Here is a 70,861-nt window from a genome sequence, read left to right as displayed (position 1 = left end):
AGAGGGTTTTAAGATTCCTCCCAACCCAAAACATTCTGTGGAAATGGAGAATATGGAGTGATACACAGTAGTTCAGAAAAGTGGCTGACTCCAGTGTGTCCAGCCTGTGTCACAGTGGCTGCCAAGAGGAATATGAGGAGCAGTTCAGACATATGCAGAGCAATCTTTCCTCCTTTTCCTGATCTCCAGCAGCTGGCTTAACCCTGGTATGTGACACCCTATCTGCCTTCCAAATGCTCCTTACTCCTAGCTGTAATGACCCTACGTATCATTATCCACAGAAATTACACTTTGGTTCTTGAGTTTCAGAAGCATCATGTGGCATGGAGTCCTGCAGCTTCGTTAGGTTCTCAGTGCACCCTCCCTTCTCCCTCCTGTGCTGATCCACTTCTTGCTCATAGAGGATGGGGACAAGGACCTGCCCTGGGCAATTCCTTGTGTGCCTCCGGGTCACAGTCCTGTCCTCCCTTCCTCTGCCACTGTGTCCTTGTGCTGTCAGTGGATGAGAGGAGAACTGAACCCATCATCTCGGTAATTGCTAAGGTTTATAATTAATAAAAATCAATTTTTATCCAGATTTTTTTCCAGGAGCTCTTAGTACTTTATTGTATTGACAGATGTCACAGTAAAAATGAGTGATCTCGCTGAGCAGGCTTTGAGAGGTGATGACGTGTTCATCCTTTGATTTTTAACCTGGGGAGAGAGCAGAGAAATCAAGGTTGCTTACTGAGGCAATAATCACCTTCTGTTAGAGCCATTCCATTTGGAAATACTCCTCCATGCTCAGGCTCAGGGGGTTTGAATGGAGGAAACTGACCCTGGCTGAGACTGTACAAAGCCTTTTATCACAGGCCTGGGCTGTGCCAAGTCCCCTCCAAGAACTCGTACTGTCAGGGAGTTCATGTTTAAATCTACTGGATTTTCCCTAATGGAGAGGAGGTATAATGGAGACATCAGGGGAGACGTTTTTACGAGTGCGGTAATTGAGCATGGAGAATGTGCCCGGGGTATGGTGGAGTTTTCATCACTGGAAATACTGATATCCAGGGTAAATTTCTCTTCTTGAGAGACTTCCTTTAGTTAAAATTAATTCTGCACTTGTATTCTAAGGAAAATGAAAAGAGGGGATCACAGTGGCTCCCCCTCACGGTGTTCCATTGCCTCCCAGCCTGGCACTGCTGGGATAACAACGACTCTTTAGGAAAAGGATGGAATAACCCCCAGGAGCTGATGGATGCTCTCAGCTGGATCTATGGCCAGTCCCAAAACCCCAGCTGCATGTGATAGTGGATCCACAATTCCTCCTTCCTGCAGAATAGCCTGGAACTGCTGCAATGAGAGAGGCTTAATCCTGTCTTGGCATTGCACTTGTTTGGGGTGTGCCTCCCTGGCAATCTTGCTTTATAAATACAGGCAGCAGGACTGCCAAAATTACATGCAAGGAGCATTTTGGGCCTGTGACATGGAGTCACCATATGTGAATCCACCAAGGATGAGGAATGGATGGCACAGAGCTCCTCTCATCTTCAGTCCCTATCATGGCACATCTCCATCAGGTTTTCAGGATCAACAGCAGGAGGAAAAGAGGGAATGGACAGACATCTGTAGGTAGGGCAGACTAGAATGATGGAAAATGCAGAGAAGGAAGCCTCTATTATTGGGGTTTGTATCTTGCCCCATTCTGATATTTCCAGAAAAAAACTCAGATTTATTTGTCATTTCATTATCTTGCAACACCTAGTTGCCAGCATTCCCAGCACCCAAGACCTGAAGTTTACAACTGAAACACTGACAGGTTTATGAAGTTCATTAGCCCAGCTGGTCAGAGCACAGTGCTAATAATACCAAGGCTACAGGTTCAATCCCAGCATGGGCTACTTGCTTAAGAGTTGGATTTGATGATCTTTGTGAGCCCTCTTCCAACTCGGAATATTCTGTGGTTCAAATTCCTTCAGGAATCAGAACTTTTATCCAAGTGTAAGTTTGTTGGAGAATGCATATCTGGGGGCAAGGTCGCTGCTTTCTGGTTTGTTTGGGGATTTTTTAAATTAAGTTGGTAATCTGCATTCCACTGGGGCAGGAGAAGGAAACAGGCCCTCATTCTTTTCACCTGTGGCAGTAACTTGAAATTTTTGCTTAGCTAGAATTCCTGGGTTCAAAAGCAGCACAGCACAGGACTGTACAAGAACCAAGAGATGTGGTCAAGTTGTATTTTCAGTTGACATAAATCAGTGGGGAGCCATTTATACCTCCTGAGCATCTGGCTGGGGATTACATGTCACCTTCTGTTTTCCCTGCAAGAGGCTTATCCCATGAACAAGGAATAGTCTTGACCTGGAGATGTTCCCAAGAAAGGTCAGGGTCACACACAGTAGCTCCTGAAGAGCCACCAAGGGTGGGAATTTGCAGCTCTTGATGCCACATCCATGGGAAGTTCTTTATCTTTCTGTTTTGGAGAGGGAGGAGGAGAAGAGAGTGCTCCAGCAGTGGAGGCAGTGATTCCATGAGTTTCCCAGGCTGAGGGTCAGGGCTGGAAATCATGATGTGGAGAATACAACCTACAAGAAAGGCCCTTGCTGAGGCACAATGGGACCTGTTATTGTAGATAAACACTGGGAAAGCCCCATGAATCATGAGCCTATGAACTGAATTGTTACAAACATTTTGGACTGGAAAAAAAAAAAAGTCTTAACTGGTGAAGCCTGGCCTTGGCAGAAGAAGCTGTTCCCATCTATTATCTTTTGAGGTAGACAAAGGGTGAAAGAAAAAGGGAAGAGAAGACAGAAACCGCATATAAACATTAATTAATGTTTTCCAGGCTTCTTCTGCTTGGTCACGTTAAACCTTTAATCCCTGGGATTTTTATAGTACTGTGGCTTTTTATTCATCTCCAGATAATAAGTGTGTAAAGGGAGTGCTGGGGAAATCCTTTGCATCCTACTCCCCCAGCATGACAGCCTCCATCCTACTGGAATGCCAGTGCCCCAGAGTCCCTGCACGTAAGCTCACCTTCCCTGTGCTTTAACCCCTTTCCTTTCCCATTTGCAGTAGGTTAAGGGAGTGTCCACAGTCCATCACCTCTATGGAAAGGTACTAATTTTGGGGAATGTGTGATATCCCCTTCATCCACTCATAGAGAATCAGGGAATCATTAAGGTTGGAAAAGCTCATTTAGACCAACCATCCTGACACTCTTCTGAAATCAGTAGTACTCCAGAGGTAGCACAGCTACCCAGTGTAGGTAGCACAGGAGCCTCAGGTGTGTCCCTGCCTTGTGGGTGAAGCACTCAGTGGCTGCTGGCAGGGAGAGCTGGAATGGATTTCTTCTCCAGCGCTTACTGCTGCTCCTTGGCAAAGGGAAATGCTCCCTCGATTGAACCCTTAAGGTTAAGCCACATCATTCCTGAGTGTCATCCAGCGCTTAAAGGTGCTGTCAAGAAGATGACACAAGAATTTGTTAAGAAACTAATGTTTCCCCTCATCCCCTGCTGTCCCTCAGGGCTCATAGGCACCGGGCTCAGGAAGTGGTAAGGAGAGAGGAGGAATTAAATGACATTCCAGCTGCCCTAGAGCCAGCACTGGGGACTGGCTCATGCCTCTACCTGGGCTGTGACCTCCACGGGGCAGAGGGGGAAGGCAAAAGCTCTGGGAACTTTTCCAGACCATACTGATGTTTTAACCTCAATTATTGCAATTTATGGGACCTTAACAATCTAATGTTTATTCCTTAACTCTGTTTTGCAGATGAGTGGCTCAGACTTGACCGCCCATATCTGACTCACTGCTGCAAGTGATAGATAATATCAATATAATAACAGTTTTAAGAGATAGAAAGTAGCACATTTCCCTGGATAATTCTAAGAGCTGAGAATGCAAGAAGTGTTCATCCCACTAACAAGTAGGAGAGACCCCGGGGAGGACACTCAGCCTGAAAGGGTCTCCTCTTTCAGGAGCTTTGCTCTTTTTTTTTTTTTTTTTCATGTGCACAACAAACCATTCATTTTCTCCAGCAAATAATGATAGTTTGGGGTTAAGATTTATGGCATGGCTGTTAGTGTCTTGATGGTAGATATGCAAGGCTATTTAGCTGTTGCCAAAGGTGGAAATTCATAAAGATGATGGAAGAGTTTCTCCCCAGACAGCACAAAAGGTCATTTGTTTTTTTACTGAAGATCTTGTCAAGCTCGCGATGCTGTCAATTTTTCTCCCCTCCCCTTTCCTTGGCACACGTGGTGTGCATGGCTCTTCTTCTCTGGTTTTATGGGTTAACAAGGGGGCAGGAAAAGTGCTTCTCATTTATTTTCTCTCCCTCCCTATTTGTATTTCTCCCCTGACATCTCTCACTCAAGTTCAAAGCCTCCAGCCTAAGCACCTTTGTACCACTTTGCTCCCAGCTCATTCCCAGGTTCTTTCCCATTTAACTGCTTCACCCCACTCTGAAATATTTAAGTGGTTTTTGCCCCATTGCTTGCTTAGTCCACTGGTTGCCCTCAAAAATAGACATAGTATTTCTGTTGGGAAAAAAGCTAAAGCGGGTATTTCAGTACAAGATAACAACAGTATTAATAAAAGGATTAATACTGATAGTAATGATAATAATGATAATAAAGGAACTTCACAGGAAATTGAGTAGTTTGGCTGAATTTTTCCCACCACATGTGGTCTCAGGTGGAGTCTCTAGAGGCAGTGCCACATCCTGCCTGTCCAGAACTCCCCACTCACAGAGCCCGTCCCCAGATGCTTGAAAGCACATATAAACATGGGAATGAGCAATAAACAGAGGTGACCCAGAGAAGCAAAATAAAGAAAGGAAAAATGCCGATAATAATTTTTGTTTTGGAAAAAGCTACTTAAAAACACTCACAGAAGAGCAAGAAAGCGGGATGGAGCTGATGCTTGGCAGCTCCTGGCATGGTGACAGGGTGGACACAGCCACAGGACTTCAGCAAGGTCCCTGCGTGTCAGGTGGAATTTTTCTGCTCATATCTTTCATCACTGAGGATCCATGCTGGCTTCCCAAAGAAATGATCTCCTGAAAGATAGGTGGCCTCTAGGAAAGGGGCTTAGCCCCATGCTTCAACCAGACCATGCATCCAGTTTCAGGAAAAGTGAGACTCACAGCAGCAGAATCAAAAAATCAGAAGTTACTCCCTTTCCAATCTTCTGCTCCAGCAGAAGTAGAGAGATGGCACAGCCAACTCTGGATGCTGGTGATGCCCCTCTGCCAAAACCTGACCCACCAAATACCTCCAGCTGTGAAGTGCTGTCTGCTCTCCTTCACAGGGGCTCCTTGTGGCTTTCAGGTTCATTTAATCCATTAAATAATTGGAATTGCATCATGACTAGGCAAAAGAGAGCAAATTAGGATTTTTTTAACCTTTTCCCACAGCCATTGGGTATATATTGGCTTCTTTGGGCAGAAACCTCATCAGTCTGGGAGGGCTGGAAATTGGGACCATGTCAAGTGTGTGCACTAGGCACAGAACAGTTGGTGTTGGGTATTTGATCACAAATTCCCAAAACCCAAAAGCTGGGAACAGTGGATGGATTATTCTTGCACAGTTTCTTGGAAATTGCAGCCAGAATGTGCCGTGGAAGGTGGGAGAAGCTGGGGAAGACATGACGCAACCCATTAACAACCTCATACCTTTTTAAGCAGAATTATTTCAGGTTCTGGCCCCACTGCTTCAAGTCTCATGTTAGCATGCTCTTTAAAGGAAAATGGAATAATTATGCACTTAGTGTGGAGGAAAAAAAAGAAGAATTGATGGGTAAAACCTCACTTTGCTTCAGATCAATGAGCAACAGATTTGACCTGCCATGGAATGTACTCCACAGACTTTTCTGTGCAGTGTCTGTATCAGGAGATGCCACAATGGCAGTGTTGGGGGTTAGGTTTTGTTCCTTTTTACTCTAGAGAATTTTTTCCCCATAAGTTACCAAGAAGACTAAATGTCATACTTAAGACTATTTAACAAAACAAAAGGGTGGTCGAAGCTCAAGAGGAGGGTGGGAGTTTTTGAGGCAGGTAAAGGGCAGAGCTTCGGGTAGCCTCTCGCTCTGGTTTTCGGTGTTCGGGGAGAAAGCACGGCTGGGTTGGTGCTCCTCCTGGAGGATTTCACTGCAGTCCAGTCTTGGGAAATCTGCCATCATCTGTTCACTCTGGAATTCTGAGCTTCTCTGCCGCCCTGTGAGAGCTGGGCCAGCCCTGCCCTGCTGTCGTGGTTCTGTCAGCGCTGCTCCTCTTGCTACAGAGAGACCCTGCACACCCTGCCCTGCTGGGACACCCTGCTCCTGCTGGGACACCCTGCCCCTGCCCTGCTGGGACACCCTGCCCTGCTGGGACACCCTGCTCCTGCCCTGCTGGGGACACCCTGCCCTGCTGGGACACCCTGCCCTGCTGGGACACCCTGCCATCCCAGCTACCAGCCTGAGACTTTTCCACTGTTCCCAGCTTGGTGCTCTGAGGATCCTGCAGAGGCACCGAGACCAAACTGCCCTGGGGTTTTGTGAAGCAAAGTCCTCGAAGTTCTTGGTACTGTTTTTGTTATCAATGCTGTAGTTGGTTTTTGTTTGTTTGTTTGTTTGTTTGCTTGCTTGCTTTGTTATGCATAGTAGTAAAGAACTGCTGTTTCTATTTCCAAAATCTTTTGCCTAAAAGTTTTTTTTTTTTAACTGAAAAATTATAATTGGAAAAAGGGTGGTGGTGGTGGTTTACATTCTCCATTCCAAGAGAAGCTCCAGCTTTCCCTGGCAGATACCTGTCTTCCCAAATCAAGACAGGCAGTAACTTACTATCAGGAGTGATGGACCATTGCCGGTTTCTTATCCTAGGGAACTCACTACCTCAGTGGATAAAGCAGGAGGAGTGAAGGAAGCATGGAAAAATGACTCCCGCAAAGCCATGTTCCAAAAGAAGGCTCCAAGACATGACCACCCCCAGGTTTGATCAGGTGCCTGGAGCATGGGATCAGGAGGAGAGGACACAGCTCTTTGCTGTGTGGGTGGCCACCACATGGACAAGGAATAAAGCAAATATAGCATCAGCTGCCCACGCCGTGTCCATCTTTATTGCAGGTCTCCTGCCAGGGAGAAGAGATGGGAAGAAGCTCTTAAAGGATCTCTCCTTTGCCTCACCACTTCCCTCTCTGATGGACATTCATTTTCTTACCAAATTTTTAGGACAACTACATCTTTCTGTTTCTTTCTCCAAACCTGCACACCAAACCTCTGTTCTTCAGAGGCCAGGTGAGAGCCAGGAAGAGCTTCCCTGAGGCATGGAAACCCTGAGTGGAGCTCTAGCCCTGCCCACTCCTGAATGCTTTCTGGTAACAATGTTTTAATAAAAGATCTGTCACTCAAATATTATCATTAAAGAAAAAAAGCACTAAAAAGTAATTAGAACTTATTTTGTTTGTTTTGGTTTTTTTGAGTTTGTTGGGTTTTTTGTTGTTGTTGTTTTGGGGGTTGTTTTGTTTTGGTTTTTTGTAAAAAAACTCCCCCAAACCTACAACCCAACCAAACAACACGGGGATTGAGAGACCCTAAGCTTGAAGCTGAGCTTCAGAATCCCTCTGGGAGTTATTTTTTTGTTCAAAATCCAGAGGGGTCTATGATTCATAGCCTGATCCTGCTCTACAACAGCGGCTGGTAAGAGGTTGATTCAGGTGTTAAATTATTTCTCTGTCCTCCATCATCAGGTTTGAGCTGGAAATGGAGCAGTGGGAGGAGAGCCAGGAATGAGTAAAGCATCCCAAGTTGGAGGTGATCACATCCCAGAGCTCTTGTTCCCACTCGGGCAGTGGTCCCAAGACACAAGGCCTCTGCCAGCTCTGGGATTCTTTTTGTTGTATGTTAAGAATAGTTGTTTATCCAGAAATCCTTGGCTCTAAGACTCATGCCATCTCTTGACAGCCTTGTTTCCTGGGAGAAGTGAAGAAGTAAATAAATCAGAACATCTCTACCTCTTGCAGTAGGTGGGAAAATCTGGAAAAGGTGCCATTTATGAATAAAGAATTTAGGAGACAACCCTTTTGTGTTCAAGTCCTGGTTGCTTTAAGGCTGATCTCATTCTCTGGGGCAATGAGTCACAGGGGGTTGAATTTGTGTGGGTGGCAATTTTAAAATTTCTTCTGAGTAACTCCTTACAGCAGGGTTTGGTAAGTGGGCTCTTGGTGCTTTCTCCTCTCCTCCCACACCAGGACAGCATTGCTCTCAGAGGTGGTGGAGTGAATCATCTCTCCTTTTAATGCCACTTCTGCATCTTCATAGCCCATCCCCAGCTAATTATTGCTTAAAACCCATTTGGCAGATCCCTTCAAAAGTGATCTTTCCCAAAGGGTTTTCCAGTAGGAGAGGAGTTTGCAGTCTGGGGGGCATAGGGGGATTCTTTCTCGCCTTCCCTCTTGGCCAGGGGCATCTCCTCCATTCAGTGAATGCAGTTAATTCAATGGCAAGAGAAAAAAAAAATTGTGTTGGGGTAATTAATCAAAACTCAGGGCTCATGTGGGCTCTGTATCTACCCCCACTGCACCTTGGGCAGTTCCACTGTCAGTTCATAATGTGCCTCATCCTGCGAAATACAAACTTGGGTGGAGCTTCCCTTTTCACCCCTTTGTTCATCTGGAATCCCAGAGGACTGGAAATGAAATACATTGGCTTAAAGCGATGCTCCCCAGATCAGCAACCAGATCCTGGGAGGATCCCCCAGGGCAGTTTTCCACCAGGTGGGAAGAGGGATGTGCCTCTTTGCTGTGCTGACCCCTGTGAAGGCAAGCACATGCTTGAATAACTCACTCACCTTTATTTGTGTGATTTAGTGCAATAAATCATGCTCGTCTTTCCCAGGCTCCCCCATGCAATCTGGACACTTTTCCATCCCATTTTAAAGCCTGGAGCTGAGCTCCCATCAGCCTGCACTGTCTGGGGACTCCTTTTACCTGCTGATAGACATCTGCATTGGCAGCACTCACCCCTGGCAGGTGAAGGTTCCACCTTCTGCCTCACTGAAAGTTGCAAAAGGGAAAGGACTTCTCCTTTGAGAAAAAAATAGACTCCACAGAGCTTCTTGGAAAGTAACAATTTTCCATTGACAAATTGAAACATTAAAGCAGGTCATTTATTCCTTGAAGAAACCAATGTATTGAGTAAAATTTCCACTGTTGTTAGGAAGGTGTTTATGGTTAATATGTTTTGGCTTTATCCTTCCAGTCCATCTTCTGTGAAAGGGAATTCAAATTAATCACTTCCATCTCATCCTCACAGATGTTATTTATGTTTCCATCTGGCCCAGCTTGGTGGAAAACCACTGTTTTAGGTGCTGTCTGGCAAACCAAGCCAACAACATGCCTGGAAATCCCCATAAGTCATGAAATTCCACCCTTCCAGGACACAGAAGTTGTCTGGTTTTGGTTATTTATCACATTAGCTATTTTGGAATAATTACTTTGGTAGGAACGTTTGCATTCTAAAAGAAGTATCTTTTTCTCCTTTATCTTACCACAACCTGAAAGACAATTTGTCCATACCAGCATTGGGAAACCCCTCACCAAGGTCATTACACACCATCATGCATAGTAATATTTCCTTCTGGGGCTGGATCTTAACGCTCCAAAATTTCCAGGTCTCTGACAGTTCACAGCACCTTCAGTGACATGATTAAATCTTGTTTACTCTCCTTCATACAGAGGGAGAAATTGGTGCAGCAGCCCAGCATTTTGCTACAAGAGGACCCAAAAGCATAGAATCATGGAATTATTTAGTTGGGAAAATCCCTGAGATCATCAAGTCCAACCAGCACTTCCAATTCCCCAGCACTGCCAAAGGCCACCACTAAATGATGCCCCCCAAGTGCTGCATCCTCACAGCTTTAATTCACTCCAAAGATAGTGAGTCCACCACTGTCCTGGCAGCTGTGCCAGGGCTGGGCCGTCCTGGGGAAGAAATGTTTCCTAACAGGTTACCTGAACCTCTCCTGCCACAACTTGAGGCCATTCCCTCTTGTCCTAAACCATCATGTTTGGTTTGTGTGACAGCCGTGCCACTCCATCTGTTCCTGCAGATGTGTCCATGGACTGTTCAGGGTCTCAGGGTGGGGGGGTGAATGAAGAGTAATGATTTCCCCACCCCTCTGAGTTCCTCTGTGCTATGCCAGGTGATGTTTTGCCCTGTGCCACAAGTAAATACAGGCACAAAACAGACGGAGGAGGTTGCTTGCTCTGACTGAGCACAGAGCTCTGTTGTGGCGCCTGTTGCTATAAACAGGCTGGTGATTTGCACAAGTATGTGACATTGTAAAAGTTCCTGAAAGATTTTATCTGCTTGGTTTTGGCTCAAAGCCCTTTATTCGAATAGAAATGCCAGGTAGAAAGACAATACATGTGTATCCATGTGTATATCTTCAACTTCCTAAAGGCCATCAAATCGGAAAGGGAGTGGGTTTGCTTTACTCAGGAGTTGAAGACAAGGTAACCCAGGAAAGGCCTTTCTTCTTAAAAAAAATACACCTTATAAATGTTGCTTCTACCAGTACAGTCTGAACGATCTGTAACAATCTCTTGTACCTCTGAGTTATTTTGACTTTAAAATATTAGTTCATAACAAATCTTGAGTTGTCAGAACTAAAGGATTTTACAAAATAGCTTCAAGGTTACATAAACAGAGTAGCTGGGAAACAATTAGGTAACATGTATTCATCTGGACAACAAAAATGTTTCTTTTTTGAAGAAATTTCTGCAAATGGCAGAGGAGGGAAGAGGGGTGCTGGGGCAGCAATTGCCAAAGGTGTGTTTAAGGAGGTTTTTAATGAGAAGGAACTGGGGATGGGTGGGAGCTGGGAAGGACAAGAATATAAATTAGGGTGTGCTTGGACTAGGGGTAAATAATTGGGAAAAATCAAGCAGAGAAGGTAAGTCAGAGCCACTGAAGGTAAAGGGAAGTTGAGGAGCTGAAAAGACAACCTAAAAGGAAAATCCAGGACAGATATGGGTCAAAAGAATGGAACACAAGAATAAATATGAGGGGGACTGAGAATGGGTTCTGGACTTTGTGCTGGAGGGGGGAATGGATTAGTTCAGCACAGGGGTCCTTTGGAGACAGTGGGTGGAGGATTGACAAGGAAGAGAAGATTTATCTGCAGTGGTGAGCAGAGCCCATTCCTTCTGTCCTGGCTGGAATTAGGACCCAACACCTGTGTAAAAGAGAAGGATATAGAGTATCCCTGCAGCTGGGTGTAGAAAGGACATAGTTATGATAGTGATTGTGTCTGACGAACTCCCAGGGCTCCCAGGGAAGGAAAGTGGTGGGTGAAAATCAGAAGGGGTAAATTGCTATTTTCAACCTGAGATGGAAGAGGCTACACTGGAAGGAGCAGTTGGAGTCTGGGGTGAGAGAGTTCTGCACTTAAAATTGCTGTGCTGGAAGGAGGGGCCTGGACTGGAAGTGGAAATAGGAGCAGAAGAGAATGTGAGTGTGAGAACACAGAGCCTGTGGTGGGGACAAGGGAAAGGGGAAGAAGAAGGACAAAGGGGAAGGAGAGGGACAAATAGGAGGACTGTGGTGGGACAAAGCTGGTAAGAGGACACCTGGCAAAATTCTCCATCCTTCGAGGCCCTCTGCAATAACCTTCTCATCCTGGAACAGGAAATCCTACTGCACCAGGACATATACCAAAGCGAGCTGCTCCTCTCCCCAAATGTGAATGTTATCCTGCTAAAGTGACCAGGATCAACAGGAGTTGTTGAGGGCCTCTCTCAGTGCCCCTTCTGAGCCAAGGCTCCAGCTGCTTTCTTTCTTCATTATTTTTCAAGACTTTTTTTTCCCCAGCTGCAAATCTGCATCCATTAAATCAATGTCAGCACAGCTTCCTACATGCTTACAGGAGTTGTGTATTCACACTGACCTTAATTCAGCAAAACACTTAAGCACATGTCTGACTTTGAGCAACTGAACAGGGCTACTGTGTAATTAAAGCTAAACATAACTTGCTGCCTCGTTTATTGAGGGCCTACTCAACTAATTAGTTAAACCTTCCACGAAAAGTCACCAAGATCCTTGATGAAGCAATGCTCCACAAACAGCTGCTCTGGGACTCCGCCCAGGTCACATTATCTTGTTTGCAGTTTAGATGCCTGAAATACTTCCTTTTTTTCATGTGTGTGGAGTTTAGTGTTCATGAGATACCCTCTCTCCTTCCCCAGCGAGGTACACTAAAGCCACCAAATATTAATTGATTTAAATCCACATGGTACTTACCATGTAGATGTGGTAAATCACAGTTGTCAGCTAATTAAACACAATCCATAAATCTCATTGGAGTACGTGAACTGAGCATTCAGTGTCAATGCTTTTAAATTAATATTGTAAAATAGTATTTTGGGCTTTCATCAAGTGTACGGGATGGGTAACATATCAAATTATGGCTAATAAAGCATGAGCAGGAGGAATGGCACTAAGAACCACTAGCCTCTGTGATCTGAAATACCCCAATTGCACCCTAACAAGTGGCCCTGCATTGGAAGACAGAATGCAATGTTATTGCAGGGGGATTAAGGGTGAGCATTAGACTCATTGCTCTTGTAATGCTGGATTAATTAACCAGAAAGCAGAATTATCTGTCCCCGGATCCATCACCTGCTAAAATGTACCAGCAGCGCACGAAAGATTATCTTGGGAGAGAGGGAGAAAGGGAAAGAGGGAGGGCAGGAGAGAGGAAAGGAGGGAAAAGGCACTGACTCTGTCCTTCCTTGCAGTGTTGTTCCTATGTTCCATAGTGTTCCTATGCTGGTGGTGGGCTCCCCAGCCCTAGCAGTGGCAGGACAGACAGCCTGGAAGCAAAAATAGGTGATTTATAATATGTAAGAAAGGGGGCAGACTTTGAAAGCAAGATGAAGGGGTGGGGTGTTGGTGGGTGAGATTTCATGTGACCCCAGAAATCTGACCATGACTTGAATGCATCCTACAGCATGGGTAGCACATGAGGGGGGATTCTGCCCATCTGCTCTGGGGAGACCCCCTCCTGCAGAGCTGAATTCAGCTCTGCAACCCCAAACAGCAGGGGGATGTGGAGCTGCTGGAGCAAGGCTTGTCCAGCCTGGAGAAGAGAAAACTCCATGGAAAACTTAGATCCCCTTCCAGGGCCTGAAAGGGATCCAAGAGAGATGGAGACAGACTTTGGACAAGTGCCTGGAGGGACAGGACAAGGGGGAATGGCTTCACACTGACAGAGGGAAGGGTTAGATGGGATGTAGGGGAGAAATTCTTCCCTGCGAGGGTGCTGAGGCCCTGGCAAAGGGTGTCCAGAGAAGCTGTGGCTGCCCCTCCTCTGGAAATGTCCAAGACCAGATTGGACAGAGCTTGGAGCAGCCTGGGACAGTACAAGGTGTACCTGCCCATGACAGGGGGATGGAACTGAATAAGATTTACAATCCCTTTCACAAACTATTCCAGGATTTTGAGTGTGATACTGTGTTCAGAAGGCAAACTCTGGTGCTTTTGAAAATCCTGTGCTGATTTTCCTGCCAGCCTCAGATGGGTCAGTGGCTCGGAACAACTTTCCTGCAGAATGATGGGGTGAAAACCCAGTTCACTGGCACTGGAGATACTCCAGAGCCCTGATGGGTGCCCAGGATGCCGAGGGTGAAAGTCAAATGCTGAGTGGTACATCCCAAATCCTGCAAACCCCTTTGTGATGTCCTGCCTAGGTTACAGTAAATCCCCTGCTGTGCACAGAGACTTTGGGGTGGATTAATAAGTGAAAAACCTTCCCTTGATGGGTGTTTGCTGGGGCAAACATCCTGTGGTCATTTATGGTCTAGACATCCCACTTGGTACATGAATGCTGGGAGTCTGGGATAATTGAGTTTTGTTTTACATTTGAGAATTATTGAGCAATCAAGACAAAAAAACCTCCTGAAATGTCCTTTTTTAAAACAAAAAATGAATGCTCAATGTTAACAGCCCTAATTTTTCACCAAAATCTTCCTTTTTAATCAGAAATCCTTGTTGATAAGTCAGTGTTTTGCTTATAAAGCCATTAGCGATAACTTTCTTAAAAGCCACTGATGTAGAAAAAGCCTCAAATGCTAAAAAAGGATCATTCTGAGCCCTTCAAAATGCTTAACTTTCATGTTATGATCTTTTTTTCCCCCACAAAAAGAAAAAAACTTCATCTCTAAGCCAATTAGTCATTTTCTTCTGTCCACCTCCAAACTCTCCCATGCTTGAAAAACCTGTTCTCTTCCCACATTTAATTTTAATTGCATTAGGCCAGCATTTCCCAAAATAATGAGTATTTCTAGGGGCTGTTAAGCTGGTCTCCTATTTAAATTTACATCTAATTGATTTCCTCATCTCTTCTATCCTCTTCTCACTCAGCCATTTAGTTATTAAAAGTATCCAGATAGTCTTTATAACTCCTTACATACAAATTATCTGTAATTTATTAAGGTTTACCTAAACCCCACTACTTTAGTCATATATCCATCACGTCACTCTGAATTTGTCTTAGAAGTGGTTTTTGGCTTGCTGAGCTCCCCGTGGGAGGAAGCTTAAGTTCAGACCAAATTTATCATGTCCTAAATGCCTGGTGGAAAGGAACCAATGTCGTCACTCAAGATTTCCTGCAGATCCCTGTGATTTAACAGAGCTTAAAGTCCACCATTAAAATTCCCAGGAATCTGCTGTGCAAGTGAAATCCTGACCCATTGATTGTAGCTAAATTTTGTTTGGTGGCTCAGGAGTGGGGTTTGAGGCAATGCAGGTCCTTTAGAGTCAGGAGGGATGAGATGCTGTTCCAGATTAGAGTGGACTGTTTTGGAAGGGATATGTCCAGGAATCCTGGCTCTGGAACTCTCCTCTTCCCTGCCTTGCAGAGCTTTGGCCCTCCTGCCCTGCTCCTCACTCTTTTTCCTCTTCTCCCTTTACATAGCAGCTCTGGGTCGTTGGTTTTCACCCTCATTCCTCAGAGCTGCTCAACCAGTCCTCCCACCTGGGAGTCAAGTGGGAACAAAAAGCCTTTGTGTTTTCCAGAGAACAGTCAAAGCCTCATGGCATAAGCGCTATTTGCCTGAAAGGGAAAAGGACTCTAGAAAAAAAGGCAAATAAATATTTTCTCCTTCCTCTCTTAAACCTTTGTTTTGTTCCTTGATGGGTTTGTTGTACAAGCCTGGTACTCACTTACTGCTTGTCTTGCCAAGGGACCTTGAACCATTTTCGTCTTCTCTTGACTTTTTTGTTTGCTTGTTCTTTCGGTGTCCTTGGGTAAAGAAAAGGTGAACAATACTCTGGTTTTTGAAATGTTTCTGCAGGCCAGGTTGGATAGGTCTTGGAGCAACCTGGTCTAATAGAAGGTGTTCCTGCCCATGGCAAGGGGTCGAACTGGATGGGCTTTAAGGCCCCTTTCAAGCTGAACCACCCTCAGGGATGCTTGGGGAGGCTGGCCAAGAGCCTCTATGTTTGAAGAGCTTCTCTCTCAGGTTCACTGCTCACCTTGATTCTGATACTGCAGCTTGCTGTTGTAATTAGGAGATGTTGATTGAGACACATCCTAATATTGAGGAAAAGACAATACAAGACTTGGAGAAATAAGTTTCAGGTTATTTCCTGCATTTCCACTGTTCCTTGTGCTGTTCCCGGCACATTTTCTAATTTTTTTCTTCCATGGGCAGAAAAGACTGGAAAATAATTGTGAGCAACAGATGCTTTTCTCCTTTCATTTCTCCCTCCTTCTTGCACAAGGCTGTCTGCTCCCTCTGCACTCCTCCTCTAAAGAGGAATTTGCTAGTTTAGGTTTGTGTTGGCTCAGTGCTTGGCACAGAGTCTCTAAGGATTTATGGGTTCCACAAGAATACCATAACTCATAGTGCTGCTAACGCTCATGTAGTTGCAAGAACTGGGGTATAAGGAGAACCCCTTTCTGCCACGAGCTGAGCAATGTCATCACAAGTTATGGCAGCACCACTGCAGAAATGTAGGTGATTCTGTAGCAGAAATGCCATGCTGGAACCTCTACTCTCATTTGTATTCTCCTCCATTTTCCTGCTCTTTTCCCATCTTTTTGTCTTGGTTGCTCCACATCCCCTGCCAGCAAAGCAACAAAATATATATCAGCCTTAGTAGCATTTCCTCTCCAAAGAAGGGATGGGATGTTAAAACTCCTGCAACCTCCAGTTCAACTCAAAGGCAGAAGGATTTGGAATGTTGCATTTAAACTGCCAGAAGACAGGGTTAGGTGGGATATAGGGGACAAATTCTTCCCCGTGAGGGTGGGGAGGCCCTGGCACAGGTTGCCCAAAGAAGCTGTGGCTGCCCCATCCCTGGAAGTGTCCAAGGCCACGCTGGACAGCATGGAGCAACCTGGGATAGTGCCAGGTGTCCCTGCGAAGGGGAAGGGATGAAGCTGGATGGGCTTTAACATCTCTTCCAACCCAAACCATTCTATGATGCTATAACACCCCTTCTTAAAAGGGGTGAAATGCTCAACTACAGGTTGACACTGATCTCCTGTGCAAATCTTCAGGGTGGGTTCAATATCATGACAGGTGTTTTTTTGTCTCATGAGTCAAAGCAGCAATTTGGGGTGCTAGAGGTTAGGCACGACTCATCCCCTCTGTGTGTCACGCATCACCTGCACTTTCCAACTTCCATATGCCATAGGGCTGGACTAAATACCTCAAAGAGCTTAATTGTACTTCCACAGCACTAAATAATTCACACCCCAGGGCTTCATTCTTCCTGTGCACCAATTTCCCTGTTGCACTCCAGGGCTTCCTGTGGATTTTGTGGGCACTGTTCATGAAAACAGAGGAGTGGGGACAGGCAGAGTAAGAAGGAGTGACTTTCCCCCTTTCCCTTCCCTTCCCACTTTCCAAGTCTTTCTCTCTCCAGGCACACATGTTGGGGCAGTTCACAGAGAGCTAGGTGAGGAGCTGGCAGAATAAAAGCCCAAATCTAAATTACTTTCCTCCTTGTCCATTTGCATAGGATCCTTATCTCCCTCCATGTAACTCTCTGTATTTAATTATATGTAGTGATAATACTTCACACACTAAGTGCATTATTTAGCAATTCCTAAGATGTAGCTTTCTGGATCCCAAATTAAAATCAGATATTAGCAATCAAGCTGTCTTCTACTCTTCCTCCCGGGGCTGGCCTGCCAAAGACAGGCTTGTTTGGGTAGGTGAGACACGAGACCCATGTGAGAAGGAGAAATTTAGATAAGAGATCGTTCATGGGTAAAAGGTTTAGTTGGCCACACAGGGCTCCATGAAGTTTGTTCAGACATAGATTTGGGTGTTGCTTTGCTATTCCAGACTGGCCAGGGGCAGCCAAGTGTCCTCCATCATTTGAGTTGTGGCAGCTGCAAAACTCTTGCAGCTCTTAGGTTTTGTGGTTTTCCTTTGCCATGGCAGGCAGGATGGGAGAGATTTCTTCTGGCAGCCAGGTTGTGGTGTTGGGTTTGCTGCAGCTTCACGACCTGAAATTGAGGATCAGTAGAAATTAGTTTCTTCTATTTCTTTGCATAGTTTATGTTCCTTGGTCCTCTGACCACGTCTTTTGAGCTCCTCTGCTCCCTCCCAGTATACAGAATTCTAGAACAATTTGGGTTGGAAGCGACATTAAAGACCACCCAGTTCCAACTCCCCTGCCATGGAGCAGGTTGCTCCAAGTCTTGTCTTAACAGTGCTGGGAAGAGGAACTGAAGGTTTTACGACTTGGTAAAGGCTTTGGTTTTTTTGGGGGGAAGGCAGGGGTGGCTTCTCCTTTACTTCCTACTTTATCCCTCCCAAATACTGCAGGGGTCGGATGAGGGCCAGCAGAGTGTGATCAGGCTGGCAGAGGAGCTCCCTGATATCTAGCAATGGGGTGTGACTAGGCTCCATGGTCAGAGTATCTCTTATGGCAGTCTTCCCTCTTTTGCCAACAGCATTTCTGGTGCCATCTTGAGGTATGTACCACCTTGCGTCTGTGCAGTTCTCTCATCCAAGTGATTCCCCACCCTGCACGCAGGCATGGGATCACTGTGCTGCAAGGGCCAAGGGATTAGGAGACTGCTTCTAATTCTGTGAAAAAAATGCTGTTTGTAAGTGTAATTGAGAGGATGGCTTTAGAGTTGATGTCTCTAAGCTCATGTTTTAGATGTGTGGTGTTTCCCCTCTTTCAAAGCACTTAAGAGCTTACCAGAAAAACAAATGTCATTGCTCAGTCTGTGAAGTATCTATAATGCGATTTGCTGTGTCAGTTCCTTCCCTCCAAGACGCAGTGGAAACAGATTTATTTTGTTTTCCAGGCCCTCCCGAGGTTACAGCTGCCCCCACCTTCAGTGTTAATGCATATACGTGTGTATTTGTGTATGTATGTAGGGTGCACGTATCCACATACCTGCTAAGAGCACATTCATCCAGTTTCCAGTTATTCCTTGTGAGAAACAACACTCACTTTTAAAATTTCAAAGGTTTATTAGACCTTAACAAAATACAAGAAAAGACTGAAAAAGGAGAAAGAGCAGTGCTGGAGCATGGAACTAACCCGCCCTGTGCTCACCCACAACATGGCCGCTCCGCCTTTCTTACCTTCGGGGCTGCCTCAGGGAACCCTGGCCCCGCCCAAACCTGCCAATCAACTCTTCTTCGCCGTCCATTGGTGGAGACTGCTTTCTTCCAGCTTGATTGGCGGTGAGGCGCTGCCATGCCCCGCCCCCTGGGAACAGCCTTCCCTCCTCCCGAGTGCCCCGTGAGGGCGCCGGCGCAGCTCTGCTCCAGTGTCTGAGGGCCCGAGGCCCTCCCTGGGCAGCCACAGGGGACAGGGGCTGTGGGGAGAGCCGAGGGCGGCCCACAACATACCACAGTAACGGAGCTGTACAGCGAGAAAACTTCCCTCCATGGCCCACAACACACCACAGTAACGGAGCCGTACAGCGAGAAAACTTCCCTCCATGGCCCACAACACACCACAGTAACGGAGCTGTACAGCGAGAAAACTTCCCTCCATGGCCCACAACACACCACAGTAATGGAGCTGTACAGCGAGAAAACTTCCCTCAACACACCCACAATATTCAGCCCTTAATTGCGAGAGCCAACCATCACATTACCCATCTATAACATTCCTGGTAAAGCAGATACTTAGTCTTAGCTGTCTGTAGGAAATCTTAAATCTTAACTTGTGTCTCTATTATTTGAACAAGGACAGAGTGGCTCAGTGAAGCTGAACAGTCTGTAGAGCAGGCATTTCCCCCCCCCCCCCCCCCCCCCCCCCCGCCCCCCTTCTTGAGATTTAGTCATGATTAGCTCAGTCCTGATATTTGCACTTGAATGTGTGGGAGCAGCTTAGATAACCCCCAACATCTAGAGATCTGTGCCCTCAATTAAACCATTGTCACATCTGACTGTAAAAAAAGGGTAAGAGATACTGAAAAAGGGTGGGTCTAAGTTAGATATTGAGAAAAAAATTATTCCCTGTGAGAGGGGTGAGGCCCTGGCACAGAGAAGCTGTGTCTGACCCATCCCTGAAGTGTCCAAGACCACATTGGACTTGGAGCAACCTGGTCTAGTGGAAGGTGTCTCTGCCTATTACAGGGGATGGGACAGGATGAGCTTTAAGATCTCTTCCCACCCATATCACGGTGGGATTCTGTGTACTGAGGCTGTCCAAATTTTAGGGACCTATGTAAATCACTTGCAATGCCTACGGCTTGCAAGTATTAAGCAGGGATTCAGGGACAAAAGGGCCAAACTCCTAAAATTTGATGGTGAGTTTGCTGCTTGAAGATGATTTACAGATTTGGAAGTAAAGACAACTCTGGCAAAAATCAGTAATTTTTTTTGCCAGTCCCTGTCGAGGCATTTCTACCTCTCTTGAGGATTAATTTTAAAGTGGGAGAGCCCTGATATGGCCATGTGCTTATCCCACAGTCCAGACCATGCACCTGAGCTCTGCACGCCCGGGATTCTGTGCCCCAGCACCACCCTCTCTGCTCTGTATCTTTGCGCAGCTCTGTCATTACCTCCCTTAATGAAGGAGCAGTTTGCTGGCAAGCAAATCATCAGGTTTCACACCCCACTTCCCTTTGGGAGGATAAAATTTGTGAAACAACAGGGAAGGTGAGAAGACAGAGCTCAAAGAGCTGTGCTAATGCTCCCTAGAGTGCCAACCATAATACACTTTCTACCTTAATACCTTTCATTTTGTGAGCGCATTTCATTGTGCCTCTCACAGCATTCTGCAAACGTTAATTAATTACAGTCTCATTACATCTCTGTTAGATCCATTTATTTATAGATGAAGAACTTTCCATTCCCAAACACTCTGGAATCTGTTAATCACCTGAAGGCAAACAGCAGGCCTGGAGAGACGAGTTTCGCTATGAAGATGCTGAGAATAAACACAAAGATGTTTTTGTGAGCAAGGCTGTGGATTAGGAATTCAGTTGGAGTTTGATTCCTGCTTCTGCAAACTATTCCACTTGAATACTGCTGTGGTGTAAATGCACATGCTTTTTTGGAGAGGATGATGGTGCTTTGTCCCATCCCTTGTCTAAAGTGCTGTGATGTGCCCTCCTAATGTGCTGTAGCATGAATTAAAAGAGATCAATTTAAACCACAGCTGGGACAGTAACTTCCCAGACCACTGGTTCATGCCTGGCATGATAGTCTGTGTGAAAACATCTTCTTTCTCTCCAACTCTTGTTTTGCTCTTTGCACTGAAAAGTCTTTGGGATGAGAAGAGATCATTCCTTATTCTGTGCTTGCACAACATAAAAAATAGTTTTGGGTTTGTTTCTCCATAGCACAATTTGCTGCTTTAATCTTCCAGCTTTGAGCACTGAAGGTGGGGAATACCAGTTGGAGAAGTTTTGGTTGATGGTGAGCAGAGAGGCAGGCAAAGGTAACCAGCAGGATTATCTGGATTGACTTTATGTCATCTCCTTGCCACATGAGTTTTAATTCCCATGTCAGAAGGGTTTGTTGAGCTGCACAGCACAGCTGCATCTGCAAAGTACCCCCCAACTGTCAGACTGGGCATGACTACTGAATTTGGGAGCAGGTTTAGCACCCTTGGCTGGAAGTTAGCTGACCTGGTATTATCCTCACCCCCTCACTGCTGAAGAGGTTGGATCATTACATGGACATATTTCTCCAGGCTCTGGAGATTTATAATTTCTCTGGAGAGAAAGCGAGCTGGGAGATGCTGGGATAAAGCCAGCAGTCCACCTGGGAGCAGGTTTCCAGCCAGGCAGGGTGGTACCCAGGGCTGTCCCAAGGACTGGGCAGAGCTGAGGGTCTGGCCATGTCCTCACTGCTCTCACTTCCAGCCCTCTTCTCCTGGCCTCAATGCAGACACCCTGAGAGACACCACAGAGGAGCAATTAGCTCCTGTGAAATTTTTCACCATTAGGAACAATGGCTGGCTTAGATTTCATCTGATTGAATAATCATATTCTAACAAGTGACTTTTTTTCCTTTTAAATTCTCTCATTTGGAAGGAATTGCTTGTCATAAATTACACTTATAAAAATTAGGCTGCCGTTCTGTATTGTTTACAACAGGCACTTCAGGGTTATGGATGTTACTCATTGATTTATAATGTTCTTCTCCCTTTCTTTCCCCCTCCTTTGCGCTGTTCATAAATCAAGCAGCCCTGTCAAACCTGTGTCAACATTTCACTCAGCCTGCAAGTTGCAGGCAAGTTAGGACAGTGGATCTTACACAGAAAGTTGACTCTTCTCCTTCACTGTCTCTCCCATTTTGATGAAACAATAAAAAGGTGAGGCTGGCACTTGTCAGTTATTTCTGAGTCACTTTTCATTAGGCCTTTTTCAAACACTCCAGAGAACAATGTTGGAGGCAAGTGATCCAAACAATTCATGTTCCCGCTTGTGCACTTGTAGGTTAGGGCAGCAGCTGCCATGGAATTATACTGGGAGGCTCAACAGGTGTCTGATGGTCCTGGACCAAATCCGGATGATGTCAGGCAGTCCTGGCAGCCTCCTCTTCTCCACCAACCTGGAGTCATCATTTCAAAAGCCTGGGGAGGTGGTTGGATTTTTTTAAAGGGTTCTCCAAGAACTGATGGGACTTCCAGGAGGGTCCAAAGTTGGGTGGAGTTCCTGGGGATTTGCAGGTATCCAGAGCTGGTGCCCGGGTAAACCCCGAGAGAAGGAGAATTTAAGGAGTTCTAGTGACCAACACAGAATCCTAGATTGCAGTTAGTGGGAGGGGACCTCAAAGAATATCAAATTCTAGCCCCAGCATGGTGGTTCCAACATGAGGGTTTCAACACTGTGCAAGTGGTGTGTGGTGGAAGGGACTGACATTTGAGGGTAATTAATGGGAATTGGGGACTGAAGGCCTCTGAGAGCCCCTGGCAGCAACTTGCTTAGTCATAGGATAAATTAGCTCCTTTAGAAAACTGGGAAGAAAACCTTCCTTTCCCCAGACATGCTCCTAAGAAACAGCAGAGGTCTGGCAAAGAATATCCAAAGGTGTGAGTGTGTTGTAAAATTCCCTGCATCAGGTCAAAACTGAGCATTTTCAGCCCTCTCTTCAGGTTAAATATCAGGGAGCTCCTGCACCCCCAACACTGAACTGTCATTGCAAAAATTCCCAGTGTCTGACCTCCAAAAGGCAAAAGGTTGGTAGTGATGCTCCACAAAATCAATTCTACAGGATGAACACGTATGTTTCCACTGGGATTGCATGTAAAATGAACAACGTGAGCAGGGATGTTGTCCCCTGTTTCTCCTGCCCATATGCTCTGTATTCACATCATCATCAACTGTGCTTTGGGAGGAGCAAGGCATCACATCAAGCCCAAAGTGCCTGCTGGAAGCTGGGGGGTGTGTGTGTGTGTGTGTGTGTGCATGTGTGGACATCTGGGATAATTCCTGCCCACACCATGCCTACACCAGGCAATTTTACCAGCTAGCCCCTTTGTTAAGCAGTAGGACTCGCCCAGTTGTAATAACAAAAGTAAATAAATACATTTTAATGATCCAGTGATGGTAATTAACAATGCTGAAATACAGATGTCTCCCTGAAGAGCTCACAAGGTGGCAGATTGCATAAACTGCCCTGTTATGTGGATATGAGTTGATTATTAAAAGAAAACATTTAGCTAATGCAGAACAGGATATTCATCTGCGATTACATAATGGTAATAAGCAACTGGATCCAGGCAGAAATAGTCTTCCAGCCCTTACCAAATGCCGAGTGAAGTGCGTTTATGGCCTCCACTGTGAAATAGTCTCCCTTGTTTTCCAAGAAGAGGAGCAATCTTTCAAGAGATAATAAATAAAATAGACTCTAGTTGCTTTAACATGAAGCAAGATGAGTCCTCGGGATTAGTTTGGATTAGTCTATTGCCAGTGGCATGGAGCTTTGGCACTTGGCCATTTATTCAGCTAGAAGATGTACAGCTAATTGGAAAAGCACCTGCAAGGAGATGTAGCTCACCACCTGCACTTTGCTGAAATAAAATAAGCCTACATAATTGACTACATTACCTATTAATGTTATGAAATCACCTCGAGGCACTTTCATTATTATTATTAATTATTATTATTATTATTATTATTATTATTATTGCCTCTCCCCCCTCATCTTCCTGAAGCTTTTATGAATCAAACTTTGGTCTCTTGCTGTTTTCTTGGAAGCCCCAGGATTCTGCTACTGTATCAAAACCAGGACTGGTCTGATTGACATGCTTCTCCCTGCATGGGAATCCTAGGAAATTAATCTTTCTTGAAAGGGAGACTCATAATCCGACATTTAATTCCTTTTTCTTATGGAACACAGCTTCTTCCCAGTCTCTGCCTCTTATCCCAAAAAGAGTTTGGTGTGAGTCTTTTGACTGCCCTACTGGTTGTTGGGATAACCCAGAGCCTCATGATGATAAAATACCGCTTTGTTGGCTTTTTTGTTGACCCTGTCCAACAGCAGAGAATGGACTTTGCCCAGACACGATTGGCAGAAGCTGTTGGGAGCTTGGTGTGGTGGGCTGGTTTGGGGATGGGCAGGTTCCTTGCCTTACAGTGAGAACTTTGGAAAATGATTGGTCACATGTAGGAGTAACTGGAGCTATAAATTGCAAAATCTGAATGTAACAGAGGGTGACAGGAAGTGGTCACAGGGACTTTCATTCTTAGGAATGCTCCTGGCAGTGCATTAAAAAAAACACAAAGGAAAACCTCTGTTGCTGCATAACTGCAGGGGAAGAGAAGACAGAGCTGTGAAGATTCACAGAGAAGAGCCATCAGAAGTTCCTCCTGCCACCTCCTGGCAACTTTGCCACAAAGTTGAACCAGACTCAAATCAAATCATCTCAGTGTGTCTGCAAAAAAATTAAACAAAACAAATAACCCAAACCACCCCCTCAAAGAAACCCCCCAAAACCCCACCCAACCCCCCCCAAACAACCCGCTCCAAAACCCCAAAACAAACAAACAAACAAACAAACAAACAAAAAATTAAGAGTTTCAGGGCATTTCCTTAGCTTTTGCATATCTTGGTTGGAGAGGAAGGAAATCTGAAGTTCCTGTGATCAGAGACACCATGCCAAAATGTGGGCCTCGTTTCCAAAAACTCAGAAGTCATGTTTGTTCCCAAGTTAGCCAAAGTGTATGGCTTTGTTCCCTCATGAAACACTCATCCTCATGGGGCTTCAACCTGACTGAGCAAACCCAGCTGTTCTTTGCCATTTCACATCAGAGGGAGGAAAGTGCCTAATTATCATTCCTGGTTGTTAATTACTGCAGTTCTATATTGATAATTACTGATGTTACTGCACAAATTATTGTGTTACTTTTGGCCAAAAATAATCAGTATCAGTGAGAGGATGGGTTAAAGCCCTTTTAGGCTGTGAAAGAAAGAGAAGCCTCCTGCTCATGGCATGGAGCATATAGGCAGGCCTGAGGATGGTGAATTTGGCATGTGAGAGAGAATACAGAATGGAATTTTGGGTTAAAAACATAGCAAATAGGTCTCTGCAGACACTTGAGCTCTCTGAAGCACTGAACTTGTTGAAGTGGCTACAGTGGGTGCCCCAAGAAGGAAATCTAAACTTTTTTCCTCTCTTGCAATAAGAAAAAAAAAGAAAAAAAGGTTTTCTGCAAATAAGTTATTTAACTGTGAACAGGTCAGGCCTAGCTGTGGAACCTAGTTGACATACTCCTGTCGCATGGGAAGGGATCAATGTCCCACCTGTTGACTAACTGGTTGGACCAAGACATGACCTTAGTGCAGGTCTTTGAAGCTCAGTGAAAACCTCCTGTGGGAAGAGCCTCCAAATCCACCAGGCACTAGAATAAAAGGGTTATTGCCACATAGCCTGAGAAGTCCTAATGCAGGAGGGGTCCTCTGATATGAATGGTGCTTGGGTGTGCTTGCTAGGGGTCTGTAAGGGATTGCTGTTCACCTCAGTCTTGTGCCCAGCCACTGGCTTGGCTCTGCTGCTTGCTGTCCTTTGGACAGGGCCATTCTTGGCAAATGCTTGGAGGTGCCCTTCTTCCCAGGCATGTGTGCACATGGCAAACTGGACCTGGATTAAAACATGTCCTGCTTCTCATGTCCCTCTGAGTTTGCATTTTGTGGATTGCACGTAGATATTATACACAAGGACACCAACAGGATCCCCAGGGGATCTGCCTTGCACAGCTAATCCTATCCCAGATCTGTGGGCAGGACTCAGAATCACAGAATGGTTTGGGTTGGAAGGGACCTTAAAGCCCATCCAGTTCCAACCCCTGCCCTGGGCAGGAACACCTTCTACTATCTCATTCCAACTCTCATCCAACCTGGCTTTGGACACTTCCAAGGACGGGGCAGCCACAGCTTCTCTGGGCAACCTGTGAACCTGAACCACAGAATGAGGTGCTCAGCATAGGTCTGTAGAAGGCACCAGTGGGATCTCAAGGTACATCTAGGTAGGAAATCAGAGGTGATTAACTTTAGCAGTGCTGAATTACCAAGGTTCAGTCTCAAGAAGACTGCAGGGAGATCTTAGAGCCCTTTCCAGTGCCTGAACAGGATCCAAGACAGATGGAGAGGGTCTTGGGACAAGGGCCTGGAGTGCCAGGACAAGGGGGAATGGCTTCTCACTGCCAGAGGGCAGGGATAGATGGGATACTGGGAAGGAATTCCTCCCTGTGAGGGTGGTGAGGCCCTGGCACAGGGTGCTCAGAGAAGCTGTGGCTGCTCCATCCCTGGGAAGTGTCCAAGGCCAGGTTGGATGCATCTGGGAGCAACCTGGGATAGTGGAAGGAGTCCCTGACCATGACAGTGAGTCGAAACAAGACAATCTTTAAGGTTCCTTCCAACCCAAACCATTCTGGGATTCCAGGATTACCAGCAAGAAGGTGGCTGCAGCAAATCCATTTAATCCAGTGTTTGCATTCCATCTTTGGGACAGTGAGGTGTGCATGGCCAGTGTCCACCTTGCAGCTGACCTATTAAGTTGCCATGGCTTTTCTCCATCTCTGATACTTGGATCTCATCCACATCTTGGGGCAGGCAGATCCACAGCTACCAGGAACTGACTTAGACATGCACAGAAGTTCAGCACTTCATACCAGGGAGATTAGAACCAAGCACCATGGGCTAAATACTCCATAACTCAGCCATTATTGTGCTAGATATTTTTCTTCCTGAGGCTCCTAAGTATTTTTGCTCTCATTATTTTAATTGACCTCTGAAAAAACAGTCTCAGGAGCTCAAATTATGGAAGTTATTACCCTGTTATGTGCAATGAGTGATTATTTTATATGTAGAGAGATATATATATGTATAAACTCTTTTTTTTTTTTTCCTGCAAAGGGAGCAGTTCAATAAATAATTAATGTTTCCCAATCCTGTAGCTGTTTTTCTTGCTGTAAAAAATTAATTGGTTTTCCATCATCTGTTTCCCTCTGACCTAGAGGTATCTGGCACAGCAGCAGTGCCCCTGCTTAAACATGCTCCTTGTAATCTTTGTCATGCCCATAGTGCAGAAGCTGGGGGATAAACAAATCAGAGATATTAGAGGCACCTCCAGGAAGATTTAGTCATTGTAACACTCTGCGCTTATGCAGCATCCATCCGTCTGGGAATAATTAAGCCTCTCAACCCCTGATGAGGTAAATGCTGTGCTCGCTGCTGTGGCGGCTGGTAAAGAGTCACAGAGAGGTTACACGGTTTGTCCCAGACCACACAGAAAGGCAAAATGGTTCTGAGGTAGAAAACGCTTTTGCACCACCAGTTTACAAAAAGTAACTGAAATATGGAGGTGGATGACGTGAAATGATTAAGAGATCCCAGACAAGCCTGCAATGAATTAAGGACTAGCTCTCTTGGCTGGTGGTGCCATGACCTGACCCACTGCCTCCTCTCCTTCAGTGGGAAACAGCCAGCAGGATAGGTGGGCTCTGTGGGAGTGCTGGCCCTGACCCCCTCCCAGGGGTTATCAGGGTCAGTATGCTCATGACACACAACAAATCCCCCTCACAACCCCTTGCTTGAACCTGGGGCCTATTTGGCCTTCACATTTGGAGGCCATTGCTGGTGAATTCCCTTAGCCCCAGTCCTGCACCACAGCAACTCATGCCAGACCCAGCAGCAGTGAGGAGCTCTGGCAGGGAGGTGGCATTTACTTATCAATAAGCACATTTCATTTATTTTTTTTAGAGAGAAAGGTATCTGGGGAGGAAAAAGTTCTCATTGCCTATCAATTTTTTTTCAATGCTTCAGGGCTGCACTGGTCTCAGCCTGCTCTGGTCCCAGCCTGCTCCCCAAAACATCTCTGGTCCCTGTTCTTCCTTGGTAAACACTGTCATCCTTCTGATCGTCTGTATCCTTCAACTTTCAGTCCTTTTTGACTCAAATTTTGCAGGTTGGTGAGGGAAATGGGAAGGCCTTAAGCTCTGTCAGTGTTGTCTCTGACAGCACTCAGGTGTTTGCTGCAGGGTGACTTTGAGATGTGTTTTCTCCCAACTTACTTTTCCTCTTGGCTGTGGGCAGATGCTGAGCACCCCCTTTACCAGGTGGCATCCTAAATCATACCTAAGCACTCCTGCCCCTCTCCCAACAGCAATGCTTTGCTTGAAGCTTTTTCCTTCCCCTGGAGCATCCCCTGGATGCAGGTCCTGAGAAGGAGGAGGAGGGAAGCTTGCTGTAGTGATGAGCTACTGTTCTCATTTAACAGGGAAAACCATGGAACAGCAGGGAGAAACTAAGTGCTGGAAAGCTGGAAAATATGACATTTGCACCTAATAATTCATGTCCTGGCTGCTTTCCATCACCTGCAGAGAGTTAGTCTTGGGGTCCAGTGTCTCTGATGTCATAGCCATCTCCATCTCCTGTGTCTTTAGGTGGTGGCTGACACTGTCATCATTACTGTTGCTTTATCGGTGTCATGGAACTTAAAAATAGGATGAAAGGTGCTATTTCAGGCTCCTGTGGTCTTGCATTAGCTGGTGCTGTCACTCTCATTTCTTAGGGGAGACCGGAGGGCTGAGCTTGCTGCGGTGCCTGGGCTGAGGAAAGCAGCTCGCTGTGCTTTGCCAGGAGGTTCACTGGTTGTTTGTGCATGGATTGAGCCCAAAAGAGTTAATTGATGGGGAAACAAGAGCCAGTTCAGCCTAGGGGAGCCAGCAAGTACAAGCATTTTCTTAATATGAACCTTTGTTTAATTACATCTGATGAAGGTTTCAGTGGGAGCCATTGCATTTTCTGGAGCAAATTCCTTCCCTTTGATTTGTAATCTGCTCACATCCCTACCTGCCAATCTTGTACAAACAGCCCCATGGGCTGTAAAATCAAATGGAAAATGTGGGCTCACATGGCACAGCTCAAGTCTGAGCTGAAAGGGCAAGACAGGGAGGGCAGGGAGGTTACAAGGTACAAAGATTCATGCTCTAAGTTGTCTCTGCATGTGTCCAGAGTGAACCCTCACAGATGTGTGGAAATCAGGTCCAAAAGCCCAGCACCCCTGAGACCCACAAATTCATCCAGATGGTCCCAGTGTCCCCCAGCCCCACAGGAATCACAGAGTGGTGCAGTGCATGCACTAGGCATTGAAGATGCTTTGTGTCACCCCACACAGCAAACTTTCATAAGCCTCAACCCTAAAGCAGAGCTTCAGCCTGAGACATCTCTGCAAAGCTGAATCAGGAGAGGCTGAAACTGATTCAGGGCACAGATATGGTGACAGAAATATAAACTGGTTTGGGTTGGAAGGAACCTTAAAGATTGTCTTGTTTTGACTCACTGTCATGGTCAGGGACTCCTTCCACTATCCCAGGTTGCTCCCAGGCGCATCCAACCTGGCCTTGGACACTTCCCAGGGATGGAGCAGCCACAGCTTCTCTGAGCACCCTGTGCCAGGGCCTCACCACCCTCACAGGGAGGAATTCCTTCCCAGTATCCCATCTATCCCTGCCCTCTGGCAGTGAGAAGCCATTCCCCCTTGTCCTGGCACTCCAGGCCCTTGTCCCAAGACCCTCTCCATCTGTCTTGGATCCTGTTCAGGCACTGGAAAGGGCTCTAAGATCTCCCTGGAGCTTCTCCTCTCCAGGTGAACATCCCCATCTCTCTCAGCCTGGCTCCAGAGCAGAGGGGCTCCAGCCCTTGGAGCATCTCTGTGGCCTCCTATGGACTTGCTCCAATATGTTGAGGTCCTTTCTATGCTGGGACCCCAGAGCTGTAGGCAGCTCTGTAGGTGGGGTTTCGTCAGGGCAGAGTAGGGGGGGGAGTCCCTGTTACTCAAGATGAATTCCAGCACAGCCCTCATCCTGGGACACAAATGTTAGGGAGATGGATGCCCTTTTCCAGAGCAAAGAGGGCAAGAGCAGTAACAGCACTGGACACGTGGGATGGGCCACTCACCTCCTACAAACAGGGTAGTCAGACAACAGAGAAGCACATTTGGGCCAGTGGGTTGTAAATAATGGAGTTGCTTGGACCACCAGTTTATAGGTATTTCTTGGCCAGCACAAGTCAGACAAGCTGAAAGTTTTTAACTCCAAAATACACAGATTATTTTTCCCTAAGTACACTGACCCTCCCCAAATCACAGATGACTTTGCAATCCAAAAGCAGCAAGCAGGAAGTGGTTAATATGGTCACTTTGGTTTTACAGCCAGAAGCTGTACTAAGTTGAGTGATGCAGAGTCCCCAGGCAGATGCAAAGGAAAGCCACTTTATTGCAAAAACCAGGCCTTTTTAAGCAGTTATCCCATTATCAGTTACATTCCATTTAAGTATAACAAGTATATAAGTATATAAGTATATGTACTTATATAAGTATAATTCAACCAACCACCATAAACCATGTGAGCACATAATGGTTATATAACTTGTTTTTCTACCTCCAATTCAGTTGAGTCACTTTCCCATAGCTCTTTTCTGCTTAGCTGAAGTAGCAGGCCTGAGCCATGATTTTACAAGGGTAACAAACCCCTTTTTTAATAAGGTTTTACCTATATGCAACAAGAAGCAAATGTAATTGGCATGAAGACCAGATTCTTGCTAAGCTTGGACCAGCAAGGAAAATATTACTTCCTACCTTAAGCCAAAAGCTTTGAATTAATCTATAGTAGCACATTTGAATAGAACATTTTTCTGGAAACTGGCAGAAGTACCTTGTGATACATGAACTCTTGATTACTGAATTACTTTGTCTCTTACCACTTGCATCTTACTACTATTCCTGCTTCAGTTTTTTGTCCTCAAGGGACTCGTATCATGATCCTGCATGTCATGAAGCACCAAGACAGCAGCATTTGCTAGTAGGAGCTGAGATCACAGCAGCATTCCCCATGGCAAAACACATCTAGGAATCTTCACCCAGACACAGAATTCATAGGATCATCCCAGATACATTTATATATTAAAGCAGCAGAAATTACATATGCTCACCCAAATAACTGAATTCTCTCATTACTCATACTGTGCTTTGGATTTTTTCACCTTTTATTGCTGTTTTACAATAGTGGCAGAGTAGTAGCAGTAAATTTATTACACCTCTTTCTAATTACATCTCTATCTAATTATTGCCTTTCTCCATCCTAATGAGGTCTTCAGGTTGTGACAGTTGAAGATGAAATGGCTGAAGAGGTGTTATCTGCTCTTCACCTGAACGAGAGCCATCCAAGCCAGAGAGAGCCCTTGACAGGCAAAGCCTTGCTCTCTCTGCCTTGCACACACAAAACAATCTGCATTGTGAAATGCCTCTTGGAAAGGCAGATAAAAAAAATTAAACAGCCACAGGGCACCCAGGTTGGTGGAGGGGTTCCAGAAACATTAGATCATAGATTAATTTTTTCCCCCCTCTCTCCCAAAATACACTCCGGCACTTTTCCAGCAATTATCAAAAGTCACTTTTTATAGCAAGGGTGTCTTCTACAGCACAGTCCTCCAGATTCTCTTCCATTTGCTTTGTTCTCATCAGATTTCAAAGCTTTTCTTTATTTTTTTTTTTAAGGTGGAATGGCTCTAGAGGTAGGATCACTTATCTCCCTCCAGATCCCCCCAGCCTAAGCCCAAACCAACACCCCTAAGATCAGTACATTTCTACCAGAACAAATTCTCCTTTCTGGAAGTGGGGTAGATACCTTAATGTGCTTGCTTGGCTCATACTTTGGCTTCTGCCACTTGGGACTTGCTTTCTGTTGACATCCCAAAGGCTAAATAGCAAGTGGGGAGGAACTTGCTCCATTTCAATAATTATTCCCTTGGAAAAGCCCAGACCTGATTAACAGTTATTGCAACAAAACTGTGAATTCACCCATGGTGCATTATCACACTGAGCAAAACCTGAGCAAAATCACTTGAAAATGCAGAGCAATTAAATTCCTTTCAGCCCAAATGGTGCTGGTAGAGTGTTACCTGAACCAGGAGTTATGCTGAGCTTTATAATGCACCCTCAGTCTGGAAAGTGGGAGAAGTGAAGTGGTTTGACAAGGACTGTGGGAATCAGTGGCAGAATTCAGGGGAAATCCACCAGTAATAGAGTAGTACAATTGGCAATGATCTCAGAGTTCTCTTTGGGTAGCACTACAGAGTCAACAATCTTCTGCTGGTATGCAGGAGCAACAATCTCATTTGTGGCTGCTCATAACTCATTCTGTCCCTAATGGCAGGGTGACATCATTCAGCTCTAGTAAGGAATCACATTCACAGACTAAATACATCACTGGGTGTTCTGTTTCAGAACTTCATCTAAAGTGCAGTGAAGATTTAGGGTCAGTGGCAGCATAACATCCTAGTTCTTATTTCTCAGCAACATTCCTGCTGTGTTTTCCTACTTTAATGACAGATCAAAGGAAAGAGGAGGGCTGCTCTTATAATATCTGCCATTGGTTTTAGCAGGGCAAGATCTGCAGACCAGTTAAGAACATGTCTAGCTATAAATATCCACTTCAGTCCCAGAACTGACAGTGTTGTGGCAAAGTGATTTCTTGCCAATTTATGAAGCAGAGATGAAGAGCAGCCTTGAAACACCACCTAATCTACCCATCCTATGTTTGACACTTTTGTCTATCCTATTCTTAAAACCCATCAATTGTTCAAAGTCTGTATTTCCAAATCTCTTCTGTTTCTTCATTATACTCTGATGTTTCTCAAAGTTTCAGTCTGAACCCCTTTGTTCCATTTACACTTTGTTTCTTACTCAGCTTACTGAGAGTCAATAGAGATTATTTCACTACCTCACTTAAATATTTTTGCATGGCTTTAGTGCAAAAGCTCCCTCTCCGGCCCCTCTTTTCTCAGCTGAGCAACACCATCTTACTCATTCTTCAGATGTCATGTTTTCTGACTGCTCATCAATACTCTGTTGCACAAAACACTCAGATGATTGTCCTCAATCCACATGCTGAAATTCATTTAAATCTAAGTAGATAATTGAGGCTTGTTGGATTAATATCAGGCAATGATCTAATATATTGACTAGAGATCTCTATCTGGGTAGAAATGGGTTAGTCATCAATACATGCAGGAATGACAGGGCAGCTGTGGCCATATCCAACCTGGGCTTACACCATCTTATCCAGATCATCCACATCCATGACTTGGGTTCCCTTGGAGTTCACAAGGACTTGTCCATGGATGGGGGTAAACCAAAACCTAGTAGCCACCAAAGAAAAGACTGCTGATGTCAAAGATGATCAGAGCAGTTTGAATTACCTCCTGTCCATCTGCTGGCTACCAAGAGAGCCCAAGTCCTGAGGTAAGCAAGGTAGCATGAACCCGGTGAGAACCATGGGATTTGGGAGTGCTTTCACATCTAGCAAAAATCTTCCCCAAAAGTCCCTGCTCCTTTTATCCTTAGGCTGAGCCAAGCAAAGTTCATGAAGAACCTTTCCAAAAAAGTTGTGTTTCATGCTTAAAACATCAAATCCAGGAGCTCAAAAGCCACAGGGTATCTTCTGCCACCTTAAGTAGTTGGTGAGACATGAGAATCTGAACACGACCCAAATAGCCTGAGATATACATGATCTGGATTTAACAGAAAGAAAAAAATGTATTAGCACACAAAATATCAACTCATTCATACTTTCTGCAATTAATTTATCTGTCATCAATAGACTCATAAACTATTTGACTTTATGACAGCTTGGAAAGAGAAGATGCCAACTTTTCCTGCAGGTGTGCATCTGTTTGGGAAGACACCAGCAATTGTACGTGCAGGAAGAGAGGATGATAGGAGAGAGACAGAGGGGTTGTGAAATAAGATGAGAGTGAAAGGCTTGGCAAAAATGCTGGCTTACTGCATTTGTCCTCCTTGGAGATGGGAAGAAAGGGTTTACAAAGCCATGGCTTTGAGCTGTGTTACCAAAAGTAGGTTGAGAACTCCTTACTATGCATTTTTATTGGTCTGGCTTCAGGAAATAAAGACATAAAAAGAACCCATAGCACTATATAAATGGTTCAGAACATTTCCTATATTCGATGTGATACTTCAAATATTTATTGAGGGACAGACACCAGGTGCTTGCACACTGCTGTGATGGTAAATCTGACTAACTTCATAGGATGCAAAACCTTTCTGGATTTTGCATAATTGCTCTTCAGAGCTTCTCCCTTGGTAGCTGTGGGGGTATCTCCATGCTGGCCCTGTTTAATGGCCATGAACTGCAAGGCTTTGGGGCTTGGGAGATTGGGAAAATTATCCAAGTCAAGGCAGATTTGATGGGTCCTTTTAAAAGTCAGGCAGGGCTGGGTGAGAAGCGTGTTATAAAAACATTAGATAGTATTGTGACTGAACCCCTGTCTCCTGCTAGGCTGAAAATATGCAACAGTCCCAGAATATCAGCTGGTTTAGCTGATTTCCAGGGTTTTCACTGAGCCAGCGCAGCATGGCTTCGAGGGGATGGGAGATGAGCATGATCAATGGCCTTGGTGTTTCTACGTACCTCCAGGTGAGACCCCTCTGTGGCAGCAGCTACTAAAATGTGAGTCAGCAACAGGCTGCCTTTTCTGCAAGAGCTGAAAAAACCTGGTAGCCAGGCAGTTTTGTCCCTTTCCAGGGTGAAAACTCTCCGGACAGATGACAGAGGAGACCTCTGGGGCTGGAAATGAAACCCGTGTCTCCTTTCCCTGCTTATGCTTGGCTGGAATTTGTGTTTTCCAGATCTCAGTAAGCTAAAAGTATCTATAAAGGTAATTCAGTGGCTTTGTGGGGTATTTTGAGGCAAAAGTTTTTTTACCTCCTTTTCTTGTTTTATTGAAGTTAATTAACTTTATTAATAAGAAAGGTTCTGGTCCCACACTGGGTTCATGTACTTCCTTCATTCCCTGGAGGCAAATTGTGGGGTTGTGGCAATTTTTCTTCTCTGGCAATTTTGGTGGCATAAAGTTCCAGATAAAACACCTGCTGAATTTTTCATACTTTTTTTTTTTTAACAAAACTGTTGTTTGGATGAAACCGATGCTCAAAAGATTGAAACAGTTCTGCTTTCAAATGGTGAAAAGCTGTTCTTTGCTCACTTGGTGCAAAAGGGGGAAAAAGCAAAACTATTACAGCCACAGAAAGGAGTAACTGGGGTGGAATTGTGGAAAAGTCCTGATTTGAAAGCACTGTCAAGATGAAAGGTAGATAATGAATCTCAAGGACCAAGGAAAAATCTAGTAGTGAGTAGCGTCCTAGGTGTCTTTTGGCAGAAGATGAAGGGGGAAGGTAAGAGGGGACACTGCTGGGCTTTGGGTACCAGAATGGGGAGATAGGAAAATCCACACTGAGAAACAAAGAAATTAAGATTTGGGCTTATGAATTAATAAGGATGCTTCATTTCTACAGAAGTTTGAGCAAAGCCAAGAGTCCTTTAAAGTGAAACCTTCAAATTATTTCACTCTGAGTCGTCTTTTGACAAGGGCCTGGATTGACAGGACAAGGGGAAATGGTTTTAAAACAAAGAGCGTAAGTTTAGGTTGAATATGAGAAAGAAATCCTTCCCTGTGAGGGTGGGGAGGCCCTGGCACAGGTTGCTCAGAGAAGCTGTGGCTGCCCCACCCATGGAAGTGTCCAAGGCCAGGCTGGACAGGGTTTGGAGCAACCTGGGCTAGTGGAAGGCAACCTCACACATAGTCCCTTCTAACCCAAACCATTCCACGAACTTCTCCCATTTGTATCAGCATAGAAATTTGCAGGGAACCACTGCTTCCTTCAGTCCCCTCAGCTCTAGCAGCACATCCCACCCTCATAATGGAATTCAATTAAAACATGGGGAAAGGGGGGAAAGTGGAAAGTGAGGAACCAACACAAGGAACTTAACTCCACAAGCAGGGAAAGATCTTGAACATGCCACTGGCATGTTGCTGCAGACAGCTTAAGCTGAGAGAAAATTCTTTGGCAGTGACATCAATTCAGCAGTAAGTAATGCATTTTCTAGGGCTGAGATTCAATTTAAGGTCTCTCCAGTGAATGGAATTATTGAATGGTACTTGGAAAAAAAATCTAACAAATGAGACTTATCATTTAGCTATTGTCAGCCCATAATTTAAAAGTGGAAGGTTTTACCCTCTTTTTCCACTTGGACTGTGGTTTATGTGCTGAAATCTGCTAGAAGTGCCTTGAACTTGGCTTTCTCTATCACCCCCATCCACCAAACACAGAAGATGACAAGAATGGTTTTAGTGCTGGGTGACTCAGCCAGGGCTCTGAGGATCTTTAGCCCCTCCACACTCACCTCTTCTACTTATAAACTGTGACCCAGCAGAAACTTCAGATTCACTGAACACCAAGAAAAGGGACAATTTTGGGCTGTGCATCTTTGAGAAATATGACACAGAAGAATTGTGGGGTGTTTTTTTTTTTTCTGCTAAACTGTGCAGTTTTCAGCAGTCAGTGTTTCACAACCTCCCTAAACTGAAATCTGCCTGCAGAGCTCTGGGTTTAATAATCCACAGCAAATGTCTCCTCCAGAATTTCTCAGTTTTCCCTCTACAATAAAAAAAAAAAAAAAAAAATTAGAAATTGCTGTAATTTTACAGGGAACTTTCACTGTCTATGAATAAAAACTAGCCTGAATAATGCTCTGGTGAAAAAGGCAGTATAAAATGCATTAGTACCAGCAAGGGCTTGAAAGTTTATTTTCTTGCTGAGTGACTGGATAGGGAAAGGCAATCTCCAAAGGTTTCCTTGCTGGTGATGCAGCTGTGAGGACTGCCAAGTACATACCCAACAGAGGAGTACTTTTCTAAAAATAGTGATTAAAGCATTAACTCTATCACCCTGTCTTGGTCCAAATGAGTCAGAAGTGGCGGGAAAAGATGAGGGGATGCCACAGCACTTCTCCCAGTTCTGTCCTTTTGTCTCCTGCAGATGAGGGTTTGGAGGGAACCTGCTGTGACCTGTTGACACCATCATATCCTCATTGTTAAATAGGCTGTGGTTTAAGCAAAGGGGGGAAATGGGGGAAACCTCAGATTTGGGTTGTTTTGGGGTGATGTATATGATTTTGCAATTGGGTTTGAAGAGTGTGCTGTGTCATGTGGGCGACCAGAGTCTGCCTCTGGCTGGGAAATGGGTTTCATCTCATTGCTGTTTGAAAATGAGTTGTTTAATCAAAACTGGTTGACTTCAGCAAAGGGGGAGAGAGAGAGAGGTTACGCCAGCAGCACATCCTGGGTCTGTATGGTCATGGTGAGATCATCCCTGGTGATGCTCAGTGGGTTTCACTTCTCTGGGTGTCTGCTGGTGGATTGAGATGGGTTTGTAGTGGATTCAAATGTTTTGAGGTGGTCTGCAGGTGGATTGAGAGTGGACACAAGGTGTGCTGGAGGCTTTCCCTGGCCAATCCCCAGTTGTACAGTGATATCTCTTTGTCACTTGACCTCTGAGCAATGTGAGACCTGGCTGCTGAAGGCTTCTGACTTTGCAAACTGTGCCTGAAAAATCCATAATCTTGGCCCAAGTCAGAACCAGAAGTCTTTCAGACATGTTTAGGAGGGCCTGGTTCAGAGCCAATGCAGCCTCTGCCTTTGGAGAGGGTAATGTGAGGTACAATTGGAACGATCTCTCCCAGACATGATTCTTCAGGTTGAGGTTGGAGCACTCTGTGGGACAGGACGTAGAAGCAGTTTCCATAGCTGAGCTGCAACCCATTCCCAACCTGTCTTATCTTCATCTCTCACTGTATCTATTCACATGCAATCAAAAGCAGAGAGGTTAGGGATTAAACCTGCTCTGATTTACCCTGGGGGAAGCAACAGCTGGGTGTAGAGTGTTTGTTTTGGGTATTTGTGCCATGGCAGAGAAAGAGGAGGCTTCAATGTGAAGTGGCTTCGAGGTAAAACATAACCCAGCTTCATGTTGGGGCTCAGCTTTGCTGGACAAGTCGTCTCTAATACTTCCTTGCTCTGCTGGTGGCTGCTATGAACACTGTAAGTGGAAATTCTGGGCAAAAATTATAATGCTACTGCCAGGATTAGATTAAAAAAAAATAGGAAAAACCCCATTTAGGAATCAACTCCCACTAGTTAATTCATCTCGTTGCCATGGACCACATTTTTCATGCCTTGTGCTTCAACAACTTAAATGTCCTGGTTTGTGGAATAGTTTGGATAAAAAGAGGGACAGATGAGGGAAGAAATTTGCTTAAAAAGTAAGTCAAAGGCTCCAACATGTGTTCTTGGCTGATTAAATTCAAGATGAGGATTTTAGGCTTCCCGTGGGATCTCCCTTTCATAGGTCCCCCATAATCCTCTGGAAATCGCCTGTTACTTACAGCTGTTGGGTCACTAGATAAACTATTTGTTCAATTATTCTTGGTCGTGCTGGCCCAGGCTGCCTCAAAGCTGCTGGCTCCAACCCTCGGCCCACTTCAATCGCATCCGAAGGAGCCCCAGCCCGTTTGAAGCCCTCTGTCCTGCTTGCTGGAGCGTCTCCACTCCCAGCCCCACATCCCTTTCTCTCTTGCCCCAACATCCCCGAGAGCAGCCGGCAATGCTCCTGTGGCGGCAGGGGCAGGGCGGGACAGCAGCTCCAGTGTCAGAGCAATGGAGCAAGAAAATCCTTATAAAGGAAAGGGAGAAGATTAGCAGAGGCTATTCCAACAAACACTGCCGAAATGGTTTCTGGAGTGCCAGCGGTCCCTTCTAACGAGCAATTGGCTGCAGCTGCTGTCCCTAGGGCGATGGGGAGAGACGCAGCTCTCGCTGGGATCCAGGAATGAAAGCCTAAAACCTGGCAAACCACAGCTCAGGGGGATGAGATGACAGATCGAGGCAGCTTCACCAGTCTATACAAATGGACTAGTAATTAACATAAATTTTTTTCCACCTTTGTCTGCCCCCTCTGCCTCCATCTCCCAGTCAGAAGTATTCAAACCTGCCTAACAAATGGATCACAGCTGCTGAAAGATGGCTCTTGCATGGCTCTGGGAATCCTCAGAGTTCACATTGCAGGAGATCTGGGTCTTCAGCCTGTCTGAGGTGTCATGAAGTTCCTAAGTGGTTTGTCCTGGCTTCAGGAAAACCCCCATTTCAGTTTACCAAACTTCTGCCTATTTAACCAAATAGTTAGGACAGCACATCACAGTTATCCAGAAATTCTGGGTGTACAGGACACACAGGAAAAACCTTGATGGCCTTTAGATGAGACCTGAAATAGCTGATTATTCATAAAAGGATGGGAGATGGCTTTAGGGAGCTCTTCCTCATGGGTGCAAGGCTGAAGGTATCCCACACATCTGCCCATGCATGAAGTATTTGGAGTCACAAGAAGCGTATGGACATGAAGAGCTGTACTACATTAGGCTGTTCAACTCCTGGGGTGGTTGACTTGAAGGGTAAATTCACCACAATGGCCAAAGCAGTGGTGAAGTTTTTGTAGTAAATAGTTTTTATAGTAAATAGAAAGGTCACTGGGATGGATATGCTGCTGACAATCTCTGGAAAGCTAAATGTGAAAGTGTGCAGGCAATGGGCTTTAATGTCTTGCAGAGAAATTATGGAAAATAGAGAGCTGAGTGATAGATCTGGAAGAGTTGCTCCAGCTGAGCATCCCTTTTTCAGCAGGCTGATGCCCCATCTCTGGAAGTGCCCAAGTTTGGATGTGGCCTCGAGCAACCTGGGTTAGTGGAAGGTGACTCTGTCCAGGGCAGGAGAGGGGCATTAGATGATCTTTAAGGCCCCTTCCAAACCAAACCATTCTGTGGTTCTGTGATTGAGCTCTCAGTGACCATGCTGACCCTGGGAAGACAGTCCTGCTCATTAGTAGACAGAGCAGCAGAGCAAGAAGAGGCCAAGATGACAACAGAATCCTTGTCTTCTCAGCCATCCAGCCCTTTGCTAACCACAGGGAATGGCAGATTGGGCCCTGGTAATACTCTAATCATCAGCTCTTACACTAGAGGCAGCATCAAAGTTTTCTTTCTTTTCCTGGAGCTATGGGGAACCCCTGCCTGGATAATCAAGGCATGGCCAAAGTTTGGTTATCCCATGGGATTGTGAGTTGTTAGCATATCTTTCTTCTTGCAGACTCTGAGCTTTGCCCTGGTGAGCAGAGGGGTCACCTGTGTCACTGTCAAAAGTGGTACAGGACAAGGAGAAATGTTTTGATGAGATGTGCTTCCCTTTGGTTTCATAAAATCCTAAAATGAGTGGGTTGGGTTGTAAGGGACCTTAGAGATCACCTTGTTCCAACTGCCTCCCCTGGGCAGGGACTCCTTCCACTATCCCAGGTTGCTCCAAGCCCTATCCAACCTGCCCTTGGACACTTCCAGGGATAGAGTAGCCACAGCTTCTCTGGGCACCCTGCACCAAGGCCTCACCACCCTTACAGCAAAGAATTTCTTCCTAATAGCCAATCTAACCTTCTCTCTTTCAGTTTGAAGCCCATCTGTCTCTGTTTCCTCCATTTGGGACTTGCAGCAGCAGAGCAGAGGCTTTGCCTTTGCTCTGCTTTGCCTTCTCCCCGCTCCAGCTTCTGAAGTCACAAGTCAAACCTCCCCACGTCTGCATCCCCCTCCCAAACCCCTCTTACCTGCCCCCACCTCCCACCCCTTCTTCCTCCAGCACCTCCAGGTCTCTTCCAGCTGCTCCCGAGATCTCCCGTGTCCCAGCAATTGCTCTTGAAACACGCCAAAACACCCTTAGGCGGCCGCGGGCCAGCGCGGCTCCTCTCCCCGGCCGAGTGGGCCGCGACAGGCCTGACACATCCCGCCTGGCGCTTTGAAGTCCCGGCCGCGCTCGGCTGGGACAGCTGGGCCGTGCCACAATCCCCTCGGCCCGTCGGGCTAAGCCGGGCGTTTTAAAATAGCCCCCCTCCCCTGCCCGGCCGTGACAACTGCACAGTTCTGTTCGGCTCTTTATGGACCCGCGGCGTAACCGGAACCCGCGCAGGAGGAATGGCGGTGAAGGGGGAGAGGGCGGCAGACCGAAGTGTGTTTCACCCTAATTAGCAGCCCCCTTGTTTCTCATCCACGCACTTAAAATCTGCAGCAGCAAAGAGATCCGTGGTGAAAACTGGCATTTCATCACAATCCTTGGTTTTTAAAGGACGGTTTGAACCCTTTACATTTGTTTCAGGGCTCCCCGAAAGGCAATTCTACCTCCTTTCTGGAAAAGAGGTGCTGCCTGGTGGGTTGGGAATTGCCTTGGGTACTGCCCGTCCTTGTGTGTCAGTTTTCCGGCAAAAGAGAGATGTGATGCCTGGTATGACCCCGGCAAAGTGCGGGAAGGACCTGGGACAGAGCTGGTCTTGAAACCAGTGCGGCAGTCCAGCTGCTGGCCAAGTGCCTTTAGAGAGGGAGGAATGTGACAGTGACACAAGGAGCTTCTCATACCTGGAGCTGGGCTCCCAACCAACGCCAAAATGGGGTTGAATCGCCCCGTCCCCAGGCCTTCACCCTCCCACCCCAGAGCATCCTCTTGTGAGCGAAAGGGAGCCTTTTTCGTGAACCCTCAGCACCACCTAGTGTTCCCAAATATTCCCGGCGTCCCATTCTGCGCACCCTGGACGTGTCCGGTCACCATGTGATAGCTGATCCCCAGCTCTGCATCCGAAAGGACAACATCCCACAACCCTACATCCAAAAGGATCCCCTCCAACCCCCAAGTCCCACCTCTCTTCAGCCGTTCAGCACCACAGATCCTCAGTGCAAGCTCTCACGTGTGAAGGCTGCTCCCAAAAACTTCAGCACCTGCTTCCCAAAGCATCTTCCTCCATGGAGATGAATTCACAGGGAAGGCTTGGATTGCTTTGACATCCAAAGTTGCTTCTACAGAGAGTGTGGGAGATGCTGGTTTGCAGCACATCAGAGCTGTGTTTCCATTGCTTAAAGATCAGTAAATACCAGGTTAATAAATACCCTGACCCTATGTATGGTTTTTCGTGGTATTTTTAAATGGTCGTTCAACTATTAGGGTTGAAAATTGAATGAAAGGTAGCAAAAATTATAAATGTTTGCTTGGAAAAGATAGTCGGAGCAGGAGTGCTGGAGAGGAGGATAAGAGGAGGGAAGATTGTAAAGATAATGACTACAAGAAAGAAAAACAACTAAATATCAGCATGGATGACACTTCCCAATTCTAATTTCAAAAGCAAAGGGCTCAGTGTTAACATACCAAGGTGATGAACTGATTTTCTCTTTTTTTCAGATGAAGCTGCCCACCACATCTGAACCTTCTGGTCTCTCACAGCTTCAGGTCCCCAACAATCTCATCATCACTCAGAGACATTTGTTCCAGCTCTAGGTGTTGAAGATGAGTAAATTCCTCCTCCGAAATTCTACTTCTTTTATTAGGTGATCTGGGTAGGGGTAGCAAGGCTGGGGAGGTGATATTCCTCCCTCTGCCACTGAGATGTGCCCTTGCTCCATTATTGCTGAATGGCAGAGAGATGGAGGGTGGAATCCCCAAATCAAACCTCTCAGGATGTGAGAGATTTAATTTTGCCAGTTTCCCAAGGACAATGTTGATAGCACAGCCCTGAGGACTTCCCAGCTCCCCTGCACTTCTTCCAGATGAGTCACTCTCCATGTGAGGTGTTTTAGGGGAGCATTTCCTTGACTTACCACTTTTTTTTTAAACTGCTTATCAGCTGTGAGTTATTTTTTTATCGTGTTAAAATTTCCCACCGAGTTTGGCCACTTAGTGCTTCCTTTTAGGCACTGTTGTTTTCATCTTTAACCTTCACCACCTCTCCCTGAACTTTCTTCTCATTTGCCTGTCACTATCTTCTCATGCTCTGCCTTCTCTTTCTCTTCCTCTTCCTCTTCTTTTGTCTGGCTACGAAAATTTCCTTTTCTGTCCCTTATTAATGCTTTTGCCATGTCTAAGCATGGTACAGTTCTGGCATCTAGCTGGGACTGATGCAGCTGAATCACCTCAGGGCTGAGCCTTCCCTGCTTCTATTTAATTCTTGCCTGTTCTTACCCAGCTGGGGTCTCAGATCTTTTCACAGGGGTGTAACAGAAACACTTCTGGGGGTTGTTTTTGCTTATGTCACCTTTCCTTGCCCAATTCTGCCCCAAAGCAGTATCTTTTCCTTCTGGCTGTGCACGGATGCTGTTTGCTCTCCACTGCTGCAGATGTGCCATATTGGATTTATTCACCTCCTCCTTTTGCCATCTGGCAAATTCATTCCTCAACTGGAACAGGCCATTTATAAGAATTGGTCACATTTTGGGCAGAGTCTGGTGGGCATCTCCCCAGGGCATTTTGGACTCCCCATCTTTCTGTATGTGGGGACTGAAGTAGCCCACAAAGAGGAATAAATTTAGGTGATGGTACTGTGGAGCAGCTGCAGGCCTCTGTCCCTTCCCCTGTTCCTGGGTACAACATCACTGGGAATCTGGGTTGCGCACAATGGGTGATAACTCGGGTGACAAACAGCACTGAGATGGGAGGATGTTGTGAGGGATCATTCCGTGGGTACCAGGAAGGCTTAGGGAGGTGCCACCAGGAGGTGGCTCACTTAGAAATGGGAGCATCTAAGTACAAAACCTTTTGCCTGCATTAAACAGGCAAGTTTTGTGGGTGCAGGAGGACGGGGAGGAAAATGAGACATCATCATTTTGACTGGAAAATACATCGATATTCCAGCAAGGGACCAGGCAAATATCTGTGTCTGCCCAGTGTGCCAGCTTGCTTTCCTGTCTCTTAAAATTGCAGGCAGCCTGTGCAACTCCTCTCTACGGATATGTGGCCACATGGGAAATGACTCCTTCACCCATCCCCTCTGCCAGCACAGGAAAATGAGGGAACTAATTTCCTGGCACTGACACTCCATCATTTCCCCCATTTTTCTGAGCTGTTTGTTCTGAGCTCTCTCTGAGCATCATTCCCACAGCACGCTCCATCCTGCATCCCAAGCTGCATCCATGGAGACTGCAGCTATTGTCTAATCAGACAGCACACTGAGATGATTCCCAGAGAAGCAAACTCCTGTTCTCTTGGTCATTCCTAGCTTTGCATGTTGATATGAAGGGACTGCCAGGGTGTTATTTGCTGCCAGATCTTCTATGGATATGTTTAGGAGCTGCAGCTCTGCCTGAGATAAGCAGGGAGAAAATAGACATCAGGAGGTGGAAAATTAGAGATGGGCAGGACACAAAAGAGCTTTTTTTGAGGCCTCAAAATTTCCTAGAATAGGAATTCTGAAATTTTTTTCAGGAATGATTTAATGGAAAGGCAATAAGATTTAGAAAAGTTGCTGATCAGGACTGTTTTTTAGGCTGGATGTGCTGTGCTGACCAGAATTCCCACCTCGAGTGGTAGCCCAATGCCTGTGGATGGTGAGAGCCTGAAATAGAAACAGGTTTGAAGAACTTACAGGCTTTACGTGTTGTTTCAAGGCTGTCTAAGGAACTGTGAAAGTTTTAAGAGTGGCTGAGCTCTGGCTATGGAGGAAGCTATGGCTATAAGTTGGAGATGATGTCAGTTTTGATGTGTCTTATCAGGAAATTATTGTTCAGGACCACTTGGAAATTAGATGTTCTGCTAGGGTTCTGCATAACCCCAGATCAGGGATGGTCTTTACTACAGTAAATACACACGGAGAAGTTATTTATTTCCTTAGAGTAAGATCCACCCCCTTACACACCCTGTGATTTTGTTCTGCAAATATTTGAAGGTGCAAATTTCCTGGTAGCCAAGAAACACCAACATAACTCGTCAGAGTTATGGGTGGGAGCAAGCTCCTGTTTTAGAGTCAGGTTTAACTAAAGGTTTAGTTTTTAGCTAAACCCAGCCTTTCTATGTAAAAGCTACAGCAACTTCCATCACTTAGGACCAAGACTTTTCCACTTGCATTTTTTTGGGTCTCATTTGCATTTTTGGGATAGCCCTTGGGGTTTTTTTCATGAACTTGTAGCAACTCTCAAGCGAAATAATTCTTCATTTTCCCCAGGCCCTCCATCTCAACAGTTGTTTTCTTTCCATTTATTACCCAGCCTCAGTTTTGGGGGGTAGTTTTCTGGGGGTAAACCCTTCTATGTGCCTGGAGCACGGTGAGTACAAACCCCTTGATTAATTCTGATTTATTCCAGGGTTTGTAAGACACAAAGCATCATCAGGCTCCTGGGACATTTGTGAAACAATTTAATGAAGAGACAAGAAATACCTGCACGTTGGCTTTGCCTCTAGAAAATTTGACTTATCTCACCTGAAAAACACAGAGGGTTTGGGCATCCAACAGCACCAGTGATAAAGGAAGGGTTGACTGTGGGATGCCTCCTCTCTTCCAGCAGCACTTACCTCTCCAGGAAGTGAGAAAGGATGGATTAACTGATAATTATTTATTATTTAATAATTCATCTGTTTAAATAACGTTGTGGGACTAGGAGAGGGAAGAGATTTGATGTCAATAAATAGAAATAGTAATATAATAATAAAAGAAAAAGACAGGGTTGGCAGACAGCTCTTCTAAACCTCAAATCATTTATAAATCAGGGTGGATATATTTAAAACATTAAAATCTAGCTTTCTTACTCCAAATTCCCTGTGGCAGGTATAGTTGCTCTCGGTGCTGTAAGTAGCTGCACTGCTCCCTAAAAGTGAGCAAAACCCAGGGCTGGAGCACAGAAGGCCCTGTCAGAGTTTCCTTTACAAATAGTCATAATAACGCTTCCCTCCCTCCCAAGGGTGTCATGAGGGTTAATTATTTAACATTTGTAAAGCACTTGCAGCACTGGAGATGGAAGTGGAAAGTATTATTAAGGATAAACTCATATTATAGAGGCCTGGTCAGAAAATTGCATTTGGAGTTGAAATACGGGCTATGAGTGGGGATCCTAGGAGAAGCATCCATCAAACCTGGGAAACATGGAAAATGAAGTCCTTGGAGGAGTTAATCCAGTTAATAATTAATGCATTGTTTGGGATGAGGGGTGCAGGCACCTGGATTGGGGGGGGTAATGCCCCACACAGTTCCCCTGTATGCCACTCTGCATGAGGTGGGTAATGGGGGACTCTGATGGAAGGAAATTTAATCATTGTACAAAATCTGAGAAAATTAGGATCTAGAGGGAAAAAGCCTTGAGACAGCCAGAATTCAGCAAATCATGGATTACTTTTGTGGGAGAAAACTGCAAATTAAAGTGTGTGCCCAGGAATGGGGGATTTCTGTGTCCAGGGTCACCTTTCCCTCCCAGCTGGAGTTTGCTAGGCAGGGAGGAGGCAAGTGAGGCGGGTGCCACAGGCAGGGGAGGAGCACAGATCACCTGGGAGCAGGTGCAGCACCAGGATCACCAAGAAAGGTAAGGCTCTGCTGGCAAGGGCTGGCACGGGGAGAGGGGAGATCACCCCACACCATGGGGTGGGAATGGACCCCCTGCCTGCCCTTTATGGACTCCTCAATTTGGCAGCCAAATTCCACAGGGAGAGAAGAGAGGGTTCAGGGTGGGTGAACCACATCTTCCTTTAGGAAAGCAAATTTGGGAAAGATTTAAGTGTCCTCAGCCCAGCGAGGTGCCCCCTGCTCTGAGGCCCCCATGGAGGGGCTCATAGGTGATTTGCTGCTGTCCCTGCTGGGCTAGGAGGCAATGGGACAGTCCAGCAAGCCCACAGCAACTTTTTCCAAGGAGGAAGTTGTAAAATAACATGATATGTGGCACCCTAAAGCAGGCAGAAGTGAGAGTGGGGAAGCCTGGAGGCAGCAGGGCCCCAAAACCCCCTTGCCACTCTGCAAGGAGCCCTTGCTGGCTCCCTGCTCCACTCCCAGCCAAATTAAATGCAAACCTGCTGTCTCACAGCCAAACCAAAATTGCTGCTGCATGCACTGAACCAACAACACTCCCTCTCCACCTTCCTCTACCACAGAAATGCCTAGAAAAGTCACTTCTAGAGCCTAAAACCTCACAGATTGGATTCGTAGGTCCCAGAATGGTTTGGGTTGGAAGAGACCTTAAAGTTCACCTTGTGCCACCTCCCTTGCTGTGGGCAGGGCCAACTTTGCTGCAGAGGAAGGGTTTTTCCCTTCTTTCTTCCATTCTTCCTACCAGGTAATCATTAAAATCTACCAACCCCTCACCTTGGCAGTGCAGGGTGTAATGGCCAAGGCTCCAGGTGCTTGTGGAGGAGGATGTTGGGGACCACAGCTCTGGGATACCCAGGACAAGCTGTGGTACTCAGCAGGCTTATGGTTATGTGTTTTATGGGTATTTGGGGTATGTATTGCAGTGGAAATGATTTTTAATCCTTTGTCTTGGATAGTTTTCCTTGAGGGATGTAAGACACACAGTGCTTAACCTGTGTCACATTCTGGGGGAATTGAGACATTTGAAGACAAGCATTCATCTCCTCTTTGGAAAATGCGCAGAGAAGTTGTGGAATCCAGTGAAGTTGTGGCCTGGAAGAGTTCAAGGCCAGGTTGGATGGGACTGGAGAGCAACCTGATCTAGTGGAAGGTGTCTCTGCCCATGGCAGGGGGGTGGAACCATACTATCTTGAAATTCCCTTCAACCCAAACTGTTCTGTGATTCTAGGATTCTATAAATACTAATTTTTGTGGGCATTTTGGTGGTGATATGCTGAATTTGAATTTATTTTGGGTTGGTACCTGTGAGGGGTTATTGGAGTCAGGGCTGCCCCATAACATATCATGGAGCAAGGGAGGCAGTTCAGGGCACAGATGGCACTCATCCCTTTAGAAAGCACTTTAATCTCTTTGCCATTATGTAAAGGCAAAGAAAAATAGCTTTTGAGATGATAAAGTGCATTTCCCCCAGATAATTTTAAAGTCAGACCTCAATGTCTTAAAACCACAAATAAACAAATGCAGGTCACAAGAGAAAGAATGAAAAGACCCCCTGTAAGTAGCTGTTGGCTAATTTATTTTATTTCTCAGCTTTCTTTGCCGGGATGTAGCTTCTTGCTGCTTCCCTGATGGCAGGGCTCAGATTAAGGATAGGGATGGAGAATCCAGGGGCTTGTAAAACAGGAGACAAATGGAGGCAGCATAAAAAAGAAGAAGCAGAGAGCTGATAACCTCTCCATCACTAGTTTTTATATATCTCTCCCCTCAGTGTCTCTTTCCAGGTGGATCCATTGTGTCTATTAAATAGACCTCTAGTCCAGCATCCTGAATTTAAAGCTTTCATCCCTGTTTGAACTTCCATGTTGAATTTTCTCATTTCAGGAAGATGGAGTATTTCAGTTTGTGTTCTCTGGCTGCAGCTCCTGCAGTACCTGATGGTCCTTCACATGTTTCCTGGCAATTGAGCCTAATAGTTTCCAATGATGATACTTTTTAACCTAAGTCCAAACCCCTTAAGAATTCTTTAGAGGCAGAAATGTTGCTTTCCTGCCTTTGAGGCTGCAGTGAGCTCACCAATATGAGGAAGACGATTGCTCAGTGTCACTGTTAACACTCTCTGGTGCAGACAGAGACAGAGGGAAAAAAAGAACCTGACGATAATGGGGTGTAATGGTTCAGAGTGTGGTTTTAACCTGACATTAATGCATTAGGGATCCAGCTCCTGTGGGAGCTAATGGAAGTGCTGCTATGATTATAAGTGTCTCTGGCAGACAAATAAGACAATGCTGGTAATGAGTGAGGCAGCACAGGGTACAGGAGAGCTCATCACTGTCAGTGATGCCTCTCTGGACATCTTTCGAGTGTCTCCTGCCATCTCTCGGTCCTCCCCTTTGTCTGGACTACTGCCATCCCCATCAGATGCCAGATTTGGGCTGTGGGTTATGTTGTATTCAGGGAGACACACAGAGGACATGCAGGATAGGGAAGGGATGACTGAAAATGTTTTTTTGAGCACAGCATCTCAGCTGCTGTCAGTCTGTAGGTTGGGGTTTGATGTGCTCCTGCAGCTGCACATTCAACACAGGAGCCCCTCTGAAGGCTGGAAATAGCTTCATTATCTCCAGATACACATCTCAGTGGCATTCCCCACCTCAGCCTGAGCTCCACTTGGGTGGTTTTTTGCAAGTCAAGACACTTCTCATCTTCCCTGAGCCAGCCTTTTCCTGGGGACCATCCCCGTCACCCAGAGATGCTCTGAGAGACAAGCACAGGTCCTGCGGTGAGCAACCAGCTCTGGTGTGTCTGAACTGCCTGATTCACACAGGTTGAAGAGCAAAGTTAATTGTAGGGTGGTGGCTGTCAGCTCTTCCCACTGGTGAACTTCAGACTGTAATTTCCTAGCTGGGGAAAATGGAAGTGATGCCCTGACTGAGACACTATCAATGGACTTAAAAAAACCCAACTCTAAAACCTCAAAAAAACCAAAAAACCCACCCTCATGAAACCAAATAAGACATTTGGAATAGTAGAATGGCTTAGGTTTGGCTAAATAGAGTGTTTGTGGTTCCAACATAGTGCGAGAAGGAGGTGAAAGCCTAATGAGGCTCCCAGGCTCCTACCCTTACCATCATCCAGATGCCTCCCCAGGTGGTTGGGCACATTAGCTATAAACCAAGAAAAAACAAGCTCTTCTGGGAGGTGATAAGAGCAGATGAAACAGTAATCATTAAGCAGACACAGCCTAGGGCACCATAATAAACAGGGGCAAAGAACACGAATGACAAGCCAGCAGGGACATGGGGGTGTTGCCAAACATGGCTGGGTAGTGAGGGAAGGGACAAAGTTTAGCAGGGATGCCCTGGAAGGTGGCTGTGCCACCAACACCAGCACCCACTGGACTTTCAGCTTGTTCTTTTCCCTGCTGGTTGTAAGCATGTCTCACTTTGGAGCTACAGGGATAAAAAAGAGCTGTTTGCCTTAGGGCACAGACGTAACTGTGGTTGGTTTTTTTTTCCCTTGTGCTTACCCATTGCATGTTTTCAGAGGAGAAAAGAGAAGCAGGAGAAATAGTTTTGCTGGTCACATGTCCCAGCTGAGCCACGTGCTCCCTGCTATCAGGCAGGAATGGAGATCAGCAACCCCAAAAGAGTCCCTATCACCCCCTGAGCTCAGCCCAGAGAACATAAGCATTGTAAGGTGGCTGTACATACCCTATTTAGCTGAATTTTAATTGTGATTGATCATGTATCCTTTAGGCCGTCCCAGTTTGACTGCAGCGATCTCAGGTGGAAAACCATCAGGCCCCACTTTACATCAGCCTTTAATATGTAACTGCAGAGCTACATCAGTTATATATGTTGTGGTCATGTTATAATTATAGCATTAATACAGCATGATATGCCTGCAGTCCTCTTGTTGTGGTATTCTGGGATGGGTTCGGTTCTGCTTCCGGTTATTACCCTGATATTTTACTATCCCTCTTTGTACCTAATCTAAATTTCCCCTCCTGCAATTTAAAGCCATTACCCCCATTTCATGCATATGATAGGATTCTCTACTCACCCAGAAAAATACTGATTTTTCAGCCCTCTCCATGGCTTGTGAATGCTGCTCCCTTAATCACAGGGAAACAGGTGGATGCTCCCACTTCCCAATTGCCTTTTTCAAAGGACTACAAAAACGATTGTATTACCCACTGGACTGTGCCAGCCCTGCTGGTAAACAGCATCTTGCTTTGATTTTCTGTTTAATAACCCATTGCACCCATTGTCAATAAATCTTTGCTTTTAAGTAATGAAATAAGGCAGAACCATGCAGTGGTTAATAGTGACCTGCAAAGCTGCCAGCTCATACCATGCCCTTTCCATGTACAGTTTTCCCACTCTTGGATTAAATCCCCCTAAATTCTTGGTGAAGACAGGATGGAAACCCGACTGGTGGCACTTCAGGGATGCTGACCCCATGTGCTGCCCTGTGTGGCTGCATGTTACTGGGGTGAGTTTGCACATGGAGCCAATGTTTGCTTAGCTCGAGCTGTTGGATTAGCTGTTTGCTTAAACCAGCTCAGATCAGGCAGGTTGGTTGCAGGGATTTAGGAGATTAGTTTTGACCCACTGGATTTTCTGCTCAGGGACAGACTCTGCTGGGAGATGGTATCTGCAGCAGCCATGGACTTCAAGGGGGAGGAAACAAGGTGTCCCTGGGACAAACCAACCTGAAATCAGATAGTAATAAAGCCAAGAAACAAATCCCTTTCTCCAAGCCTGACAGCAACAACTCATGTTTAACCCCACACGCAATTGTCCCTTGTCCAACAGCAGAATAAGAACTTTTTGGTTTATATTTTCTGCAAGTGGGGATTGAACTCCAGAATGCTGCTGGGGAAGGCAGTTCCAGGATAATTAGCATGTCTGCCATGGGGAGGGTCAGATCCAGCTCCAAACCGTGCAACTCCTTCTATGTGGAGGGACAGCACCCACTCCACAAGGGAGACTGTTTCTGCCCAGTGTCAAGTGTGGATTGGCACAGAGAAGTTACTAAACAGAGAAGGAAGTCCTGGGCACCAGCAGAACAGCCTTTGTTATCAATTATAACATTCCTAATTGCCCAGCCTGACACCACCTCACACCAAGGCAGCCCTCAAACATATGGTTGAGCCCACATGAAAGAGCTGATCAGTTCCCAACCTAATTAAGCAAACAGCAAAGAGAAGCTGGCTGAGTTTAATTGCTGTAATCCTCCCAGGAATGGGTCCCCCAGCATCCTGCAAACCACGCCTGTGTGCACCCCAGCACAGAGGCTACAGCAGCTTGGTGCAAGTCCTGTTTTTGGGATGCTCAGGAGAGGGAAGAAGGAGTGTGAGCAGGGAACAACTTGATTGTTTTGCCCAAACCCAAAATACTTGTTTCAAGCAGCTTTTGGGATATTTTTTGAAGGCATATTTTTAACAAAATGCTTTGTTTTGTGGAATAGCTGCAGGGTATTTTTCACCTCTTCCATGACCTAAAATAATTCCAGAGATTTTAAAAAAATTTGGACTTTGCACAGCACTTCTGTGGTTGTTCATGCAGCTAAAGAAACACACTGCTACTTGCCCTAGATGTTCCTGTTTTCCCTGTGTATTATCTCTCCTACCTGCTCCCAAAATCCCACCATGCCCTGGTCCACAGCAGATCCTTATTCTCATACTTGCAGAAGAGCAAGAAAAGCAAGACCTACTGCTGAGAGGGATCCTTGGAATTAAAGGTTCAGGCTGTGACATGTCAGACATTGCAGCAGATTTGGGGCCTTTTTAAACTATGGCTTTTTTGACATTTCCTAATCTTGGGGCAAGGATGTTAGAAAAGTCCCAGGGGTTCTTAGTGCTCCTTCCTATTCCCACGTGCTTGGTCAAGCCTACTCCATTCCTCCCTGAAAGGGAAATCCTATTTTTTTTCCCAGTGTTATGCCAAATAACTTGTGTAAATTGAATAATGACATTGTTTTACTTTGCCTTGTAGTCAGAGGAGGTTGACAGGATGGCGAATTTTAAGGGTCATGCACTTCCAGGCAGCTTCTTCCTGCTATTTGGGCTCTGGTGGTCTGTGAAATACCCACTGCAGTATCTCAGCCAGAAAATATACAGAAAATCTCACAGGACTTACTGTTTCCAGCGTGTGGATGCCATTGAAGGGGGAATCAAAATCCTCTTTTCTCTAATAGGTAAGTGTTATATTTCACTTGCTATGCCAGTATTCACCTAGCCTGTAGTGACTGTACAGGAACTCTGACTCTAGAGAAACTGGTCTAGATGTGGAAGGATCAGAGAATCTTTAAGGCTCAGAGAATCTTTAAGGCTGAAAAAGACCTATTAGATCATTGTCCAACCACTAACAACTGCCAGGTCCACCATTAAATCATGAACCTGAGCACCACATCTACATGTTTTTGAACACTTCCAAGTATGGTGATTCTAGCACTCCCCTGCAAAGCCTGGATGCATCCTTGATGTCTGTCTTGACTTGATCTCTGGTATAGTTTGATGTGAGAATGCAAGTCTCATACTGCTTCCAAAGCTGAGCTGCTGTTAAACACAGGCCTGATTTTTTCCATCCAGTCCTTTCTCCCCAGTGCAAACGCACCAGCTCCTGCTTCAGAACCCCCAGCAGCAAGGAGTAGTCTCAACCATTGCAAATAAACCCCCAGAAACTCCATGCTCTTGGGTGTCCTGCAGGGATGCTGGCGGAGCAGTTCGTCCCCGATGGTCCCCACTTGTACCTGTACAGCGGGGAGAAGCATGACTGGGTGAAGCTGATGAACTGGCAGCACACCACCATGTACCTCTTCTATGGCCTTTCTGGGCTGGTAGATGTCCTCACCTACATCTCCCAGGTGATGCCACAGGGTCTGGATCGCCTTATGTTGGCCGTGGCTGTGTTCGTTGAAGGTTGGTAGAAGGTGGTACTTAATTTGGGGAGGGATACTGGGACCAAATCAGAGAAGAACTGAAATTGCCTGATGGAGGTATGGCTCCAGATGCCTCTGGAGATATGACACATTGTAGTGAATATATTATGGCAGGGTGGGATGGAATGAGATGGCAAATGCAGTCACAGATAGGTTCTGGTTTGGGATTTCTGGGGCTGCTGTGGTGCAGAGCAGCAGAATGAGGTTCCTTGTTATGATAAATGGCTGGTGGACTCCGCATTCCTCTGCCATCCACAGGCTGTTCTCCTGCCCCACATTTCCCCTGAGAGCCATTAATTGCACTGCAGGCATCATTAGCCTCATCCACTTGCGTGGCATGTGGCAATTTGAAGTGATTTATTTCAGCTTCAGCGCATCACAAATATCATTCTGTCCTCAGACTGCCTTGCAAGTCAACAGCTGGGATTCCAGACCCATCTTGGATCATAGAATCCTAAAAAGACTTGGCTTGGAAGGAAGCTTAAAGATCATCTAGTTCCAACACTGTGCCATGGGAAAAGAAGGTCTTGTTTATATAGAACCCTCCTTAATGAAGGCACAGTTCCTGTTACTTTTCCTCTCCCAAAAACAGCAGTTTCTGAGGCAGCAGCAAGGGGCAGCTCCATATGCACAGTCTGGCATGTAAGACCAGGAAATCAATCATTTACAGCTCCCAAAAGATGGTGAAGTTTAGCAACAAGAAAGAAGGACACAGCAGAAGCCTGGCTAGAAGGGAAGAATCATCTGAAGAGGTGATGGCACAGATGTGGGAAGAAAACTACTCTGTCCTTGGTCACTGTATTGCTCAGATCCTCCTGCCCCAAGGTTGGGCATCTCACCCTTCCAGCATGCTGGGATGCCAGGAGGCATAGGAACATGGTGATATGGTGAAGTCCCTTCTTTCTATGATGGCCTGTCTCAATTTGCCATCCAGGGAGGAGATTTACTCAACGCGGTGGCCATGGCTGTTGTTGTTAATGCTGCTCTAAGCAAGGTTCATGTTTTGGCAGGTTGTCTCTTCTATTACCATGTCCTTCACCGCCCCATGTTGGATCAGCACATCCACTCCCTGCTGCTTATCACCATCTTTGCCGGGGCTGGCAGTATCCTGCTGGAGGTTTTCCTGCGTGACAACATTGTGCTACTGATGTTCCGAGCCGGTATCACGATCGTCCAGGGAACATGGTTCTGGCAGGTCTGTTCTGCCTTCCCAGAGCAATGGAGCAAAGGGGAAAAGAGGGGAACAAGTTGTACATGCCACGTCAATCACACATCTCCCAAGGATTATTTCACCAGGCTCACTTCATAAATAGCTCATAACCCAGAATGAAAATTTACTTATCACGGGTCATCTCTGATGGCTGCTCCTGCTGCAAGAGCTATTTGTTTTGGCTTATTGCTTTTCCAGGAGGAAGAGTGAAAGCAAGTGAGCAACATTTTGCAGTACCTAACAACCAGTACTAATTGCTTAATGTGTCTAATGCTCCCTGCAGCCCTCCCTCTGGTTTAGTGGAAAGATACAAACCCCAACAAAAATAAAACAGCTGAGTTAAAATACAGCCAGCTGCTTGCTTTGGTAGGAGTTGGAAAAGCAAAAAAATCCGTTGGAGATAATTGCTCTCAAAACTCAGATTAAAAAAAAAAATTAAAATAAAAACCCACCAAAAAAAAAAAAAAAAAAAAAGGCAAAACAAAGGAACAAAACCAAACCAACCAACCAACCAAAAAGAAACAAAAAACCAACCGAAATAACTACCTCAAAACCAAACAACTTTCCTTTCTCTTTTCAAGACTGCTGTAGCTCAACCAGCCCTTATTCAGAGGTCCTAGGCTGAGCTTTAAAATACTAAGTCTGTGGTTTTTAAAGGATGGCTTGGAGTTTGGAATGCTGGGGGACAATTTTGTCTGGATATTGAACAGAAAAAGAGATATCTTTGGCACAGATTGGCTTTGTGCGGCCTCTCATTGCAAGGATGGACTTCACTCTCTCAGCAAAAACCTCTATCCTGGTCAGGGCACAAGTTCCTCGGTCACCACTGAGGTGGTGGTGAATAAAGGTAACTCTCTGTGAGGTGATGAGGGTCTGGCATAAGTTGTTTAAGGTCCCTTCCAACCCAAACTGTTCTTGGATTCTCTATTTTTTTTCCCAACATAATTGTTCCACCAACTTCTTATTTCACCCAGATTGGTGTTGTGCTGTTCCAGCCATGGGGAGGTCCAGTGTGGGATGAGAATGACCACAGCAACATCATGTTCCTCACAATGTGCTTTTTCTGGCACTGGGCAGCTGCTGTGGCCATCCTGTGTGTGAACTACACCCTCGCTTACTGGTATGGCTGGGACAGGGGCTGGGACAGGAACTGGGGCAGGTCTGAAGTAGGCAGGCAGGGTAGGATGTCTGTAGTTAGACAGATGTAACTCAGCCCTTCCTGCAGTACAAAATCACAGCTGAATAAGCAGTCCGAGACTACTGCAGGTTTTAGGGCAGTTGAGTGCAGAGAATGCAAAACCATGTCAATCAAAGACACGGACATTAAATGGGAGAAGTCAAACAACTGAGTCCTAGAGGTGCTCCTGGAAGTCACACTGATTATTTTTCCTCTGCACTGAGTGCTGAAGTCAAACTTTAATTTTATAGAGACATCAAAGCATTACCAGGACCCCCTGACACTTCATCCCCTGCCTTGCAAAGACTTCAAAGTGGGTTGAAGGTCACTGAATTCTTAGAGGTGCAAAAACTAAAAATTGCCTGCCCTTAGTTTGGCTTTTCCAAGGGGGATGGGAAGATTATCCCACTTTAAGGGATGCTCTGAGGGATGCTGTGTGAGCTACAGAACAGATAGTTCAGTCCATGCCATCAAATGGACTTTATACAGAACAAAAACCCCTCAATCCCCCATCAATAGCATTTTAGGACCTCTGGAATGAGGGTTCTGCTGAGTGACATTAGGTTGGGGGTTTTTTCTAATAATGGTTTATTTCTTCTGTGCTACAGCTGTCTCCAGAGGTTCTGGAGAGGCAGTGGAGAGTCCTACATCAACCTGGGGGTCCGGCAGCAGAAGTGTGACAGCAGCTCCCAAGCTGCCTTCTTGAACGGCTCCGATGAAGAGTGAAGAGGGTGTAAACTTCTGCTCCAAATACATGAAAAGTCCTTTATCCAGAAGAAACAAATCTAATGAAATATTTTTGTTTTGAAAGAGTGAGAGGTGCTCCCATGGTGCTGCTGGGAGGAAGGCTGAGCACACAGAGGTGGCTGCCCTCCATCCGTACCCGAATATCTCAGGCTCAGACACAGGCACAGCTTGAAGTGATTTTTAGCAACAAAACAAAGCATGGAAATTTAACATGACATGATTACTTCATTCTGTGGGCTCCCCTCTGTGTTCCCACAGGGATGGAGGACATCCTTTGGCCAGCTGACTTTTCCAAGAGCCTGGAGGCTTTGACCTGCCAGACTGAAGTCAGGGAAATCTCCAGGCTGAGGTCATGCACCTCTATAGCAGGCATCACCCCAAGAAGGACAAGGTAAGAGAGTGTTGAATATGAATTATGGCAATTTTTTGCAACACCATGGCTTGATTGCACACAATGCAAATGTTTTTACTGAAGCTTTGAACTAAAGATGGGTTTTGGTTAATCATTTTCATGTTCACTTAAAGGCTAAGAGAGTAAATAAATGTGAAATAAAACTCCTCACTGAGCTGATATACTTAAATTTAAGACTTATAAATTATAGAGTGTGTAATGATAGCTCAGAAAAAATCCATCCCTCAGACCTGCAAAGTCTGAAGGGCTGCAAAACACACGACTATGCAGCAGGGATTCATTAAATGTCCCAGTTTTCTATTGAAAATAAACCCACTCAGCTTGGAAAGAAAGATGAAACAGGCAAATGGCTTGTTTTCAGGCTGCCTTTACTAGCTAATTTCTTGCAAAAAGTGTCTGGAAATGTCACCTCCTAGATAGGGGGAAAATATGCTAGTAGTATGGGGATTTAGAAAAAATTATATATATATACATCTATATATATAAATAAATAAAATAACCACCAGCATAAGGTAAATTGCCATTATTCATGTCTCGAATCCCAAGGCTGGAAGGATGCTCTGCACTGAGATCTCCCTCCTGTGGAGTGGGGGATGGATGGCAGGAGATTTTTGTGCTCATGTTCATGACTGCACCAGAAAAAAGCAGCTCCTGGCAGGTCCAAGGAAGGCAAAGCTCATCCTTTAACCCTTTTTCCCTTGTGCAAAGAGCCTGTCACAGACTGCAGCCTGGATTTTATTGCTTATTAACAGTGCTATGAAGAATAGCTTTCCTTGAATGCCAGTTTTCCTATATATGCACTGCTAAGCTGGTTTATTTGTGGAGCTGGATACTGGGAGGCGCAAACAGACTGGGCATGATGACAACGAAGCAGCAGAGCTACATCTCTGTAAATCCATCTCATAACCTCATGACTGGCTCTCATGAGCTGTAACCACTGAACATGAGGAGCATTTCGTAGATATCTTATTTTCTGCCAAGGCATGATAGTTTTTCCAAACATCACAAATTCCTCTGCCTGCTATGAGGAGACACAACCCATTCTGCAGGTGCCGCCTGCTAATGGCAGAGACCCTACCCCATGAGGAAGGGAACAAACTGAATTAACAGGAGTGCTGCAGGACAGGGATGGGTTCACTGAAGAGTAAAAAAGCCTTGTATCATGCTCTGAATTATTTCTGGTCTTTTGTGAATTATTTTCTTTTAGGAAACAGCTCAAGCATCACTATTTCCATTAAACAGCCAGAGGAGGGCAGCAGCTGCAGTTGGACTAGGAACGGATCTTCCTCCTTCCCCCCCCCCGCCAAAAGCCAGAGGTTTTTTCCATTCCAAGGCACACAAGTCAAAGCTGACTTTGGTTTTTAAAAGCACTCCTTGCTTTTGGAAGTGAGATAGGGTTTATTTAATTCTTCACAGCTCTTAATTAAGTTGCTGTCTTCTTCTCCCTCTCCTTTTTCTTTGGCCCCTGTCATTTTATGGCAACAAGAGACCTTTTCCCTCCACAGCACCCGGTGTCTGGAATGGTTTCTGTTTGCCTCATTAACTCCCTGCTCCCACAAACATCCCAGGACTCTCAGCAAAGCACTCACTAATTTGTTTTCCAGTTCCAGAGCACATTCTTTTCCAAGGTATGAAGGTCAGCAAGGGAGGAGAGATCCAGCCTGTGATTAAGGAAGGAAATACATTTTGGGTTCATTTCTGCATGAGAACTAATGACTTTCATTTCAAGTAAAAACAGTTCAAAAATAGTTTAGGTACCCAAACAAGGTCTGAAGGTGTCTGGATCGTGGTACAGAGATGGTTTATTATATAGACATGCAACCATATGCCATCCTCACATTTTTTTCTTGCGTGATGGATATTTTAGGACAGTCCTAGATGGAGGCTTGCTTTTAACACATCATTAATATCAAACAGTTGTTCTGGATCATGTTTTTCAGCATATAATGTTTGGACTTGATGATCTTGGAGGTTTTCTAAAACCAAAACCATTCTATGATTCTATAAATGGAATTACAAGTGTCTCTGCACTGAATCCATTGACCATGCAGCTGGAGTGGGCTGGGGTTGTGTTTGTATCCATACGCATACTGATTTAAAAAAGAGCAGGATGCCCTAGGTGGTGTCCCAGGGATTTTTTTTTCTTCTTGTGTAACTGTAGCGCGATGTTTGATTTTGTCACTCAGGTGTCCTGCTCATCCACAGCCGGAAGAGTCCTGATCCTACCCTTCTCTTACAAAGAAGCCCTAAAGCAGACAAAGGTCTTGGCAGCTGCTTTTCCTGCAGCTGGAAAGACAAACCCTTCATCAGGAGCCAGCACAGCCCATCCACAAGCCACTCATTCCTGGGGCAGAGATAGGATCTCCCGCTGCCACCCCGCACAGCCACTTTTACATGAGGCTGAAATGAAGGTGTAGCAGCAGAACAAGCCCTGCCTCTGCTTTTACCACCTGCTTTACTTCCTGTTGCCTGTTTGTGAAAGCTGGTGTTAGCATTCCTAATAATAATAACAATAATAATAATATAATAGTATAATAATAATAATACTTTGCACCTCCCAAACAACCATTCATCTGCAGCCCTCGAGCTGCTGGCAAACCTTTAATTAGATTGTGCCTCCTACCACCCCCAGGAAGGAGACAAACATTATCACATTTTTTCATTAGCACTGAGGCTGTTGATGAACCTTCAGGGAGAAGATTTGCAGTTACGCTGAGAGAAAAAGAAAAAAGAAAAACAAACTATATATATATATATATATATTATATATATATATATATATATATATATATATAAAAAAAAATCAAATTCAATTCAGGGTTTAGCCTGAGCAGCTGGAGGGGGTCAGACACAGCTCTGCCACCCTAGGAGTGGTGTCTTTTCCTAGGAGTAAGAAGGTGTATTTTCCTAGGAGTAAGAAGGTGTATATTCCCTAAGGAACAGAAATGGAATCACATCTATTGTGCCCAAAGTGATTTTAGCATGCACAGAGTGTCAGTGACCTGCTAGGGGATCTGGGGGGATTTGCTATCTTTTCCCCCAGCCACCTGCCAGAGTTAAATCCTCATTTTTTTCATAAAAATAGTTTCAAAGAAACCTCCTTTTCTCAAAGGCATTGAAAACTTCTTTCACTGAAAACTTTCTTTTTAAGGCACTGAAAACTTCTTTCACTGTCTGTAACTTAAGTTGCCCTTTTTATAGAAGCTTTCTCTCTGGCCTTTACTCTTTACTGGCCCTTTATGGGAAAAGGCGCATGGATCCTCTGTGTGGATACTTTCCATCTGGGCCCTGTTTCCTCCTCCCGTCGCTCTCCAGCTGCTGCATTCCCACCTCACTTTTCCCCACTTTCTCCAAGAGCTTGACTCTTTTTGCCCTTTGGGGTAGTGGTTTGTAGAGGGGGGCAGTTGCAGAAAGGAAAACTGAGCTGAAAGAGGTCCTCTTCAGCAGATGTGCTGCTGCTTTTTTTCCCAGCGAACAAGGTACGGTTTTTGTCCTACATTATTTTCTACTCTAGGTCTGTAAGGAAGAACTCCTAAGAGGGTATATTCCTCCCTGTGCTTGGATTTAATGTCGTAGCATGTTCCTAAGCTTGGGTGAAACTGCATTTGTGGAATTTACTACCATGGGCTTCCCAGGACCCTTTTGCAGGTGTACTCATCCCTGTTCCACTCATCCTGCTTCTCAGGCACCGTTGGAAGTGAGCAGTGTACCACACAGCCTTTTCCTTCCTTCCTTCCTTCCTTCCTTCTTCCTTCCTTCCTTCCTTCCTTCCTTCCTTCCTTCCTTCCTTCCTTCCTTCCTTCCTTCCTTCCTTCCTTCCTTCCTTCCTTCCTTCCTTCCTTCCTTCCTTCCTTCCTTCCTTCCTTCCTTCCTTCCTTCCTTCCTTCCTTCCTTCCTTCCTCCCACTTGATATGAAGATAATGGGAGTAAAAGGCTCCTCACTATGGCTTGCTGGCTTTTCTGGCTGTGCTGGCACCCTGGGGAGACTGCTTTGCTTCTGTGCTACTCCAGCCTTGGGTTTCTGTGGGGTGCTGGCTCACATGTGTGGCTCTGGGCAGGACTGGTCCTTCAGGCTTGCTTGGGGTGGGTTTGGCAACACAAGTGAGAAAAATACATGATTTCCTAGGAGAACTGCTGATTTGGGAATGTGGCTGCCCCAGGATCAGGGCAATGCTCTGGTGTGATGCTGAATGTTTCTTCACCATCACCTCGATGCTGTGGAAGAACATGGGAACACTCAAGTGGCCTGAGGCGTTTATTTGCCTGAAGCACTTGCACTGCTCATCTCTACAGCCATCAGTGGGATGGGCAGCAGCTTCAAGGTGGCTTGTGTCTGTTGTTGCTTGGTGAAGGGCAGTGTCTTGTATTAGAGAGGAAAAAAGGAGTGGAAACAGGCTGCTGTGTCCTGTCTGCTCATCTTTTGGGGGAAAGCGCCATGGCCCCACACTTCTCTGCTGCTGTAGGCTGGGAGGTGAAGCTCACAAAGGCTCTGCTCTGGTTTTTGAGTTCCTGGCCCAAAATCTCCTGTCCTCAGGCAAATTTTATAAGATTAGACCCCCTAAAAGGGTTATGATGTCCCTGGCAACCCAGTTCACAGACACCCAGCAGAGCTCAGTCAGACCTCACTGCTGACTTTTCTCTTCTTGGCTCTTTCCCCAGTCATCCCCAACCCCATCCTAACAAATACATGGTTGCCATGGGAACAGAAATTGGCTGCTTATCCTGATTTTTGTGGCAAACTTCAGGAGAGTTGTTGGCTGGTTTTTTTAATAGCAGACAGGAGGTGGCCCAGGTTGTGAAAGGTGGTTGACTCAGGGTACTTTGAACTGACCCACAGGATGTTTGGCTCCAAACATCCTGTCTGAGGGACACCTCCCTGTGGTGGCTTCTCTCTTTATCTGCCTCTTCTGAGTAATAACCTCCTTGCTGACACATCTGGAGAGGGAGAAGGACAGGCGGGAGTCACAGGTAAACTCTTCCATGCATACACTGTATGAAGCTGCATGGAGCAGCTGTGCCACGGGATGAACGTGGCTGCTGGAACTTGGGAAGAAGAAAAGTGGGGAGAAAATCTGTAAGAGACAAAGGTACAGTGTGATGACAGCTGTGGGTGAGGCTGTCGGAAGTGGTGTTGATAGTGTTATAAATATCTGGTTTTAGCCCTTTTTTAGGGGGGTTGTTTTGTTTTGGAGCTGCATCATAGCAAAGGATGGGAATTGTTCAGCCTGAGGAGAAGGGCCATCAGGAGCCCTTAGAGCCCCTTCCAGTGCCTAGAGGGAGCCCGAGAGAGCTGGAGAGGGACTCCTGGAGTGTCAGGACAAGTGGAATGGCTTCCCACTGCCAGAGGGCAAGTTTAGATGGGCTGTTAGGAGGAAATCCTTCCCTGTGAGCATGGGGAGGCCCTGGCACAGGGTGTCCAGAGAAGCTGTGGCTGCCCCATGCCTGGGAGTGTCCAAAGATGGAGAAGGATTCACAAAGAGAAAACTCTCCCAAATGTCTGTGGGCAGGTGCTGAGCTTTGCCCTCTGCACACAAACTGGCTGTCCTGGAATGCTGATAGGTGCTTGTAGGGAGTGCTGATGTGTCCAGAGAGACAGCAGCAATCCCCTCCAGTGGAGCAGATGGGAGTCAAAATCATGGATAGTGATGGATCTGGAGCTGCAGTGGCTCCAGGGAGAGCCTGGAAGTTGGGCAGGAATGCTGTCTTTCCCAAACCAGGCCTGAGGAGACTGTGAGCAGTCAGGCACGGCTCTGGAAGGACAGCAGGCAGCTCACAGATTGTGATTAAGCAGCCTGTGTCACAGCCTGGAAGCTGTGGAGGGAGAACGGCAGCTCAGGTAATAACTTCTGTCTGCAGCCATATTTCAAGTGCTCTGACAGACAGACCAGCTCCCAAGAGGAATAAATAACCTGGTGTCTTTGCTCTTTCCTGGCTGCCACTTACTTGGACCTAAATGAGCTTTTATGTGAGCATGGCCTCCAAAGCTGCAGTGGGGATAGTCAGGGGTGTTGGGGTTGGGCTTGTTGGGCTGTCGAGGGGCTCTGTGAATATGGGGGGGGGGGGTGTTTTTCTGTGCTCCAAATATGTGAGCTCGGCAAATGGACTGTTGCTTGGAAACGTCTGCTTTTGCTGCAGAATAGTGGCTGTTCTATAAAAAGAGGTGGGAAAATGTTTTTGGTTTTGTTTTTGGGGTTTTTTGTGATTGAGTAAGCAAGCTACATGCAAACTTCTGCTTATCTGATGGTGGTTTGCAACATCTCTGCTACAAGACGACATGGTTGGATTCTTGGAAGTGCTGAAGGTCAGGTTGGATGGGGCTTGGACCAAGATGGTCCAGTGGAACATGTCCCTGCCCATGGCAGGGGTTGGAATGAGATGAACTCTAAGGTCCCTTTCAGCCCAAACCATTCTGGGATCTGTGGTGGCTATTGAGGGGGTGTTGAGGGGCAGTTACTGGGAAGCAAAGAAGACTCATGACAGCTCCTGAAAGCCTTGCTGGATTGGGCTGCAGAGGGGTTGTGAAGCAAGAGGGTCCCTGGCACTGCAAGGAAGAACGAGGCTGCTCAGCTGAGGAGAGGGATGGTCAGGGTAGGAGATTCCAGGGACAGCTCTGAAACAGCAGGTTGGATCTGCTGGTAACTCAGGCAAAGTGGGAGATGGCAGGTGGATTTGAGGTGACAGATCCCTGGGTTAATCCTGGATGCTGGCATGGATTGGAGCAGTCTCTGGGGCTGCAGGTGGGACGCATTTGTCCTTTTTGGACTCTGGGATGTCTATGCTCTCCTCCTCTCCTCCACTTCATCATGTCACATTAACGTTCCAGACATGTCTCTCAATCAGGGTGCATTCCAACTTCAGGCTGTTGCCCTTGCAGTCACAAGTAGAACAATGGTAAAATTTGGTTATATATCATGCAGTTGTGCTATGCTTAAATGTGCTTTATTGTTAGTCACTTCGGATGTAGATGTCTGTGCAGGGAGGATAAGTGTCCTGGCTGGGGTGCCCAGGGTATAATCAAGAAAGATGTGGGCTCTCCTTGGGCATCAGCCACCTCACTCGAATGCAGACACCAAAATAGAGCCACCTAAAAGGCTGTTTAGTAATTTCCATCCTTGTTGGAAAAGATGGGACAGGAAGGGCTTATGGATATGATTGTCTGGTAAGAAATACTGGAGATGTAAAACCTGTAAGTGAAATAGAAATGAAGGCCAGCTTTGAGATGTAGGCATGGCAGGCAGGAAGACGGTGATTAACTGGAGGTAGGTTGAAGGACAGAAAACAAAAGGACCCAAGAATGCAGTCCATCTCCTCCCTGCCAAGGCATCAAGGTAAAAGTACATAAGAAGAGTAGTCTTTAGAGTTTAGAATATAGGATGATATGGTAATTTAGTAGTTCTCATAGGCTGCATGCAAAGTTTGTAGGTTTTGTATCTTGCACTGGTTGGTCACTGTAAATTAGAATATTCAACACAAAAGGAGATATAATGTGTTGGAACAAGGTCCTTGCTCTCTTACCTCTTACTCTCTTACCTCTTACTCTCTTACCTTCTCCTCTTACCTCTTGCTCCTTCCCCTCTCGCCTCTCCTTTTTCCCTACTCTTTTCACTGCGCTCTTACCTCTCTTGCCTCTTCATCCCTTCTCTTGCCCGCTCTCTCCCTCTGCTTCTTCTCCCTCCCTCTCTCCTCCCGCCCTGACCCCAGTACTCTTCTTACCTCCCTTACCTCATTCCCCCTCTCTCTCCCTCTCTCTTTGAGGCTTCGCTTCAGCCGAGGCTGGTGGCTGAAAGCAGGCCTCTTTACCCACGGCCCTTGCAATAAAACCACACGTTTCTAGAATATCTCAGGTCTGCAGAGTTCCTTTGTCCCTGCCGTCCACGGATGCCCTTACACATCCTGAAAGGAAATCTTAGCACAGGTCTGAGCCTTTCCCAGATTGCCTCTGTCCCAGAGATGCAAAAAATGACAATGATTTCTACATTCCAATCCTGTGTTTGCCACACAGATCTGAGCCAGTCTGACCCACCCCAGCTCTGCAGCCATAACTCGACCTAGAATGTGCTGCAGAGCTCTCCCTCACCTCAGGCACTTGCCACGCCACATCCTACCCTTGTTTTGCAGTGCCTAATTACTTTCTAGCGTGGGAGGACTCGGAGAACGTGCTGGAGTTGTTCATCCAGCCTTTGTGATTTGCTTTGGTATTTATAAACACAGTGAGGATGTGATCTGTGATGTAAGGGCAGGTTAGTGTGGAAGCTTTGGGATGAGTAATGCCTTCCTCTGTGTACATCCAAGCTGCAGAAAAGGACCAGAAAGCCCATGAGGAGGAGAAAAGTGAGTCCTCTTTAGGTGGTAGAAGCTTACAGAGAGCAAGGAGACTGGTCTTTCTGGAGGGAACAAGACCATCCGCAGGTAAAACAATGCTAGAAACATGTCTATCATTATTTATTCTTTTCTGTGCTTGCTACACTGGGATTTTTCTAAGGAATTTTGGTGTGGGATGAAATACTTTGCAGGATATAAGTTTGCTGTACCTTTGCTCCTCTCCATCCTTCTTGGTTGGTACTCTGGCATTGATCTGACCTAGTCAAAGCTCTTTTTATGCTTTTAGTCTTTGCGGTCTTCCTGGAGGAAGAGGAAAATCTCTTGTGTCAAATCACCACTTGTGTGTCACGCAAAGATTGTGTGGAATATGCAAGAGGTTCTTTTTCCAAATGCTAATGGTTCCTGGGTTGCCTCCTCTTGCACAGTGCAGAAAAGCCTTCACTGGCAGGAGCTCCTAACTCAGCACTAGATTCACACCCTGGGAACCGCCTAGTTTGGAGCAAGTTTATTGTATAAGGAAATAATTGTCATGTTGTTCTTTATTGGTAAAAACTTGGTTGTGTTTCCTCTTCCAATAGCTGTTATGCTTTCCTGGGCACTACTGTATTGTTTTCCAGCATGAAGTCCTGATGATTTTATGTTTAGCCACATAAATACACACATATACTCGGTGCAGAGTGGCACCTTCCCTGTGTTGATATCCCATTTCTGGTATTCCATGTTTGCAGCTGAGCCATGTGCACCTGCTCTGTCAGGATGTGGATCCCTGGGAATGCTGAATAGCCCAACAACTCCCTTGAGGATGCTTTAGGCACTGTTTGTCCTTGCAGGTCTAGAGAATGAGCCCGATGCCAACAAGTTTTCTGGGCAGTGCCCTCAGGGGCACTTTCTTCTTTGCCTGTGGCCTGTGGTGGTCAGTGCGGTACCCCCTGAAGTACCTCAGGAGGAAAGGTGACACTGAAGGCCAGCCGGGCCGTGGGCGCACAGAGGTCTTCGAAGGCACGGTCAAAGCTTTCTTTGCTCTAGTAGGTAAGAGAGGTGGTGGTGAGTCTCTGTCCCAATATCTACTAGCACAGCAGCAACTCTCTCCCACAGCACTGTGCCTGTTTGTAGTGGAAAACATCTGGTATGGGAGGGCTTGGAGACATGCTTTTGGCACACCCTGGGATGAGGAGTTTGCTGTCATTCTCCTGGGCAAACACCACTACGGCTTCACATCTGCAAAGGAACATTCATTCAGGCTTGTCATTTCCCCATGAATAAGGAAAAGTGACCTTTCCTCTCTTTGCCCAGGGATACTGGCGGAGCAGTTTGTCCCCACTGGTCCCCACCTGCAGCTGTACGACCCCAAGACACACAGCTGGACTGACCTCACCCACTGGCACTACTCCACCATCTACCTCTTCTTCCTCCTCTCTGGCATCACAGACATGGTCTCGCACTCCCTGCTCAAGCTGCCCCCTGGCTTGGACCGGCTCTCACTGTCCCTGGCTCTGCTTGTGGAAGGTGAATTGTGCCTGCTGCGAGGGGAGGAGGGGACATGAAATAAGGAATTGTGGCAGTGTTCATGGGTATGACAGCTCCTGGACAGTCTGAGAGCCACAAAGGCAGACCTGGAGGGGATGTGGATGCACAATGGCACTAGCTATGTGACAAATTGCCCTCCCTGCTCCTCCTATGTATGGAATCCAGCCATAGCTGGATGCCACAGGTGATGCTTGAGGGATCTGTGCTTCTGGTGGCCAGAAGCTCTCACAGTCTGGAGTTACAAAAAGGTGTCGTCCCCCCACATTGTCTGGATGCGAAGGGACAGGACTGATACAAAACTCCCCACCATCTTCTGAGCTCAAGGTGCCCATCCTTGTGCTCCTCCTGCAGCCCTGGCTGGGACACAGGGATCTCCACAGATAGAGGGGTACAGGGACCTCCACAGGTACAGCGGTTCCTCAGGAGCAGAGCAGAGCCAATGAGAGAGGGTGGTGACAGCAGCTGGTGGCTCTCTGATTCTTCTTCCCAAGGCAGATCATGCCAAGGCCTGGAGCATAGTAGTGAGTTTTCAGATGATTTTTTAAAGAGAACAAATCCCAGAGCGTCCTTTGCTAACACAGGGTGGATCTTGTCAGGTTTGCTCTTCTGTTTCCGTGACTACAGCAATGCTGTGCTGGACCAGCACCTCCACTCCCTGCTAGCTGTGGCTATCTTTGCCGGAGCCCTCTGTGCCCTCCTAGAGGTGTTCCTCCGAGACCATATCATCCTGGAGACCTTCAGGACCAGCCTCTTCCTTCTCCAGGGCTCTTGGCTTTGGCAGGTCAGTCTGTATCCAGCGTTCTCCTCAGGTGTTTGCACCAAGGAGTGAAGTGGGGCTGCTCTGTCCCTTTAGGCCCATCTGTTGGGATTAAACTTGGAGGCTGTTCAAATATCTTTGTAAATAAGAAAAGGAAATGAGGGCTCAGTGCCAGACCTGCCATCGTGAAGAAGTGCATGTGTAATGTAGCAGCATGGACAGACCTGGAAATGAATGGAAAATGGAAATTGGAGCCCACAAGGGAAGGAAACCACAATCATGAATTTTTATTAATTTTATTAGGTCCATTTTCTTCCTCTGTTCCACGTAACTGAAGACATCTGGAAATCTCTCATGTGATTGCCCAGCTTTTGGCCTAGGGGGAAATGCACAGACTGGCAATGTCACCTTTTTCTGGGATGCTGGGCTTGCACTGCAAGCCCTAAAGATTATCTGCAGAGAATCCATTTCCTCCTGACACCCTGATGTCAGTGGCTGGAGAAGCCAAGGGCAGTGCCCCAGGTGTTACTTAGGGTTATGGTGCCTCCAACAGTCAGCTGCAGTAGGTGGGCTAAAATCAGGAGGAAAATGGGAAGGATGTGCTAAAGCCTGACTTCTTTTTTATCTGTGACCAGATTGGGTTTGTGCTGTCCCCTCCTTGGGGAGGACCAGGCTGGGATCAGAGCGACTCCAGCAACCTCTTGTTCCTCACCATGTGCTTCTGCTGGCACTACGTGGGTGCTCTCGCCATCGTGGCCGCCAATGCTGCCACATCCCACTGGTATGAGGGGGTCCTGACACAGTGCATGGGCTGGGGTGGCCAAGAGCAATACCCAGACCCAAATGTAAGCTGGGAAATCCATGCACCAGTGTGCCCTGGGATGAGTGTGGGTGTTCATACGTATCCAAGCATGGCTTGGCTGCAAAGGGTGGGCTCCGTGCTACCGCAGAGCAGCCTCCCCAAGCAGGGTGGGGTGAGCCAGTGGCTCTCACTTACCCCCAAGTCCTTCACCACTGTTACTGTCTCTCCTGCAGCTGCAATGAGTCCTGCCAGCTGAAATTTGGGGACATTGACGTGGAGTTGGACTGTGGCTTGTGCCTCCACAGAGGGAAGAAGAGCTCCAGTGGCGCCTTGCTGCCAGAGAGCAGCTCAGATGACAAATGAGGCTGTGGTGGGCATGGAAATATCTTCCCTGATGGTTTAGAGCTCTTGAGATGAGGTTTTTAATAAGTCTCAATAAACTACAGTGGCACTTGACAGTGGAGCATCAAAAGTGCCTGAGGCGAAGCACGGCAGGGGATGCGAAGACTCCTTGTGCATCCCTTTGGTAGCCATGAGTTCTTAATTCTCTGAGCTGCAGCTCAGGCTGCAGACTGCAGGACTAGTTTGCTGTTGGAGCCCAACAGGTGTGGCAAATCTAGTCAGATTTTATGTTTTTAACATTTTCCCTTCTACTTCCTCAGAAGGGAGACAAGCCAGCATTCAAAGCTCTTTGTGGCTGTCGCTCACTCTGGTGTTAATGGAGAGGGTTCTGTACAAAGTTGAACGTACAGCATATCTGTGATCACCAATAAAGTGCTTTAACACATCTTCTCCATGGATCTCTTGAACACCATGCTGCCGGCTATAGCAATGCTGGCTTCAAAAGAGTTTGGACAGTGGATGAAATATCTGAGGGGTAGGACTGTGTATTATTTAATGTGGACAAATCTGCCAAGGGAAGGATGGGTGGCCAGTGGATGGAAAGGATGGAGGGTAGCTGCTCTCCTGCTTGTTTATCATCAGAAACTGAGTTAGGCACATGAGCCAGAGGTCTGGTGTTCCTGGAAGATGGGACATTTGCTGGGCAGAGAGCTCGGCTGAAAGAGAGACCCTTGAAGAAAAATGATGGTTTCAGCTGGCTGTGGGTGGGCATATGGATGGTCTTGGTAAGCCTCTGAGAGCCCTGCAGTGATCTCAGTTTTTCTCCAACACTTTTATTCTCCCTTTGGATCTGGTCACCTCCAAAGAAAACCTTCCAGTTAGGGATGTCTGCTTTTCTGTTGGGGTCTCCTTTTGTTTGCAGCAGAACAGTGTGGGGGGATCCTTTCTGGGGGGAGATCGAGAACAAAACCGAATTTAAAAGATAGCATTAGGAGGATTAGTGCAAGAACATCACCAATTATTGTCCAGAAGTTCATCAGCAGCATCTAAAATGTTTGTGCCATGCCCTTGGATGAGGGCTGGGCTGGGTGAACAGGGGAGAACAAACAGCATTGATTTTATTATCTTCCGACATGTTTACTGTATTCCTCTAAGAAATGCAAGAGCCAGTTTAGTCTGAACACATTTCTGCTGTGCTGTACAGGCTGGGAGGAAAGAAAAATTCCCCTTGGCTCAAACCAGTTGCAATTACCAGCTCCATGGGAGCTCCCTGGAAGAGTGAGTACTGCCTATTTAAATTTTTATTTTGTATTTTATTTTTATTTTTGTATTTTATTCTTATATTTTCTCCTTTTGGAGCAGGGCTGGAAGAAGGCCAATGTTTTGTGTCCAGTAAAAAAGCCTTGAGGAACAAAGAAAACCAAGTAAGTGCAGTATTTTGGGCTCCTACGTTTGGCACCTACACGCAGAAGATGGCTAATTGGGATTCTGAAGCCGGCTGCTCTCCTGAGCAAAGGTTTCTCCAGGATCTGGTTGCCTTTAAGTTGGGCTGATATGGCTCTCCAGTACTGGAGTGAGAGCTTGTATTGTGCTCCATGGAGATGATGTGCTCCCATTGTTAATAAATCTCCTGGGACTAGAAGTGCAGCAATTGTGTCAGGTTGTTATAGACTGGCTGCCACTAATGGGAGGCTCAGTGCAGAGGTTACAACCTGGTGGCATGAGCTTGGATTGAAAAGAAGTGGAAAGACAATCTCTTTCCCCTTTGATCAACTGATGTTACTTTTTTCCTGGGTTTTTTTCTGCCCAAATGTTACCTTTGCAGTGCTAAATCTCTTACTGAGGGTTTTCCTGCATAAAATGTTGGTTTTTTTGGTGGTTGTCTTGGTTTGGGAAGACAGGTATCTGCCAGGGAAAGCTGGAGCTTCCCTTGGAATGGAGAATGTAAACCACCACCACCACCCTTTTTCCAATTATAATTTTTCAGTTAAAAAAAAAAAACTTTTAGGCAAAAGATTTTGGAAATAGAAACAGCAGTTCTTTACTACTATGCATAACAAAGCAAGCAAGCAAACAAACAAACAAACAAACAAAAACCAACTACAGCATTGATAACAAAAACAGTACCAAGAACTTCGAGGACTTTGCTTCACAAAAACCCGGGGCAGTTTGGTCTCAGTGCCTCTGCAGGATCCTCAGAGCACCAAGCTGGGAACAGTGGAAAAGTCTCAGGCTGGTAGCTGGGATGGCAGGGTGTCCCAGCAGGGCAGGGTGTCCCCAGCAGGGCAGGGGCAGGGTGTCCCCAGCAGGGCAGGGGCAGGGGCAGGGTGTCCCCAGCAGGGCAGGAGCAGGGTGTCCCCAGCAGGAGCAGGGTGTCCCAGCAGGGCAGGGGCAGGGTGTCCCCAGCAGGGCAGGGTATCCCAGCAGGGCAGGGTGTCCCCAGCAGGGCAGGG

General features: G+C 46.1%; 2 protein-coding genes across 2 annotated transcripts; both read left to right on the top strand.

Annotated features, from left to right (window-relative positions):
• Window positions 1-52,166: 52,166 nt before the first annotated feature.
• LOC136371076 (transmembrane protein 45B-like) lies at window positions 52,167-56,608 on the top strand. Its single transcript, XM_066334911.1, has 5 exons — window positions 52,167-52,368; window positions 52,880-53,092; window positions 54,123-54,307; window positions 55,297-55,442; window positions 56,108-56,608. Exons 1-5 carry the CDS (start codon window positions 52,185-52,187, stop codon window positions 56,223-56,225), a joined length of 846 nt encoding a protein of 281 aa, XP_066191008.1. The 5' UTR covers window positions 52,167-52,184; the 3' UTR covers window positions 56,226-56,608.
• Window positions 56,609-65,804: 9,196 nt separating this feature from the next.
• LOC136370915 (transmembrane protein 45B-like) lies at window positions 65,805-68,534 on the top strand. Its single transcript, XM_066334605.1, has 5 exons — window positions 65,805-66,009; window positions 66,274-66,486; window positions 67,104-67,288; window positions 67,900-68,045; window positions 68,300-68,534. The coding sequence occupies exons 1-5, from the start codon at window positions 65,820-65,822 to the stop codon at window positions 68,427-68,429; spliced, it is 864 nt and encodes a 287-aa protein (XP_066190702.1). The 5' UTR covers window positions 65,805-65,819; the 3' UTR covers window positions 68,430-68,534.
• The last annotated feature ends 2,327 nt before the right edge of the window (window positions 68,535-70,861 follow it).

The sequence above is a fragment of the Sylvia atricapilla genome, chromosome 23 (genome assembly GCF_009819655.1).
Source record: "Sylvia atricapilla isolate bSylAtr1 chromosome 23, bSylAtr1.pri, whole genome shotgun sequence".
In the NCBI taxonomy this organism is placed as follows: domain Eukaryota; kingdom Metazoa; phylum Chordata; class Aves; order Passeriformes; family Sylviidae; genus Sylvia; species Sylvia atricapilla.
Note: the sequence above shows the minus strand (reverse complement) of the source record. Positions and strands in the feature narration are given on the sequence as shown.

Excerpts from the sequence above, each read along its gene's own strand:
- LOC136371076 (XM_066334911.1), top strand. The coding sequence starts at position 52,185 with ATGGCGAATTTTAAGGGTCATGCACTTCCAGGCAGCTTCTTCCTGCTA. Across the intron at positions 53,093-54,122 it reads CGTGGCTGTGTTCGTTGAAG|GTTGTCTCTTCTATTACCAT; the intron begins GTTGGTAGAAGG and ends ATGTTTTGGCAG. Across the intron at positions 54,308-55,296 it reads AGGGAACATGGTTCTGGCAG|ATTGGTGTTGTGCTGTTCCA; the intron begins GTCTGTTCTGCC and ends TATTTCACCCAG.
- LOC136370915 (XM_066334605.1), top strand. The coding sequence starts at position 65,820 with ATGAGCCCGATGCCAACAAGTTTTCTGGGCAGTGCCCTCAGGGGCACT. Across the intron at positions 66,487-67,103 it reads CCTGGCTCTGCTTGTGGAAG|GTTTGCTCTTCTGTTTCCGT; the intron begins GTGAATTGTGCC and ends GGATCTTGTCAG. Across the intron at positions 68,046-68,299 it reads AATGCTGCCACATCCCACTG|CTGCAATGAGTCCTGCCAGC; the intron begins GTATGAGGGGGT and ends TCTCTCCTGCAG.